Source organism: Bipolaris oryzae, assembly GCF_000523455.1.
Source record: "Bipolaris oryzae ATCC 44560 unplaced genomic scaffold scaffold_94, whole genome shotgun sequence".
Classification (NCBI taxonomy): domain Eukaryota; kingdom Fungi; phylum Ascomycota; class Dothideomycetes; order Pleosporales; family Pleosporaceae; genus Bipolaris; species Bipolaris oryzae.
The window spans coordinates 37748-105016 of NW_006911370.1; the positions used below are offsets into that span (position 1 = coordinate 37748).

The 67269-nt window shown below is 52.5% G+C and overlaps 21 protein-coding genes across 21 annotated transcripts in view; 10 read left to right on the forward strand and 11 right to left on the reverse strand.

Moving 5' to 3' along the window:
* Positions 1-4746: 4746 nt before the first annotated feature.
* On the forward strand, positions 4747-5271 carry COCMIDRAFT_77598 (uncharacterized protein; the record flags this gene model as incomplete). Its single annotated transcript, XM_007691223.1, has 2 exons — positions 4747-4972; positions 5024-5271. Coding segments are annotated over 2 exons (474 nt in total), but the record flags the coding sequence as incomplete, so codon positions are not given.
* Positions 5272-8026: 2755 nt separating this feature from the next.
* COCMIDRAFT_99156 (uncharacterized protein) lies at positions 8027-9953 on the forward strand (the record flags this gene model as incomplete). Its single annotated transcript, XM_007691224.1, has 5 exons — positions 8027-8461; positions 8525-8785; positions 8846-9226; positions 9291-9639; positions 9694-9953. Coding segments are annotated over 5 exons (1686 nt in total), but the record flags the coding sequence as incomplete, so codon positions are not given.
* Positions 9954-12475: 2522 nt separating this feature from the next.
* On the reverse strand, positions 12476-14095 carry COCMIDRAFT_27539 (uncharacterized protein; the record flags this gene model as incomplete). Its single annotated transcript, XM_007691206.1, has 4 exons — positions 12476-12528; positions 12576-13558; positions 13608-13696; positions 13946-14095. 4 exons carry the CDS (start codon positions 14093-14095, stop codon positions 12476-12478), a joined length of 1275 nt encoding a protein of 424 aa, XP_007689396.1.
* A 651-nt stretch (positions 14096-14746) lies between these two features.
* On the forward strand, positions 14747-16258 carry COCMIDRAFT_6562 (uncharacterized protein; the record flags this gene model as incomplete). The annotated part of the gene is made up of 2 exons (XM_007691203.1): positions 14747-14775; positions 14854-16258. 2 exons carry the CDS (start codon positions 14747-14749, stop codon positions 16256-16258), a joined length of 1434 nt encoding a protein of 477 aa, XP_007689393.1.
* An 897-nt stretch (positions 16259-17155) lies between these two features.
* On the forward strand, positions 17156-19855 carry COCMIDRAFT_38048 (uncharacterized protein; the record flags this gene model as incomplete). The annotated part of the gene is made up of 6 exons (XM_007691213.1): positions 17156-17728; positions 17786-18576; position 18794; positions 18886-18966; positions 19029-19303; positions 19375-19855. The coding sequence occupies 6 exons, from the start codon at positions 17156-17158 to the stop codon at positions 19853-19855; spliced, it is 2202 nt and encodes a 733-aa protein (XP_007689403.1).
* Positions 19856-20499: 644 nt separating this feature from the next.
* COCMIDRAFT_99199 (uncharacterized protein) lies at positions 20500-21628 on the reverse strand (the record flags this gene model as incomplete). Its single annotated transcript, XM_007691225.1, has 2 exons — positions 20500-20548; positions 20631-21628. 2 exons carry the CDS (start codon positions 21626-21628, stop codon positions 20500-20502), a joined length of 1047 nt encoding a protein of 348 aa, XP_007689415.1.
* A 1944-nt stretch (positions 21629-23572) lies between these two features.
* COCMIDRAFT_99172 (uncharacterized protein) lies at positions 23573-24942 on the reverse strand (the record flags this gene model as incomplete). Its single annotated transcript, XM_007691226.1, has 2 exons — positions 23573-23782; positions 23860-24942. 2 exons carry the CDS (start codon positions 24940-24942, stop codon positions 23573-23575), a joined length of 1293 nt encoding a protein of 430 aa, XP_007689416.1.
* Positions 24943-25223: 281 nt separating this feature from the next.
* Positions 25224-27776, reverse strand: COCMIDRAFT_99119 (uncharacterized protein; the record flags this gene model as incomplete). The annotated part of the gene is made up of 3 exons (XM_007691227.1): positions 25224-26458; positions 26512-27259; positions 27312-27776. 3 exons carry the CDS (start codon positions 27774-27776, stop codon positions 25224-25226), a joined length of 2448 nt encoding a protein of 815 aa, XP_007689417.1.
* A 280-nt stretch (positions 27777-28056) lies between these two features.
* Positions 28057-29345, forward strand: COCMIDRAFT_38053 (uncharacterized protein; the record flags this gene model as incomplete). The annotated part of the gene is made up of 2 exons (XM_007691214.1): positions 28057-28145; positions 28193-29345. 2 exons carry the CDS (start codon positions 28057-28059, stop codon positions 29343-29345), a joined length of 1242 nt encoding a protein of 413 aa, XP_007689404.1.
* Positions 29346-29916: 571 nt separating this feature from the next.
* COCMIDRAFT_99169 (uncharacterized protein) lies at positions 29917-30276 on the forward strand (the record flags this gene model as incomplete). The annotated part of the gene is made up of 2 exons (XM_007691228.1): positions 29917-30037; positions 30167-30276. Coding segments are annotated over 2 exons (231 nt in total), but the record flags the coding sequence as incomplete, so codon positions are not given.
* A 265-nt stretch (positions 30277-30541) lies between these two features.
* Positions 30542-35604, reverse strand: COCMIDRAFT_27546 (uncharacterized protein; the record flags this gene model as incomplete). The annotated part of the gene is made up of 2 exons (XM_007691207.1): positions 30542-35235; positions 35298-35604. 2 exons carry the CDS (start codon positions 35602-35604, stop codon positions 30542-30544), a joined length of 5001 nt encoding a protein of 1666 aa, XP_007689397.1.
* An 828-nt stretch (positions 35605-36432) lies between these two features.
* COCMIDRAFT_27547 (uncharacterized protein) lies at positions 36433-38697 on the forward strand (the record flags this gene model as incomplete). The annotated part of the gene is made up of 2 exons (XM_007691208.1): positions 36433-36720; positions 36775-38697. The coding sequence occupies 2 exons, from the start codon at positions 36433-36435 to the stop codon at positions 38695-38697; spliced, it is 2211 nt and encodes a 736-aa protein (XP_007689398.1).
* Positions 38698-39401: 704 nt separating this feature from the next.
* Positions 39402-40260, reverse strand: COCMIDRAFT_99138 (uncharacterized protein; the record flags this gene model as incomplete). Its single annotated transcript, XM_007691229.1, has 3 exons — positions 39402-39560; positions 39851-39977; positions 40145-40260. 3 exons carry the CDS (start codon positions 40258-40260, stop codon positions 39402-39404), a joined length of 402 nt encoding a protein of 133 aa, XP_007689419.1.
* Positions 40261-40764: 504 nt separating this feature from the next.
* COCMIDRAFT_99125 (uncharacterized protein) lies at positions 40765-42510 on the reverse strand (the record flags this gene model as incomplete). Its single annotated transcript, XM_007691230.1, has 1 exon — positions 40765-42510. The coding sequence occupies one exon, from the start codon at positions 42508-42510 to the stop codon at positions 40765-40767; it is 1746 nt and encodes a 581-aa protein (XP_007689420.1).
* Positions 42511-44013: 1503 nt separating this feature from the next.
* COCMIDRAFT_6573 (uncharacterized protein) lies at positions 44014-48574 on the forward strand (the record flags this gene model as incomplete). The annotated part of the gene is made up of 2 exons (XM_007691204.1): positions 44014-47949; positions 48002-48574. 2 exons carry the CDS (start codon positions 44014-44016, stop codon positions 48572-48574), a joined length of 4509 nt encoding a protein of 1502 aa, XP_007689394.1.
* Positions 48575-50131: 1557 nt separating this feature from the next.
* Positions 50132-54141, reverse strand: COCMIDRAFT_99195 (uncharacterized protein; the record flags this gene model as incomplete). The annotated part of the gene is made up of 3 exons (XM_007691231.1): positions 50132-50330; positions 50387-53454; positions 53512-54141. 3 exons carry the CDS (start codon positions 54139-54141, stop codon positions 50132-50134), a joined length of 3897 nt encoding a protein of 1298 aa, XP_007689421.1.
* A 3079-nt stretch (positions 54142-57220) lies between these two features.
* Positions 57221-59325, reverse strand: COCMIDRAFT_99134 (uncharacterized protein; the record flags this gene model as incomplete). Its single annotated transcript, XM_007691232.1, has 4 exons — positions 57221-58062; positions 58111-58731; positions 58781-59111; positions 59236-59325. The coding sequence occupies 4 exons, from the start codon at positions 59323-59325 to the stop codon at positions 57221-57223; spliced, it is 1884 nt and encodes a 627-aa protein (XP_007689422.1).
* Positions 59326-60414: 1089 nt separating this feature from the next.
* Positions 60415-63237, reverse strand: COCMIDRAFT_99165 (uncharacterized protein; the record flags this gene model as incomplete). The annotated part of the gene is made up of 5 exons (XM_007691233.1): positions 60415-60519; positions 60577-60911; positions 60963-61062; positions 61109-62428; positions 62536-63237. 5 exons carry the CDS (start codon positions 63235-63237, stop codon positions 60415-60417), a joined length of 2562 nt encoding a protein of 853 aa, XP_007689423.1.
* A 965-nt stretch (positions 63238-64202) lies between these two features.
* On the forward strand, positions 64203-64857 carry COCMIDRAFT_38062 (uncharacterized protein; the record flags this gene model as incomplete). Its single annotated transcript, XM_007691215.1, has 2 exons — positions 64203-64388; positions 64516-64857. 2 exons carry the CDS (start codon positions 64203-64205, stop codon positions 64855-64857), a joined length of 528 nt encoding a protein of 175 aa, XP_007689405.1.
* Positions 64858-65390: 533 nt separating this feature from the next.
* On the reverse strand, positions 65391-66572 carry COCMIDRAFT_99170 (uncharacterized protein; the record flags this gene model as incomplete). Its single annotated transcript, XM_007691234.1, has 1 exon — positions 65391-66572. The coding sequence occupies one exon, from the start codon at positions 66570-66572 to the stop codon at positions 65391-65393; it is 1182 nt and encodes a 393-aa protein (XP_007689424.1).
* A 418-nt stretch (positions 66573-66990) lies between these two features.
* The window catches only part of COCMIDRAFT_27554 (uncharacterized protein), a gene marked incomplete at both ends in the record, with an annotated part of 2478 nt that continues 2199 nt past the window's right edge, over positions 66991-67269 (forward strand). The window contains one exon of the mRNA XM_007691209.1: positions 66991-67269. This exon is cut by the window's right edge and continues 2199 nt beyond it. Coding sequence (XP_007689399.1) covers positions 66991-67269 — 279 coding nt within the window.

The window sequence follows — 67269 nt, forward strand, 5'->3', positions numbered from 1 at the left end:
TCTTCAGATCCACAAGCTCCTCGTTTGTAGCCCTAAACCTTTCATTCAGGTTGCGGTTGAACATCTCCTTGTCGCGAAGGATGAGCTGGAGTCGGTTGATTTCAAACATATTTTCGTGCTCCTTTTCAACCAGCTTGAGTTCGTATTCCTTCAAGATTGTGTCATGGGTAGTCGCAGCGTTCTTCTTCTGTGAAGCAAATTAATGACAATGTTCTCATAAGTTCGCCATTTCTTACCTCGTTCATGTGCTCCTGAACCGCCTTTGTTTTCTCTTTTTGGGCAGCCTCGTAACGCTTCTGTGATATGTCAAGCTCATGCCTTGATTTGAGAATCACAGGTATTACCTTATACTCAGTCGCTTCCTTCTGGATATTCTGTCGCAATTGTTCTCCATTGCCAATCTTTTTGTTGGCTGACCTCAGTTCACTTTCAACTTCTTTGAGTCGTTGGCGCATATCATGGCTGAGCTTTTCAGATGCTGACATCTCCGAGCGAGATGAATCGTTTTCTATCTTTAAATCATTCAGGTCGCGCTCCAGTTCGCTAGAACGTTGCTTCAGATCTATCTCAACCTGTTGTAGATGTTCAACTCGTTTGCTGAGGCGAGAGGTTTCATGCTGCTGGGCGATCAACTGCTTCGTGAGTGCAGTATTTGATTCATTGATCTTGCAATTCTCAGCAGCGATATCTTCGTATCTCATCATGTTTTTTCGCAAATCATCTAGCTGTCCTTTTATCGATGTGTGAAAATCTTTGTTCGATGGGGCACTGTGAACAAGCGCCTGGGAAAAGTCTTGAAGACCAGACTCGATGCTGTTTCGCATGTCAGAATAGAGCTTGTCTTTGAATCAGGGTACCCCTTACCGCTCTTGGACAAAACGCAATATCATCTCTGCTTTATGAACATCTTCCAACGTCAAGACAGACTCCTTTTGTAGATTGTTTAGTATCTTGAGACATTCTTCGATTTTGATGTTTTGGGGGTTGCACGTAGCGGTCTTCTCGATCAAAGTTTGAAGCAGCTCTAACTTCTTTGCTACGAGATTCGAGCCATCGTTGAACTGGAGCTGCAGGCTTCGAACTCGGCCAAAGACTTCGTTCTCGATCCTTTCTCGTCGATTCCTTTCGCTTGTACACTCCATTTCCAATCTCTTCAATCTTTCAGTCAAAGCTTTGTTCACCGAATGGGCCACAGCAAGTTCTACATAAAGCTCGTCAGCAACCGCCCTCATCTTCCTCTGACTGTTTGAGAGTTTGTAAGTGGTCGTTTCGAACTCTTTCACGATATCCCTCCTCTCCTCTTCGATTTCAGTAATTTTATCCTGCAGGACTTTCTTGTTGTGCTCCTCAGTCGTTGCAGCCTGTTTTTTCAGCTTTTCGTAGTCATTTCGGAGGCCCTCCAGGAACTTTTGGTTGGTTTTCGCTTTGCTTGCCAGACTACTCGATTTCTTCTTCTGCTCATCCCGCTGCTTCATGTAGTCTGCAATTATCTCTTTCTGGCAATCAACTTGTTGAAGAAGTGTGGTAACCTGCTCTTGACTATTTTCCAATTGGGTGGTGTACTCGTGATGCTTTCGGAAGCTTTCTGCCAAGAACGCCAGCCTCAAGTCCTCAACCGAGCGTTCGATAGCAGGCGACGTAGATGCTCCGAAGAATTTGGATGTAGATTCGCTGTCCCCGCGTGGATTTCCTCGTGGCTTGGTTACGCGATCTGATCTTCCCCGGCTCAAAGTCCCATGCAATACATTCTTAGATACCACAGTTCGTGCAATAGGTGGTTTAGTGTCGTAACTTGCAAGCCCTTGAGACTGGCGCTCACGTTGATCGTCTCTGCGGTCGATGAAATCTGGTGCAGTATCATCACGGGCCTTTTCAGATGAAATGGGACCTTGGTGGTCCACACTACCCATCTTGCACTGGGATCCTTTGACCTCATCATGGCTTCCTAGTACGGATTGCTCGCCTATTTTCGCGGCATGGAGCTGACCACTAACAACAGACGAGGGTTGCAAGACAGAAGTTGGAACGGCGTGTTGCGTCGATGCATCCGAGAGACTCAAAGGCATGCTTTGAGGCCCATCTCTCGTTTCATCGTATGCTGCTATCCCAAGCTCACCATTGATTTCTTTCCGGGCATATATTTCATGAGTTTGGCAGTCTTGTGCGAGTTTCTTGTCATCATGATTGGAAAGTGGAAACTCCACATTGACTTCGGAAAGAACTTGGGACCGGCTGTCGTGGGTTTGGAATGAAGAAAGGTGGGCCAGTTGAGTAAACCCATTAGGTACAGCTCCACTGGCGTTGTTGGAGTTCTGGATGTGACCAATAGGAAAGTTTTGTAGAACAGGCCATGGTCCACCCACTCGTTGGGTTGGCGATTTCTTCGAGTGCTCCTTGTATTTCTTGAGATTGCCATTGTTCTTTGTTGTATTTCTCGTTTCTATGACTGTAAGTGACGGAAGTTGAAGGGGAAGTGTTATTTCCCTCTGCGTGGTTCTGAAGTTGTTAGCGAAACAATTTGCCAACATGTAAAAGGATCTTACTCAGGTTCTTTGGCAAGGGAGCGGGACATTGAAGGCCTGGGTAATGGACTAGGCAATTCCAGGTCTTGGACTCGTGCACTATGTCGCACATCTCTTCCTAAGGCTGTGACTCCTTGCAAAGGGACGGCTGCTGCTGTCGCAAGTGGAAAGTTATCTATTCACATGTGAGTTTTATGCATGAGAACATGGTGTCTGCTCTACCATGCGATTCCTGTTTGCTGCTCTTCTGATTCGCTGACGATAACAAGCTTTTATGAACGGTGGGCCGCTTGTGGGAGAATACATGTGATGTAAAGACTGATGCACTCTCAAATTCAAGAGGGTTCTTCGTGAAAGTCTTGAAAATAGCCGGATCGGATTCCAGAACGCGTGTCTTCTTCGATGCTTCGAAGCGATCGAGGGTGGCCAGCGAGTTTGGACTCAAGGGGACATCGGGCACATCGGATGTGGGGTCGTGGCTTTCCCAGGGCTCCTTGGCATGTCTGCTGGAATCGATTTGGGTATCGGGGATGACCACGTCGCTGTGCGGCTCTTGAACAGCAGGAGGACGGCTTTCTCTTTTGTCGTCGGCTGAGTCTGGTCGGACTTCATGACGAAGGCGAGAGGGCTTCTGCCCCTTCACAGGCATGCGTCTTCGAGCAGCCTGGTCGGCCATTGGGGTTGTGAACACCAGGCGTGATGCAATGAACAGTGAGAGGGTAACATGCAACAAGGATTCTGAAGGGCAGTCTTTGGGAGGATTTCTGGTGGAAGGGGAGGTTTTGTGGCAGATGTGAGGGGTAGCAAAGCTTGAAGAGTCGCCATTCTCTCCGCGCCTTCCCTGGTTGTCATGAGGAAGTGACGCTTCCCTCTGGTAACGTGCCTCGGTCAGTAGTAGATGCAGTACACAGAAGCTGAAGATAGCACACAGGCAAGCATGAAGATTTGCATTGGTGTGTTCAGAGGATTGATTTCACCCGACTATACCCACTGATGAAAGCCCAAGTCCTAAGGTCTACAAATGGGTGATGGCCTACCTTTACCTGTGATGCATCCTCATCCAAGAACACTGCGGCATATGTCCTGCTAGACTCACCTGACTTCCCCGGCTGCATTTTTTTCTTGGATGTTTCTTTGGTTTCAGGCAACCCTGACATGTCATACATGTTTGGGATTGTGCTGATGTGCTACAACGCGTTAGGTAGTAGGCACGTGACTGTGACCGACAGCTGAAGATCAGGGTACTACTGATCAGCATACCAATCATCAAGTCCCCACTCCATACCGGCTCTTGTTCAGCCCATCTAGTCTGTTTTTTTTCTTGTTATTCCTGCACCTGCAAAGATCATCTCGACAGGCCACCAATGGCTCCCACCGCCCTATGCTAGAAATGAAAGGACGGAAATACCTGCACACATCATGGCCTCATTTCCTATGCTCTGCGCGACCAAGAGTGGGCGGTACCGATGAGTGGTCCTCAGCACGACAGCTGGTAACGTTGTTCACGACGAACCAGAAGACGTTTGGATATTAGCATGAATCGTCTCCACAGCATTGTCCGAATAGTGGCGCGTTCTATTGTAGCAAGAGGCTGGATACGACTCAAAAGCAAGACAAGAGGCAAAAATACCTACATGCTACGGCTTCACCGACTGCAGTATGGGGCCGCCATGACACTCGAGCCGTGTAGCCATAGAGGATCAAGAATTGTTGCTGGCTGCCATCCCTGAAACATAAGAAGCGGCGACATTGCTAGCAGGGCGGTTGTGGCCAGGGTCGAGCCAATCAGAAGCGCCATCTCCTTAGCCTCGCTGCACCGTCACGTCCATCCACCACATTACGCGCCCACGACCCATTACGCCCTGCCAATCCGCGCAGCTTACGCTCCCAAGCCGACAAAACTCGACGCCAATGCCGCTATATTAAGAAGATGGCCTGATGGGCCCTCCCGACAGCCAACCTGGTCTGCCGTCCAAGCGCACGATGCTAACCGCCGACACAGCCTGAGACTGGCGGGGTATTGGACGACAATTGGAGAAGGTAGCCGTTTGGGTAAAAGAGATGTGCGCGCGGCCATGCAAATATAGGGACCTGCCCTCCGCGCTGGTAGCGAGTTGTTGGTATCTATCCAGTTGATCGAACGCCCTTCACGCCATCCTGGTGTCACCAAAAACTCAATCAATTCTCCGTCGTGCCGCATTCCAACATTGCCGTCCGCATCATCATGAACGGGCCTCTTCTCCTCTCGCTCTTCTTCCCTCTGCTAGCCCTGGCGCAGGATTCGTCTTCGGGCAGCAGTCTCCCGCCTCCGGGATACAATGGAGGCAGCGACAACCCGCAAGACCCTAGCGATGCTGGCGCTGCAGGCTCGCAAAAGGGCGCTTTCTCTTTGTCAGGCGGTGCCGTTGCTGCTATCATTGTAGTAGCTGTCCTTGTCGTTCTGGGCTCAAGTACGTTCATCACTCCACTTCTCAAACATACTTGAACTAACAAACATCTAGTCGCATCTGGAGTGCTTTGGTGGCTCGCAAAGAAGCGTCAGTGGGACGTACGAGCATCTATTCGCCGCGCCTCTCGTCGCTTCACCGGCCGCTCAACTGTCGACAACAAGCAAAACCGTTCGGATCGACGCACTGGTATTCGCCTCAACTCCCCGCCCCCAGGCAGGAACACCAACAAGATGCGCGACATCGAAAAGGGCCTCCCTATCCCACACAAGACTCCTCAAACCACTACCATCATCACAAGTGGCACCAAGTGAAGACTTCCAGGATACATTTTTGGCTCACTGAGACGGATCAAGGGCACTGCAGGACACGTCGACTCCGGAGACGACGACAATGCATGCGCCAGGGAGACACGGAAGGCCACAATAAACACCATGGCCATGTCTGACGGCCAGAACATTGTCTATGCTGCTTCTTGACAAGGCTCAAAAAGCATTCTTATTCATGATTGCACGTCTGCGGACACGACAGTAATGATACCATTTAGGGACCAAGGCGCCAAGCTAGTCACGGGAGCGGCTTACTCTGCATTCACAGGCTGTTATCTCTATCTTTTCTTCTTCGACTTCTGCGTTTTGTCGCATTTTATGATACCACATACTTATAGTATTTCAGTTCGATATCCACCAATTCTGGCGGAGAAATAGATTATACAAACCACTTTGGTCTGCATGCAACAATCCGGTATAGCTGCACCCGGCTGGTTTTATTCAAATGCATGATACCAAAATAACACTTGTGCGCATAGCTTTCCCATTCTCGGTGCTCTTTATCTCCATAGGTTGGCAAAAGCGCGTATACAACTGTCTGACCCCGCCTAGCCCTCGGTGGATAAATGGGTCCCTGGAGAGACCCCAGTCAACTTTTCTTACCCCACCTAAGACTCTTGGAATCTGCACTCATGGTCTGATGACATGTCGTTTATCAGATTTCCAGTGTTTCGCCACGCGCCTATGCTAAGGCTGGGAGTAAAAAAGAAAACGACTTAGCCTATGCATTTACGATTTAGTCTCGCACTGCAAGCATGGAACCGCTGCTCAGGCAGCTTTATTTTTGGTGCGGTTCGGAAATTAACTAACGTGAAGGTAAAAAGATAAGCTAGGCGGAGCAGGGAACCATGACTACCTCCTCGGCTTCTCTGCAACCTGATGCCCTTTGTCTGCTGGCCACGTGTGCCATTAATGCACACATTAATTATTTTTCTTTTTCCCTATCGTGAAAGTACACAGGTCCATTCAAAGTGGGGGTTTGCTTTTTTCAAGTTCATTCTCCTTGATTCATGTCGAGGCAGTGTTGTCCCGAGGCAACACACACCGTTTCCGGTCCCAAAATACACGTAGAGGAGCTGCTCAAGGACACCGGGTGGCGTTATATCTGAGAAGTGGCACGCAAAAGTTGGAGAAGGGAGATTGGTAGCCTATTTCATGCGGAGTTCTTGACGACGCTAGAATGCCAGCAAGACATGATGTTGTGCGTATGCAAGCTAGGGGTTTTTCTTTTTCTAGAACTTCAATGATGTCATCTTGGCAGCTATACTAGTGTTGTTGGTTTCGCTTCACCATGTGCTGCCAAACCTTATGCTGGCAGTACTCGAGAACTCGGCCGTTCTTACCCTTTTACCCCATCCCACACTTGTGTAGTCAGAACTCAATTGGAAAATCGAGCCATTTCTCTCGTGACACATACAGTTAGTTGTCTGATCCCTATATCATTTGATGTGGCAATATCGTGGCCCACAATTAGCATTTTAACCAGTCTTCGACATACCAACGGTGGATGAGCACATGGACTTCTGGACGTCAAAGTCTGCAATAACCCACCCACTAGATGAGATCTTTGCGACGCGTGCCATACTGTGCATACGTTCGAGCAGGCGTTAGGGGGCAGTAAGTAATAGATACAGCATGGTGGAAGAGCGATACGAAAACACAAAAACAACATGTGCTAGTTGAACAGGGACCAAATACAAATAATAACAAGACTAGCATACCCACGCTACTCTGTTGCTTACACCGCCGATCAAATTTCGTAAATGGCGGAGCCGCATCGGATTCGTTCCGACCATTCCCGCCAATAACTGACCGTGCTCCCAGACCGCAAGCTCATCGTCGATACACATAATAAGTACATTTAGGTTCTGGGAATCCACCAATACTCATACTGCTGCAAAAGCTACATGAATGCTGTCATTCCCTCATCTTATCATGGCCTGTTCGCAAATCGCTCCTTCCAGCTCTAGCAATCACGGATATTAAATCGAGAATCCTCCGATAAAGATCGAGCGACGCCATTGGACCGACAAACCATAACAGCCCCCAAACCTACTTTGACAACACAACATACTACAATGGTCGACTCCGACGGCCGCAACGAAAAGCGGAAAATGGCTATTCCTCGGCTGCAGCCGCGCCCTGGATTGAATACAAGAGACCAAGAAGACCGTGTGTATGTCGCGCCGAGTTGCATTGCCCTGCTCAGTAGTAACCAAAATTGTGTAGGAAAAAAGCGTGCAAGATTTGTCGTCAGCGTAGTGCGTGCCGCAGAAAAGGCTTGACAAAGTGTGAACTCACTTTGTCATAGGGATGAAATGCTCAGGTACTACTCCGAGTTGTCAAAACTGCGACGCTGCTGGAAGGGCTTGTGTATACGAGCAGAGTCGGCGTGACCGCCTCGATGAGTATACTTTCCTGACCCTGCAAGCGCTTCTTTATCTGCTAACATTGCGCAGAGCCATACAACTAAACCATGCGCTTGCCACCCTGCTCTGGGACATGAATGAGCACCTCGATGACGAATCTAGGCAAAAGATACAAGACGTTCTGGATATTGTATGTTTCCCTGTGACGAAGACTACGTCTCCGGTATAGTAAGAAAGCTAACCATGTACTTCGTTGATAGGTAGAAGAGTATGCGAAGCTACAATCCACAGATTCACCTTTAATTACTTTAGGGAAGCGAAACCAACTACCTCATAGAGAACTCCGGAGGGCACCAAAATATGGTGAGGCGCTTGTAAGCGGCTCTGTCGGATCCAACCAAAGCCTTGACAACCTGTTTGAAGACTTGACTCGGAGTCACAGATCAAGAGAAACTGGCTACGTGGGTCAAGCCTCCGAAGTTCAGTGGTTACTCAATGTGCAGCGTCAACTGCAAAACATCAACGCCGAGGCCTGTATTCCAGCATACATCATACAAAGACCAGGCCGAGATGCGAAAAGAACGCGGCCTGGCACCATCCCTGAGCGCACAAGCAATGCTCAGCAGGTCTTACCACAGGGCACTTGGAAACATATGACTGACACCTCGTTCTATCTCGATAGCTCCGACATAGCCATGGATGTATTCATAGATCCCTACGAACTCCCAAATGCCGAGACTGCAGAGAGACTTTTCGGCTGCTACATCAACACAGTCCACTCATCTTTTCCGCTTGTAAGAATCAATATGAATATGTTTTATATGAAAGACATACCGACAGGATCTCCTTTCTTCTAGGTAAATGCAAACTTCGAGCACCAATTCCGTGCATATATTGAATCTGCCAGAAAAAAAAGCAATTTCGACATGTCCGACGCATGGCGAGCTCAGTTGAACTTGATCTTCGCGATAGGTGCAAAGTGTTCTCACCTTACCAGCGCAGAGTGGAGAGCAGACGAGAGCGATCATGGATATTATATGATGAGAGCTGTGCACCTCATTAGATCTGAAAGCTCTCTCAGAGTGTTTCCAACCCCCAGCTTAGAGCTTGTGCAAGCGGTAAGTGAACTATCCATCTTCGTCACTTTTGTTGGTTTACAGTGACACTGAACTTTACAGACTTGCTCAATGTCTTTTTACCTTCTCACAATTGGCCACGTGAGTAGAGCTTGGGCGCTTATCGGTGTCTCGCTACGTCACGCCATTGCTCTAGGCCTACACCTCCGTAACACAGCCATTGAATCAGTTAATCTTGGGCAAGATACGCTGACACATACATGGTGGGCTTCGTACTGCATCGAGACTCTGATGAACACCATCATGGGCAGGCCCCCAGTAATCACCGACGAATACTGCACAGTGCCATTACCTACTTATGAGTCTGAAAAGGAAGCGTCAGGCAAGAGGCCATATTTCATCAGCCGTATTGAGATTTCACGCCTCACAAGAAAGGTCCAGCGGTATTTGTACTCGCCACGCACTGCTACTCAGTCTTGGGAGGTGAGCTCTCCTCATTTACTTTCTGTCGCTCTAACTTTCATTCGCCGTACTTACCAATGCACAGTCTGTACAAAACACGATTTTGAACCTTCTCAATGATCTTGACAAATGGAGCTCAGCAGTACTTTCCACGAGCCCTGAAACACAGTACAGTAGCCGTGCAACGGACTCTAGCCGCGAGCAATTCCATCTAAGAATAGATTACTGGAGCACCAAGGTACTCATTACGCAACCATGTCTTCGCAGCTTGGGATGGCGTGTCGAAAATCAAAGCAGCGCCTCTGCAGATTTCGATATAAGGATGGCTGATTCATGCATCACTGCTGCTTTGGAACTGGCAAATATGTTTCCTCTCCAGCTCAACACGAAGTTCGTGTACAGGGAGGGCCCGTGGTGGGCGATTGTCCATATCAGTCAGTGTACACCGAACAAGCATATACGATACACACTAACTTATATCTCTATAGTAATGCAAGCAATCACAGTCCTGTTGCTAGAAATGACCTACAACATGCAAGGCAAACGAAAACAAGAGTTTCCTGTGATACCTTCACTCCAGAGGTTGCTTGGCTGGTTAAAGGCTATGCAAGACAGCGACCCGTTAGCTGCCCGCGCGTACGATGTCGTTCGGCAAACGCTAAAATCAAGTTCTCCACCTTTCCAAATTCAAGTGGATAAACTTCTCGCACTCTCAGATGCCGGGTTACCCATGACAACTACCCTCTAAGTAGCTGATCAAAGAACAGAACCGAGTGCATTACCAGTTCGGATTAAATTGAGCTTACTATACCTTCGAATCTACAGTCCCTGAACCAGTTGTCTTCCTGCCGTTTCCCTTCGTATCAGTCTCGTCTGTCCCAGTACTTGTTGGCTCTTACCTTAGTGCTAACAATCAGCCAATACAATCAAGCAAACCTCATCTCGATTTACCATCTCTTAAATAGTAATTACGACAAGCACAACAAATTCGGAGATGGAAATCCACATAAAAACCTCTTCATCACACCGGAATAGAAATTGCAAGCACAGCCAGGATGTAATATGGTAGACATCGTGTATTCCAAAGCTACCCATGAACCGCTATCGCGCTCCTTGCATCCTCTCGCCACCTCTCCTCACAATTCCTCCAACCCTCACCGACAATACCAATCATAATACCCCTACAGCGTCGCCCATCCTGCAGATTGCATCGACTCACATCACCTGATCCATCAGTCTCCGCTTCGCCCTCCTCCTCCCCCCCCCCCTCAAAAAATGAAAATAAAGTTTAAACTCGCATTACTATCACACCAAAAAGAAATCCATTATATTGATTGCCATACCCGCAATTTCCACGTCCCTGTGGTCACTGAATTCGTGTAGCGCAAGAGAAGTAATTTGAACGGAAGGTGTATTATTTTCTACGTGGGAGTTTCATTCGTACTCGGAGATGCGAAGCCTTGCGTCTTGCTCTTGCTCTTGCTCTTGCTCTTGCTCTTGCTCAATCGGACTTCCGGTCAAATACATCAAGGCTATGTAAGATGCTAAACTCGCCGGGCGTAAACTGAGGAACGCAAAAGAAGAGGATGGTCACTTTTATAGAAGACTAGTTTTGCTGGCGCGGCGGTATAGAGGTACTACAAACACCTTCTGTCGTTGTTAGGAGTTTGAGACTGGTAAGGAAAGAAAGAGGGGTTGGTTGGTTTGATGGATGAAAACTACGGGTTAAAATGGTCGCTGGTGATACCAAATCGTTGTTCTAGCAACAAGTCTTACCGATTCATCAAGAGACAAAGGTTCGACGCATCTGGGATCCGATTAAGGAGGAAGTTAATTTCTGGCACTTACTGGAGATGTGTCTCCGTATCGGGATGTATTAATGCATCAGCACAAGCTGGGTGTCGTTAAGTCGAACGAGCAATGCTCGAGAGATGGGTCTTTATGGTGTTGATCGCCATTCATACTTACAATTACCATCTCTCATGCCCAGGGAACTTATCTGACACACGTTGGAATGATTGCTTGCTCTCATATCAGTATCTTAGCGCCTAATGTGTAAATACCGCATCTCCCTTATATACACACACCCCCAACTCCTACACTTTCCCTTGTCATACACGCACGTACAACTTCAACCACCAACTTTCCATCCAAACCCTCACAAGCCCCAATAATCAACTCCTCGGACCTCCCGAACCACTGACAGAATCATGACCTCATCGCGATCACACAACATACACGCAAAGCAACGCAACACATCTAGAAGACGAAAAATCTGCAACTGTAAATTGCTACGAGCCATCCCCCCATCCCCCCTTCCCAGTCCGGGGGCAACCAGTCGTACCATCTTTCCAAACTCCAAAACAAAAAACCCATGGTATGTATAAGTATGCGCGCTCAAAATGTTGTACTCCCTTCCCCCCCCCCCCCCCCCAAAAAAAAAACGAAACACCCTTTCATCTCCGTCTCTATTTCATCGCACAAACTTTCCGCTCGCCACTTTTCCACAGAGACTGTTTTTTTTCTCACATGACAGTGCAAGGAATACAGCAGCAACTGCAATCATCGGTACTAATGCAGCTGCACTTGCCACCCTGGGGCTTAACGATGGAGCCGGCGGTGGAGGCGATTGAGGAAGTTGCTGAGGCGGGCATTTTTATTTTTTATTTTATTTTTTGCGATTTGATGATTCAAGGTATGCGATCGAAGATGTAGCGAGGTTGCGAGAAGGCAAAAAGTAAGTGAGGTTAGGGGGCGCGAGTGTTGAGGAATGCTGCGCTATGACGTTTGTTAGAGAGTCTCCTTGGGTCTTCAAGTGCGCGCGCGACAGGCGCGTTCGGGGGGAACTTACAGTAGTGGGTTGTGTGGTGGGATAGAAGAAAGAGGTGGATAACGTGGAGAAAAGGAACAAAGTTGGGGGTAAGAGGGAGAGGAGGGGAGAAGAGGGAGATTAAGGTTGTCGTATAATGGTTTCCTGGCCCTGCTTCAATGCTGCTGCGCGTGGCGCGCTAGGCCAATGACATGCGGGCGCTAGCGCCGACATGACGTCGCCTGCGTGGCTGTGAACGTGGCTGACGCCTCGTAATTCTGAGATGGATACATGTGGAAGAAGAATGGAAGAGAAACGTGGCGATATTTCAAGTTAAATGAATTGTTTTTCATATCTATCAGTTGATGCACCCATAAGAAATGGTATCGCGAAAAACAATTAAGAGAACCCAACACCGTGCCTTGACGCAAAACATAACCTTTCGCAGTACATCCGAGACCCTACACGTCCCTCCAAGTTGGTTGGCCTCTCTCCACGAAAGGCGTTTTGATTGCTGTAGAAATTTAGTCACGCTTAGGACTTTGGTTGTGGGAAGCTTACCGTTGCTGTCACCAAACGGATCGTTTTCGTCCTCCTCAGGCTCACTGTCCAATTCAACACGCTGCTTGCTAGCCATGGGAGAAGCAGGCATAGGAATGCTCGTGGGTCGGGGTGGCTTTGGTGGAGGAGCCTCATTCATGTTCATGTTAGCCATGGCCGCTTCAGCAGCTGAAACATTGCCTGCCTCGTTGTCGCTGTCGCTGTCATCATCAATGCTCTTGTCCATGATTTCAAATGCCATTAGTCCCTTGACCAGCTCATCATTGGCATTGAGCAGACCGCCGATGTACTGTTCCGACTCAACGAGGTGGATATAGCGCAGAATCTGACGACGGAGTTGTTTGCACGTCTCGAAGCGACGCATAACTTCTGCGTTTTCGCTGACTCGCTGTTGCTCACGATTGATAAGTTGCAACCCATTCAATAGATTCGTGCTGGCAACGTTTGCTGATGCGATGGTCTCGAGCATCTGTCCCTTCTCTCTTTCGAGATTGAACGGCTGTCGCTTGGTCTTCTTGTCTTTCTTGTCCCTCCTGCTGAACAATGAAGAACCGGTAGAGGTACTAGGGCCGGGTGCAACAGGAGCACTCGTCCTGGAAGGCGAACTATGAGACTGTTCGGACCACCTATTTCGAGGAGGAGATTGCGAGTGCTCCTCACGTTCACGAGCGGCCTCAGCGTCTTGCTGACGCACTATACGAGACTGTTGCGGCTGCGGGCGCTTAGTTCGAGGTAGCTCCCTGTGCAGCGCCGCTATTCTTTCAAGGCCGGGTTTTCCTTTGTACTCCGCTGCCCATCCGCGAAACAGGACATTAGCTTTCTGCCGTACATCGGGATCTACTGTATCGTCTCTAGCCAAGATACGAAGTCGTTCCAAGAGGGGCTCATCTGCAAACGTTTTTTGGAATCTTGTACCCGCATTCTGGATCAATGCATCCAGTATGACAAGAGCACGTATTTGGCGATGTGCATTGCCATATTTACTGTAGTGGTGTTAGAACCCAGTACTAGCCAGGCCAAGTCTTGACTCACAGCTTCTTGCGCAAAGCTCGAGCTGCTTCTGTTGGTCCAGATGCTTGGATGCGAATAACCTCAATGAGGTCGACAACTCCACCAATATCCTAAGCCACTTAGCACCGCAGATGTAGGTCGGTTGTGGGGCTTACATTTTCCTCGTATTGCTCGCTCGTCAATCGGTCAATCTGGACCGTTACGGCCGAAAACACGTGCTTCTATTGCCGCAACCAGGACTTTAGTGACTTGTGACAGTGTTCAAAGAAACATAAAGGACAGGGGTTTTCGGATATGGGTAGTTCTGCATATGTCTCTGGCTCCTTGTGATAGTGTAGGCCCTTGATAGTAGAGAGAACTTTGAATTTGCCTGATTTAGGTAAACTCTGCTTTGGGGAAGAAAGAGCTTGGGGGTCACATGAATAGTAGCGGTAGGTGACTGAAGGACGTCCCGGCGACTGGCCAGCAACAAGTGGCTCAGCATCGATGCGCTGGACTTTGGGGACCATTGTTGAGTTGGGGAAAATTTGGGACGAGCGGGGCAGGAAATGGAAGGAGGTACACTGATGAAAGGGGGCAATTCTGGGGTTCAGGTGGCTTTGTATGCGACTGAAGGTGAACGTAGCTTACCGGCATTTGCGATGGCCTTGGGATGGACAGCTGCTATATTTGGGCACAGAAAAAGCAAAATAGTCGTGAATAGAATATTCGTTCTGCTGTTACGAAGTGCTGCAGATCTGCACAGATGGGTGAATCGGTTTCCTCACCACGGTTTGGAAGAAGTTTGGAAGCTGATTTGGGGGTAGGGATCTGGTGTTACAGATAAGAATAGAACAGCACGTGGACTGAGGAGAACACGTGCAGGCGAAATGCGTTGGAAAGAGAGCCGTCTGAGGACTGCAGAGCTCGTGTTCTATGAAAGGAAGATGTTGTAAGTACACGCGGTATGTGAGTGACGCTATCGCTGCCTTGATCAGGAGGCAGGTCACCCCGCAGTGGGGGGCTGAGTAAGGAAGTCACAGCCCACGCGCCCACTACCTACTCCTCTCCACCCAACGAACTCTTGGGCCCCAATCTTCACTATCTGCTTCATATCATCTGACTCACAATCAACTCTGCAGGAGACGAAGCATAACCTGTGTGGTGAAAGAACGACTGAGATGGTGATAGAGGGGAGCATTGATGACGCGTGAGAAGCCCAAAACGCGTGCATCATCACTTCAAACTCCTCGTCTTTCACCATTGCAAACTAACACGAAGCCGGCAGGCAATCTCACCTGTCTCAGGTTTCTTCTGGCTTTACAGCAATCAACCATGGGCCGGTACATCGTGAACAGCTCTTGACGCCCGAATCATCGGCGGCTCCATCAGTCCGGCCGAACCCAGCCTCGTCAAGGGCGATCAGCAGCCCGCGACGGCGGCACAATCCAAATGTTGCTCGATACCTCGGCTTGGGCAGCACCATTGTGCCAGATCATCTCAAGAACTATGCACCACGGCCAGAAAAACCAGACAGTCCATCAGTCGAGTCTGGGCGAAAGCGTATACGAAGGGCTGATGACGAGATTATCCAGCGTAGCTCCTACACAAGGGAGCCTCCAGGCAGACCTGCAGCATCGCCACTGGTACCTAGCCCATACAGCGCTCAATATTCTCAAGCTACCTATGATTCAAATGATAGTACATCCATCATGGACGATCAGCCTTCGCCCCAGCCCTGCTTTGCTCAACCTGAAGTCTCGCACGTGACCCCGATAAGCACTCTTGACTCAGAAACCGTACGAATGAATATTCAAGACGCCGTGAAAGTACCACATACTGAGAGTCCCTGCTTGTCACTACCTGATCGAGGGGAAGGCCGTGTAATCGGTATATGTCCGGATACTGACGACAGTAACGTGCTTTGTCGAAACAATGACGGCATAAATACCACCGGCGATGATTATGAGTTCGACATCACCGACGATGAATTACTCACTTTAACTATGGACTTTGATGAAACGTGTTCCGACGTTCCTCACAGCGTCTCAAGCTCACTGGCAAAGTCCTGTCCTAACGATAACGAACAGATGCACGCTAGTGATGACTGTAGTGAAAATGCACCTGAGGAAGCGCCTGCTATCAACACCTCTCAGCACACTCGCAAGAAGTTTGTATCTCCAGTTACTCTAACTACCCATCTGTTGGCAGCCACTGGCGACGGGGGATCTACAAATGCTCGGACCCCGATTGTCAGACCTGCGTTTCCGAAACCAGCTCGCGACCGCTCGCCTATCATAGGCCTTTCGTCGAATGTAGTACTCAGGACATGTTTCCGGATCGGCGAAGCACTCAACCAAAGCCATCAAGCATCAAAGTCAGGGCAACAGATGCTCATCGAGCTGTATGCCAGGGTACTTGCTTCGGAGCGAACTGAGAAACAGCAGAACTTTACCTTTTGCGACCTTTTCCACGCCAAGCCCCCTTACGTGAAGGGCCTCTACGATGCAGTCATATGGAAGGCGGTGCCGTTGTTCGAATATGATAGCAGACGGCTGCTACAGCAAGGACGAATGTGTAGGTGCATTGGAACGATGAAGCGAAACGGAAAGGAGCGATTTATGGTCATTCACAACATATGGGAGGCGACCTGGGAAGACATCGAGTGGGTGGAGGGCATCGTGAGCTTTTAGGGATGTGGTTGGGATAACGTGCACATGTGAGACGATCTGTCAGCAATCTACGCGCGGCAATGATTCTTTGGGCATGCGGATATGGGGAGATGCTCGATTAGACTTTGTTCCGGGGTTCGGTGGACGTAATATGCAGCCGAGTGCTGGGCGAGGCAACAATAAAGGTAACAGAGGGTGAGGTTGTTTCTGGCTCGCACGTGACAATAGTAGGCCCTGATTAGCAGCCGCCCCGCTTTGGTGACATTGACGTCGAGCGAGGCGAGCCGGGCGTATCAATCACTACCAAGGTTCATTCCTGTTCACAGCGCGTCGCTAATATAATGAGTTTCGCCAGTCGCCCTGCAGAACCCTCCTTCTTCTTCCCCGGTTGCAATGTTGACGGCAAAGACGACGCCAGATATCACTAGCAGACGCGAACCCGGTGACCGCGAAGGCGCCGTAATGGCGTCGCAGGTAGTGACAACACCACCAAAGACGCAGTCGCCCAAAGCACGGTCTCTCTCCGACAGCACACCCCGTCTCGAGCCATCGCCCAAGATCCATGAATCCGCACGCATGTCAAAGGACGACCACACCATCGATGCCAGCCCCAGCACCCCTCGCCGCCCAGACTTCCTCTCCAGAGGCCTCTCTCTGCAGATGCCTCCGAGAGAGTCGCACATGCCTAGCCCCGCCCACTTTGCTGCGCGTGTACCTCTCTCACCGCAACTAGATGCGCGCAACACGTATGCCTCCCCTGGGTCCGTCCTGCCCCGCCGCTCCCGTGGTGCCGAGTTCTCGAGAGCCTGCACCAATCTCCATCACTCGACGCTCCCTGACCAGTCGTCCCCCGACTCCTCGCCAACCATCACGCAAAAGGGCATCAAGATACCACCGCGGAAGCCTCGCTCCAACTCGATGCTCATGGAATCACCCAATGTGAGCATGCACGGGAGTGGATGGAGCCATGGGGATAGGACGGCGCCTTCGAGCTCGGTTGGCAGCATCAACATGATGGGGTCTGAAGACTCGAGCAGTTCTTCAGACGAGGTGGACCCGTTAGACCCTGATGATCACGACGACCCCATGATCACGACACCACAGGCTAAGACCAATGTCTTGTTTCCAGGTCTCGGCTCAGGCAACAATGGGATATGGGCAAACCTCTTCTCCCCCGGGGCACAACCCAACTTTGCAAGCATGCACCGCGCTAGGCTGCGCAAGGGCCGAAGTAGGAAAAGTTCGAGCTCAGCCAGTGGTCATAGTTCAATGGCCAGCCCCGGACCAGGGTCACCGCCGAACGGTAAGGAAGGTGGGTATTTTGCCCGAGAAGCAGCAATACGCAAGGCAGGCTCCCGCAGAGAGAGCCTATCGCTTTTTGCCAACGACCTCCACATATCCTCTGGCAACGACAGTGGGGATGAAGCTGTCAATTTACCTCAGACTCCTGGCGTGGTGAGGCGGGCAGTTACACGGAGAGGCAACCTGCTTGTACGTTTCTTTCTATTTGTATATTGCAAACCAAGCTACATATGCTAACTTGGCCAGCCGAAATCGAGACAATTTGGCCGCATCCGGGCTGAGTTATTCGAAGAGGCAGCACCTGTAGATAGCGAGTTCCGCCGCGAAGCCGAGATCATACGGCAAGTAAGAGAAAGTGATGTAGACCAGGAAAGGACTTCAGCCACTGCCCAATCCTCGCCTAGCCTTCTACCTGCTGTTCCTGGACTGGATGGACCACTGGAAGGAGTACCGGAAGAAGGCGACGAAAGCAGCATGAGTCTAGACAACTCCCATGCCAAGGGATTGTTCGGTGTGTTTGGTAATCTGCATAGCGCTGGCCGAAATTCAACGAGCAATGGCTTCTGGAATCAACGCGCAGCTCACACTCCTCCGCCGTCCTTCCCTCGAGCGGAATCGTCGGCAATGAGCGAAGATATGAACATGGATTCGCCAATCATCGGCCCCAACGGTGGGGCATCTCGAGCATCCACACCCGGGCCTATGCAACCACCCACGGCAGCTGAAGCGCTGAAGAAGTCAAATAAACGCCGGCGAGATGATGACTTTGATGAAGCATCAATCAAACGCCGTGCCGTCTCGCCAGGCGTCAGCGTTCATAATAGTCCTGTCATTTCCCAATCGCCTGCTCAGCGGGACGGAAACCTGTGGGGAACAAGCGCCAAAGCAAGCAGAGAAACATCTATCAGTGGGCACTCGTATGGAGAGCGCTCAAATAGCGGAGGAAGTATGAGTATGACGCCTACATTGGGACCCAAGAGGATAGGTCTACAAGGCATGACTGACACGAGTGATGGACTGATGAAGATGAGCATCGAGTAGGTGCACAAAATGCGATGTTTTACAAACTGCGGGAAGTACGCGGTATGTGGTTTATTTCTGGCACGGTGTTTAGGGCATGAGGGATTGAACGTACATGGCTAGTTCATTCATGCACAGGCTTTTTGTTTTTGAATAGATACCCATTGATCATTTTTCATACTATCACCAGGCGTCTGTCGCATTCTGAGTTCTGCCTGCTCTGCGTGTACGCAGAGTGAGGGGTGGCCCCTGCACTCCCGTTGGACCCCGCCCCGCTGGGCTCCTCCGCCCTCGACGTGCGCCCGCAACTGTGCCAACACAACAAGCAATTGCTGCAACAAACAACCGCCAAAATGTCACGAACAGCAGCCCTCTCTTCCTTTATCGATAGCGCGCCGCCGGGTGAGGTATGTTCCCCTTTGGCACTGCATATTGTTCGTGTTACAGCGCCAACTGACCAGCAATATAGCTCGCCGATGTCACCAAAGCAATCAAGTCAATCCTCGGTGACGACTCTGTCCAGAACGAGCTCTCTCCCGCATTCCAAAAGTACAACGAAGAGCAATTCGCTACGACTAAGCTCCCTGGAGGCAGCACCGAGGTCCTAGTCAGCGAGTACAACTCGCTGGGCGACGGCAGGTACTACGACATTGATACGCAGAGCTCGTTTGATTTCGACCATGTCACCGGCAAGGCAAGCGCCGTGCAAAGCTACGTTGTAGAAACTTCCAACGACGACCTTCTGTACGTCTTATCTCCGCAGCTCCAGGCACCGGTACCCAAGTAGATGGTAGCATGCTAACTCCCCACCTCAGCAAGAGCCTCAACAAAGCCCTGAGCACACACGCCACAGAACACTACCCCAAGTCCTCGCACGGCGTGTACCCGATCCCCTCAACTTCCAACTTCGCCATCATCACCGTCGCAAACAAGTACTCACCCACAAACTACTGGAATGGCCGCTGGCGCAGCTCATACATCTACGACTCGTCGTCGGGCAGCATCACAGGCAGCATAAAGGTCGACGTGCACTACTACGAAGATGGCAACGTGCGCCTGCTCACCACCAAAGAGGTCAACGTTAATGGTAGCGGTGCCAGCGGACCGGAGGTCGTGAGGAAGATTGCTGCGGAAGAGAAGAAGTATCAGGAGGATTTGAATAAGGCGTTTGCTAGTTTGAGCGAGGGCGCATTCAAGTCGCTGAGGAGACAGCTGCCGATTACCAGGCAGAAGATTGAGTGGGAGAAGATTAGCGGGTATAGGTTGGGTCAGGATATTGGCGGCGGAAGGAGGTGAGAGGGTAGCTTTGCACAGACTATGATGATGGTCTGCCGGGAGGGTTTGTCAATGGGCGGAGGCGATTCGTAGCGATATACCTAGCAGGGATGAAGTATTGATTGCGTGTGAATGATAAGATTTCCTTGGTCTATCCATGTGTATACCTCACTCATGTTGTAGGAATGTGTCGTGGTTAGTAATGTTCCCCGCAAACGGAACCCAAATCGCTTCACACAACACAGCAACAATTCCAGATTAGGTTTTTCGATTGAGCGAAATGGGTGTCATACGCATATACATAATCCAGAAACCACATGACTCGGATCCGTCAGAACCACGGACATCAACTCGAGATGGAAAAACAAAAAACGCCCGCTGATTGGAGACAGAGAGACGAAACAAGCCTGCCTCTGTCTCTGTCCCTCTGTCTCTCTCTCTCTCCCTCGCCTGACCATCACCCTGAGAACAAAGGAAAAGAAGGGAAACGCCAAACGAACCGATTCTAGGTTCCTGTATACACGTGGACTGGAAGAACCCTTACCGTGGGAATATTCGAAGTCGTCAAGAGAAAGAAAAAAAGTTGATATATATCTCCTCTGTGGGGTGAGGACAATGGAGAGGATGAAAACAAGGAAAGGGGGAAAAAAGGAGGTTTAGGAAACTTATTTGGTGATGAAACCGAGGTAATCAGCGACGATGAGGGTAACCATACTATTGTGTATTCGTTAGTTGATTTATTCAAAAGTAAAAGGTAGTAGGAAAGGGTGGGGGGAGGGGGGGGAAAGAAACTTACGCATGCGGCGCAATGCGCACATAATACGTTCCAAAGCCGCGATAGAACCTCAGCAGACCCTCTTCCTTAGCAACCTTCTTGAAGCAATCAAACATGCCCTTGTATGGCAATGTTCCATCCGGCGCACGCGTCTGCTTCTGCAGACGAGTCTTCATAAAGTCAAAGGGGAGGGATAGGAAACTGGCAAAGAAACCGGCGATAGCACTCGCTGTGAGTGTCTGCGAGCGGCTCGACAGACTGGTGTTTTGCAACTGCTGCTTGGCTTCTGAGAAGAAAGCAAGCTGCCCAAAGTTCAGCGCCATGGCGCGCACGACGGTCGGGTAGCTGCCGGCCCAAAGGCGAGTGACGCCTTCGGCCTTGCTTATTCGCACCAGAGCATCGATGACCGATGTGTAGTTTGCGCGCTGGGCGGCGGGTTTGAGGCCGTCGGATTGCATGCGGATGAGGGCGAGGTCAGCGGGGTTACCGACGATGGCGGCGAGACCGCCGGCTGCAAGGCCAGCGCCTGCACGCTCCTTGAAGCCAATGGATGTGCCGTTTTCTTTTGCACGTGCGCTTAGGGTCTTCATGAAGGTGTCGAAGAAGCCGAGCCGGGCAGTTGTGTACACGGCTTGGCGTAGGATGCCGGCGCTGAGTCCCGTGTAGAGATCTAGTACTTTGCCTTGTGCAACAATGTCCCGGAGCACGCTGATGGGGGTGGGCTTGGGGCCGGTTTTGACACCCTCGCCGGCGAGTTGGAGGCGGACTTTGACCATGTCGACGGGCTGGATGACTGTCGTAGCTGTCATGCCTGCGATGCCGCCGTTTACAAACGGTAGTGCTGCACGCATAAACGGTGTGTGGAGAAAGTCTGAAGTTGCCTTTCTGGGGTTCTCGGCTGCTTTGGACATGGCGGAGGATGCGTCGCTGAGGACTGATTCTGAGGATTGCTTTGCGTTTTCGAGGGCGCGGGCAGCAGGCATCTTAAAGGTATGGGTGGTGGCTGTTGTAGTTGACATGGCAGGCGTCAGCAACTGCACGTAGTCCTCAATTCCAAGGATTTTTCGTGTGTGTGAATGGGGGAATGATATAAAAGGGTAGTGCTGTTGGGTATAACGCTGCGCTATGCTGGAATGATCAAACGGGGAAAGCAATATAGGAGAGGACTGAAGTTGGAAGAGTCGACGAAGGAGACGGCCATCTTAACTCTATATGCCCAGGCACGATGAAACTACGACATGACGCGCGCCTGTGGCTCCAAGCCACTTGCAAGAGCCTCATGTTGCGATACAGGTTCCAGACGGTATACGCCGCGGCCGTGGACATTGTCAGGGCTAGCCTGCTATGACATGGATGTACAGTTTGCGCCCGACGCACAATAAACATTGCAAAGTGGGCTTGTGACGGAAAACGACTCCGTGTGCAATGGCCCTCCTCTTTCCGATCATACCCGCGCCGTCACGTAGGGGCACAACATGTCGGTGAATAAGAAGAAAGGGTGTTGGGGCGTACCTCGTGCTATGAAGTCTGTGCGGAGGTGGATGTCCCGGTCCGAGTAGGAGACGAGTGGGGTGTGGGTCGGGCGGGCTTGGAAAGTGGATGCGTGCAATGGCGTACGTGCGTTGGACGGCCGGCTTCAATGCTTCGACAATGTTGCAACAGAAAGTAGTGAGAATGCGAGGAGGACAAACGAGGCTGAAGGTTCAGTGAAGAAGTGAAGGGGTCAGAAATAGCATGATTGCCTACGTATTGTCAACAAGTCAGTCCACTGGACTGGTGCCATGAATTGAGGGGTTGAACGGCCTTTCCCCGCATCGCCGTCCTACCCAGCGAGCCACTGATATGGAGAGCTGGTGTTATGCGCATTTCCATGGCTGCCCGTCCAATCAAGCCTGACGGGTTGCCTGTGCTCTGATGCCATGGTCGCCTCACACGCTTCAACGCCATGGCGGAGCAGCAAAAGCTGGAGGCGCTTGTGTCGCGTGTCGGGCCCAGCCTCTTGTCCATCCCTCTCTCCGACGGTTGCTTTCGGGGACCTATGCCTGTCTCCGGGTCAAAGGGTTCAGTCAGATCTTCAGGCACGCCGTCCTCCAATGTCTCTCCGTTGCCCCGTGTGCGGAACCGCTACTATGCTGTACATAATCACGAGCAATGACGTCTGTCGCAGCAGCCACCTTCGGCCAATCCATCCCTCGCAAACACGCCCTGTCACATGCCAACGACCACCTGTAGCAGTACATCACCGTACATAAGCTTCATGTCAGGTCCTCACCTAGTTGTAGGCAATGTGACCTCAGCGCGCTTTTCTGTGCCCTAATCGCCTCTTCGACAATCACGAACGACAACCGTGCATCGTTCTTACCAGCCGCGCATGGCATGCACAGTGCTTTTTGGGCCGCCTCGAGTACTTATTGATATACCGCCTTTTGCGCATCTGCTTGGAGCAAAAGGGTCACGCCGGTTTTGGTCAAACGCAGGGTCTCTTCCGTGCTTGTGCTTGTGAGCCGTTCAAACAAAAAGTGCTTCCTGCGCGGCTGTGGATGCGCGCTTGAACGTACCCGAGAGGTATCCGCGGCCGTAGGCATTTGCTTCTGGCGATAAGCACCGAGACTTCGCTGGCCCCCGATCGAAACCACGGTGGGTCTTTCATTGATGTCTAGATGCACGGTTTTCCGAGCCCAGGTCCGTCAACAAAAGGAAAGGCCATTTTGCTTATCCGGGGAAGCCTGTCGGATAAGCCGAGGATACAGCAACATCGGCTTGTCTGCACAAGTAACCCCTCTGCGACGGTTTGCCACGACTTTATTGGGGAAATATCGTTGAACGAGAAAAAGACGTGACATTTACCGGCAAGTGAGTGTGGCGCTGGACTTGGGCAGCAACTTGACAATCTCAACGCCTCATGCATTTATGGACTATCCATCACAGATCTGCGGGTATCAGTGCGTCCTCCCATCTGAGCCTCAAGCTGACAGTTCTCCGTCGCTAGCATCGCTAACATCACCTCGGTCCCCGGCACTACCTGACGGCATTGGTTGAGATTGCCTGTCCGAACTAGGCGCTTGCATCTCATCCTCGGAACTTTCTTCGGCTTCTGCAAGCTCAGCTTCCTGCATGCGCCTGATCTTGCGGATGAGGACTTTGTTTGAGTGCACATCGGTCTCCGTGAGCATCTGGCCGAAATTGTGAGCATAAACATTCACCCGGGTGGCACTCAACAATCAAATAAAACGGAGGAAGCCATTCTTACCTGGTTACATCCGGCGACCGGACAATCAACTGCTTTTTGTTGCCCGATTCTGTGAGGACCTCGCCGAATCATCTCCAGAATTGCATTCTTTTCAAACGTATGCGGACACTTGTTGCTCGAGTAAGGCTCTTTGAACTGCTGATACGTGATTGGACATCGCGTGCTAATAGTAGCTCGGTCTACGACAATGTCATCGTCGTCGTCGAAATCACCGCGCTGTGTGCTGTCGGTGATGCCTGGCGCTGGTGATCCAGTCTCGGTGAACCAAGTGTCTTCGTGGCCCAAGACAGGGCCATTGTCCCCGTACTTTGCATCATGCACTATTCGCTTGAAGTCGCGGTATTCGTTATTGCGGGCATAGCGCGCCGTGAGAGAAAGCGACGTATAGGTATCTTTTTCGCGTTGCACACGCGAGGCAAATAATTCGCTTGCACCGGTGAGAGCCATTCGAGATCCATCGATAGGGGTCGGGCCAGGCGTAGGGCCTTCATCCATCTCAGTGTCTCCATCTCCATCAATGTTTCGGGTACGCCTTTGAATGCCTGTTTGGCTTTGTGATTGTCTCTGCGTTTCTCGCTGCGTCATCTGGGTGCGGTATTCTTCTTCCAACGTTATAGGTGCATGAGTTCTAAGCCAATCAAGCGTATCATCAATTCTCTGCGCCGCAACACCGGAGTCAATGACTGCACGCATGCTTTCTTCCAGCTTCGCAGTGGCTTCTTCTACCTTCAATCTCAACTCCTCCATGTCTCGCTCTTCCACATCTCTGTCCTCCAGGTTTTTGCCTGCATCCCACTTCTTCCGTCGTCGTGCTATGTATTCGGCATGATCGCGCAGAGTATCGTTGACGTTCTCGGCACTGGCAGTGATGGCGGCAGCGGCCTGCTTGCTGTGTCTTTTGACATCGTTCAAACTGCGGCCCTGCAGTTCGCGCAAGGCGCGGGTCGCCTCGGTATCAAGAGGGTGGGACGGCTTCTTGTACGGTGGGAGGGTGTCTGCAGCAGCATTGCGGCTTGGAGTAGATACTCCGGACTGGCGGCTGGCAGTCGGTCGAGCCGTCGATTGTCTGTTACGAGACGACATGTGGAATTGCTCAAAATAATAAACAGAAGACGCTTTGATCCGCACGAAAAGGTGACGCGAATGCGGGGGACGCGTCTAGAATTTAGTGCAGCACTAGCGCCTTCGCCAAGTCACATGATCATCTAGTCATGTAAGTAGACATTTGTGTCCGCAGCTGAAAAGGTTCAATGAACCTGTGCTCCAGAAAGCATGTATAGACAGGTACTCAGACACCGCAGTTCCCAAGATAGAGGGAAGAACTGCGTTACTCAAAATTACAATCCTGCTGTGAAATACGCTCTTCATCGACTTCGATATCCTTCCAAAAACACTAAACGCTCTGTAACCCCACCCCAGCCGTCGAGTGTATGCTTCTTTGCCAGCTTAGCTAATTCATACCCGTCTCCGCTTTCTACAGCTACATCGTTCTCTTTACTCCATATACCCCTTTCGCTGGGTAGAGGCTTGCCCTGCTTCCACGCATCGAGTACTTTGACAGCAAGCTCGGGACGTAAGCCCGTACGTTTGAGCGCTGCACTGATGAAATCGTTGGGAAACCCTTGAGCGTTCTGCTCATCATAGAATTCGTTGATTTCTTCGGCGTTGAGGGGTGGATCAGGGTCACCTGAACTAGTGGAGGTTGTGGAAGGCGCTGGAGAAGAGGACAAGCGGAGAGGTTGGGGTGGATATTGAGAGTAAGTGACTTCGTCTGCGTTCTCTTCCTGGAGGGAGCGGCGAAACTCTTCCATGGACAGTGTGGTGGACGCATCAGATTCTGGCATCTGAGGCGAGGAAAACAGTAGCTCCTGTTGAAAATTCGCTTCTTGGGCAAGGCCGAGTGAACGCGGAAACCCGTCTTGGATGGGTGAGGACAGAATCGCCTGAGTATCGAAATTTGACACTTTCTGGCGCGTGGCTCGTGGTGTTGGCGTGCTTGAACGTAGATCATCTTCTGAGCCGCTTTCGTATCCTGGTGATTGGTGCAGATGATCTATATCTAGAAACTCGTCAGACTCGATGCTCTCCACTTCCTTTTCTGCACTTTGCCTATCCAGCTCGACCATGGTAGCCTCGTCGTCTTCTGCAGAGTCGGGTATATCTGGCCTAGCCTGCTCCTTGATGAGCTCTGACTCAATTGTGTCCTGCGAGTTTGCAGAAGATGAAATCTCCAGTGGCTGCTGTTGGGTACCAGTCTCCTCGATTGGCACTTCTAATGTGTTGTCCTTGGTAGGCGTTATACTTCCGCTTTTCCGTCGTTTGATAGGTCGAGGTGACACAATCTCTTCATCCCGCTCTTCTGTCTCATCATCTTCTCGTGATCGTTTTATGAACTGGTCATGTTTTTCAACATCGAGTTTGAGGGGCTCGTGTTGAGCTTCTGGAGATGGCGATCTCTTAGGTGCTTGTGCTATTTTGGTAAAGTTTTCAGTCTCTTCCGAGACGTGTGCAGTAGCTTTTTTATCCATAGCCAGATATGGTGCCTTCTCTTCTGTCGAGAGCGAGGACCACTGTTGTATCAAGACGATGTGTAGTGCGGCTAATATGTAGGTCAGTGATAATTGCATTAGCAATTGATCCATAGACACTTACTATAACCCCTACCAGGATGTGCATTCAAAGTCTCCTGCTTCTTCTCGCGGGCAAAGAACTTGTAGGCTGATGGGACTTTGTTGTTGTGTTCGCTATTAATCAATTCTTCGAAGCGTTCGTCGTTTAAACCCGGCGTCTGCACTGGTGTATCGCCCTCTACTGGAACTGTGGACTGTGCAGCTTCTTCCTCTGGTTTGACCGATTGAGAAAATGGTTGGCTGATGGACTGACTCTGAATTTGGTTTTCTTCATCATGCTTCTTCTCGACTTTTCTCTTTATCTTTTCCCTTTTTGACACTGGATCGATGAGCCATTGCGGACGAACCACCTTTTCAAAGTACTGCCTCCATTGTACGGCCGTTTGCTTGCCCTGCTCCTCTGCCCATTTTTCCCATGCCGCATCATACTCGTCACTCATTTCTAGGCTGTTGATTAAATCCGCAAAGGCGTAGAGCTCTAGCCACTCATCTGTACTAAACAGTTCTTCCAGCTCATTGACGCTATACTCATTTTTTGAGTTAGCCTTTTTTTTGGCACTAGCTTCCTTCGCACTCGGTCCTTGCTCCCGTTTAGAGGTGTGTTGTTTTGTGGGTTTGGAAGACGATGAATCTGGAGGCGTACGTTTATTGGCTTGGTCGGACGAGGGAGATGGAGGAGCATCATTGGGTAAATCGAAAGCAGATGGCGGGCGGTTTCTGAGTTGCTTGAGGTAGCGGTCGCGCCACGATTGCCATGTGTGTTGTGGGTACTGTATTAGTTTAGCAGACGTACTTGTGCCAGACTTGTTGGCTCGCGCGTACCTTCTGCTCCAACTGCTTGTATATCTCGTTCCCGCTCACAGGGCTACCACTTAACTCAGCGTCGCGTGCCCATTTGTAGAGTATTTTGTCTTCTTCTGCTGTGTATGGCGTTCGTCCGCTCTTGGTGGGCTGGTGGATAGCTCCCGGCTCTCGCGCCTCGCCCACCGGTGGACCGGCTGGATGGTCTTTGGGGTCGCACAGTTCTCCATTCTTAATTGACTTGGTGACAAACTCGTATGAAATTGAGCCCGGTGGACAATCTCTTCGGAAGTGATCGGCAATCATGTAATCGGCCTTCTTCTCCAGCAGCACAATCTCTCCGCCATTGGCCTTGATCTCATCTAGCAGGTGGTTGCGCGTCGGCACGCGCTGCGCGACCCAGAATTTTTTACCTGCAAACAAGTTTCCGCCGGATTCGAAGTCAAATCCCTCATTGACATCTTCGTACACAACAGATGCTACCATGGTCGGGTTGTCACTGTCGCGCTAAGTGGTGGTGAGTCGACGCGTTACTAGTTGGGCTGTGACGAGACGCGCTCACATGTGACGGAGGATTCACGCGGGGTCAGGTGTCGGCAGCAGCCGCGTAAGTAGTCCCTTCAGCCTGTTCCCCACGATGCCTTCCATGCACACACGATTTGGTAGACCACAACACATTACGATGATGATGCGATAATAATTTTTGGGATTCCTTCTCTCTTTGCTCCGCCATGCGACGCCCGTTACAATCTGACCTTCCCCCATCATGACTGTCGCTCGCACCATCATCATCTTCACTGTCACAGTGTCCCTCGTTACCTTCATAGCCTTTTTCGGACGGCTGCCAGCTTTCAGGTGCCTACTCTGTGCGCGAGTGACAAGACTGTCTCTAACAAGACTAGAAACACACCCATTGGCTTCCTCAACCGTCTCTTCCTCATCCATATCCCCTCGACATTTCGAAGAGTCGACCTCGCTCTCACAAATGGCCGCATCACCAACGGTGGCTCCCGCCTGGGCCACTATCTTATGTACGACAAGCATCCACTCGTCGTCATCTTCTTTCTCGGCCTGGTGACTGCATGCGCCTTCATGTTTCTGCCCGCTGTGTGGCATCTCATTGGACTGCACCACAAGCTCTTTGCCTTTGTCATGCTGCCACAGCCATACATCTTTCTGTACCTAAGTGCAAAAAGAAACGACCAAACGTACATCAACGCAGCCAACCATGCTGAGCAAATGCGGCACTATCCGTATGACAGGGTGCTATACTACCCTGGAACTGAGTGTCGGACATGCAAGTTCCTGAAGCCTGCACGGAGCAAGCATTGCAGTATATGCAAAACGTGCGTCTCAAGAATGGATCATCATTGTATATGGGTGAACAACTGCCTAGGCCGGGGCAATTATAAGTGGTTCTTAGCCCTCTTGCTGTCGACGACTATTCTTATCGCCTACGGAGCATACCTCGCCTACTATGCCCTCTCTCCAATGGTCCTAAAGCAATACCTGAAGTACGAGAGCTGGTATAGATATAAACCCAAGATTGGCGTGGACTCCAAGAGTTGGAGTGCGTACTTTGACCGAAAGATGCATTACTTCCTCATGTACACGAGCATATACCTGGACGCCGGTGGTATTCGTGGGTCCGGTGTCGGCCTGCTCGCGCTGCTTACATGGCCTCTTCCATTGGGTCTCCTCACCTATCACATCTACCTCATCTGGGCGGGCATGACAACAAATGAGAGCTCAAAATGGGCAGATTGGCGTGATGAAATGGCAGAGGGTGTCGTCTTTCTCGGTCACCGGCGCGAGGACACAATGCAGGAATACCGCAGCCCAACAGATGACGAGGAACCGCCTACCACCTGGCCTCTAGAGAGCAGGCATATTCTCATTCGAACACAAACCGGGCAACCGCCTAAATCGCTACCTAGTCGCATCAGATCTGTTGCCAAAGAAGACAGCTTTGAGCGTGTATGGAATCTAGCTGCAGTGGAGAATGTGTACGACTTGGGCTTCTGGGACAATATCGTAGAGGTACTAGTAAACTAGTTATATCAATATAATTCAGGGACCATATACCTTGCAAGTATCCATCGGCCCATCTTCCCATGTAGTGAGACTCCCCACCTACCCACCCCTGCCGCTTATCCCAGACCCTTTACGCGTTCACGCATCTGCATCAAAACCTGTTGGTACACCCTTGCGATACGTGACGTCATGCTCGTCGCCATCTTACCACCACCAACACCAAGGCAACATACAAAGCAAACCTGTCTACCTAGCGTACTTGCTTGTAACACAAAACACACTAGTTCCTTAACTCTCATCAACATCAAGATCCATCATCATCTTCTCAAAAAAATTAAAACTAGAAAATCAGACACAATGACCCAAGCCCTCTCCAAACAAAACAACAAAAACCAAGTCCAGCAGCGAAACCAAGACAGCGCAACCCAAGTCCACGAGAGGACCGCGAGTGCAAATGCCTCTGTGAGTTTTCCTCCTTCTCTCTCTGCTTTATCCACCGAAAATAGAAGAGAAACCCCCCCCCCCCTCCCTTCTTCACCAAGAAAATAAGTCAAGAAGAAAGCTAACAAGGTGCAAAAAAACAACAAAAAAGGCCGGTCTAAATCTCAATCTCTTCGCCGCTCTCTCCGGCGCGTTTAGTTCAAAGTCGAAGAAGAGTACGCGGCAGGAGGCGAATGGGGATAGTGTTACCGAGGAGGAGAGATGGGATAGAGGTATTTCCATCCCTTTTGTTTTGTTTTTTCCAATCATTCTACAACAGTCACTGTTGGATTGGGGGAGGGGGGGTTTTTTTGTAAAGAGATAAAGACTAATGTGTGTGTGTGTGTGTGAATGTGGAACAGGTGAAGCAAGTGGGATTGCCAGAGCACAGGGTAGAGCGTATGCGGCTGCGAATGCGGAGGAGAGGGAGGTCAAGGCGAAGAGGGTGGATCATTTGGGGATTGAAGGGTGAGAAAGAAAGAAACAAACTGCCATGGTTAGATAAAGACAAAGATAAAGGGCGGGTTTTTTTGTGTATATGGAGGTGTAAGTCATTTAATCAATCAGATTGAACGTTTCTACACATGAGCGAATAAGTCCCGAGAAAAGAACACAGAAATGATAAATGAATAATGATAAAGATACACTGGTATATCCCGCTGTTACATGTTTATCCAACGCCAAAAAAAACACCAAAATAATGATACCAGCGTTGTTTCCTTCTAGAAACACTTTGATCACACTGCAGTTCCAACACCACTGCTAATCTTACTCAAACCCTCAACTCCCCTCTTAGCAGCAGCAACATGCCAGGGGATAGTTCCATTCCTCGTACCCCTCATTCCTCTCAACTTAGCCAACAAGCCCAATGCCCTAAATTGTCCGAGGACTTCTTTCAGCAGTCCTTCGGCTGTCGTTCTCGTCTGCGGTGTAGGCGTCCACATGAGACTTGTTGTGCTTCTCTGACCCTCCTGGCCCGGTCCAGGACTCTGTGGCGTACCAGGGTTGCTGGCATATGGATTCGGGAGATTGGAACCGCCAGGACTGGGCAGGTCCGAGGACGATATTGAGGAGGATGCCGATGCATTTGCAGAAGACGATGTACCTGAGGGAAAGGGCAAGTTGGTCGCGGCATTACGAGATGAGCCTACTGCACCGATCCAGAGAAAATTTACGGCGATGACAATGGGTCCTTGCTCTGGGTCTGGAATAGGGTGCGCGATGCTGTTGGACGTTTGTAATGTTTCGCCGCGTTTGATGAGCAGGCCGGATATGAGGGCTGGGCTGAATTGGGTCGTTGTGTGCGAATTGTGCAAACGATGGGCAAGAATTATGCCCCAAGTGTCGTCAGTTACATCTATGAGACGTGCTTCGGGATCGGCAGCTGGGTCTGTAGCCGTGGGGTCGGCGGCAGGTGTGGCGGCGGGTGTAAGACCTGGTCCTGGATCTGAAGGCGACACACCAGCTTGGGGTGTAGAACCTGGAGTAGTAGCTCCAGCACCAGTTGCTGGGGTTGGATTAGGCACCGTAGGGGTGAATTGGTATGGCGGATCCGTATCAACTGCTGTGAGCAACGTGACAAAGACATTGATCTGTGTAGGACATGAGATGAGAAAGACCCATGTCTCGAGCTCTTCCCTTTCAAGTACACCAGCTTTAGCGATGCAGACACGCCAGTTGACTCTTCGAGATTGCAGTATCTCGATCGTGGTTTGCCATATCTCCTTTGCAATCTCTCTGAACATTCTTGTCCCTAGGTAGTACGAGACGACTGCTTGGGACTTGCCACAGCTGTCAGTCCATGCAGCAGTGACCCACGCACCATCGAGACTAATGGCGTAGCCGAGATGCATGTACGTGTTTTCCCGCAGCAAGTCCTGGGCCGGCTCTGATATAAGTTTGAAAGGGATATTGCGCGGCAGTGTCTCTTCCAGATGGAACGCGGGTGCTTTGTATATGCTGAGAGATGTCTTGTCACCACTTGGCGCACTGGGAGGGCATCGATCGTAGACCTCTCGCGCAAGACCCATGTACGTAGATGGGTCAAGGATAACGGGTGCATCAAATGAAGCAACGTACTTCATCGGGATGATCTGTAGCACGACATCTGGCTTCTGTGGCTGGTCTGGACGTCCTGGATGACCTTGCGTGTATGCCTGGAAGAGCGCCCAAAAGGCCGAACACAGCTCCCAAACTGCTGATGATCCTCCAAAAGGATCAATCATATAAATGACAAAAGCGTCGACCTTGGAATCCTGCTGCTCTCGTATCTGGCCGTACTGGAGAGCGAGATGCTTACCAAGCTGGATGCAAGTATCTCTGAGAAGTTTGAATGTTTCTCGTGGTGTAATGGTCGAGGTTGCTCTGACAGGTACAAGACCGCCTTCGTACTCTGCCGCTGTCTCTACCCGACTATGATTACCAAGTTTACAACCATCGTAGGTAAGTTGGAGATTAAGTAGAAAACTTTCCAAGCACGGCCTGATTGCCTCGCTGTGGGGATATACACAGAATGTGACAATGTTCTTTGGGTGGCTGATAGGGGAGAGCCCTAGAGTCTCCCAAAACGCCACCGCAGGCGGCAGTAGATCCCAGTGCGTTTCTGCACGGCGCACTCTCAGGAATGGCGCCTGGATTTGATACATGTGACTCCCTGTGACTGCTGGGCTGTCTGATTTTCGTGCAGGAGGCCTTTGCTGTGCTTTGGCCAGAGCGGCATAGTCTTGGAATACTTCGTTGACACTGGCTAATGTAGGCAGATCGCAATCCGTAACCGTTGGAAAGAGGTTTTTAATAATGTTGTACCAAGGCGTCTCGGCCACAGCATCGTTGTTGAATTCGCTCTTGACGGGTGGGTCCTCGTTGAGCATATCGAGTGTTGTAGAGACAAGCTGGTCAGTCACGATTTGTGTGATGGATATGCTGTCCTTTGCACTCAGCGGCTTCTCATCCGGTACCTCATACGCGGGATCGGGCTGAGAAGTAGGGGTGTCGGGCATCTGCGCAGGGCCTGGTAGCAAAGCAGGCAGACTGTATCGTGCTCCAGCTACAGGCCGCTCAGCTGGAGAAGGGACGTTGACTAGAGACCAGTCCCAAAGACTTGGCTCGAAACTACTGAGATTGGCTTCATCTAGGTGCAAGCCATACAATTCTAGCCAGTCCCCTCCTAGGGATTCTGCAAACGAGGTCACGGACAGTGGGGTCGCGTTGCCCTCACTTTGCAGCTTTCTCTTGGCGGGCATAGTAAGGCTATGCATAATTGCAGCAGGCGTCACCTCTACCTCTTCATCTCCAGAATCGTTGCCAGATGCATCCGACACCTCACTTGAAGAATCTGAATCGTCACTAACCGCACGAGCCAGAGACGCTATCTCGGGGATTCGGTTCGTGGATGCAATTCCAGCGGCGAGCCGAAGCTTCGAAAGCAAAGGAAATTCTCTCAAGCTTTTCGGTTGTGTAGTGGGAGCATTTCTAGCCGGGCTGGGACTGAGCTGAACTTGACCAGTCGGAGTCGTGGGGCGATGTGCACTAAACCGTCCGCCCTGATACTTTGCATCAGATAAGCTCATCTTACGATTAAACACAACCGGAGTGAAGTGTGCATCAGGGTGACTCTCGGAACTTCGTTCTGATCGAATGCGTGATGCTGATTTACGAGGTGGAGACGGCTCTAGCGCTTTGAGGATCTTACTAGGACTGAGAGGCGGCGTGGGTGCCCTGGAGAATGAAACGTTTCTGCGCACTGGTGATGATTTGTTGTCTCCTGAATTGTCAGAGATTTCAATCTTGGGCGCTGGCATATGCGCGGGTTCTTTGCCTTTTGCATGGTCTTGACTCATTACAGGCTCAGAAGCTGTAGCCAGGGCGTTCTCGAGGGCTGCGAAAGGATCCGACATGTCATCTTGGGCCTGGGACTCAGTAGTGGCCTTGGGATGCGGGTCCTGTGTAGCATGAGTAGGTGGTGCATTATCATTAGGGAGAGCAGGTGCGTCTAGCATGTCAACGTCGTCATTATCCGGGCCGTCAAAGAAATCGAAATCTGTATCGTTGATACGGTCACCTGTGTAACCGTCTTCCTCCATGTCCTCAAAAAGATCATCGTTACCGCTAGATGCGTTGAAGTTATCGGTCGCAGAAGGAACAGCTGGAGATGTCGTAATCATTTGTTGGTCTTCCGTCTTGACACTGTCTGGTGGAGCAGAGAGATTGATGGCAGGATTGTTTCCTCCAGGGACCAGAACAACATTGGAACCTGTGCCAGATACAGTCGGTGTGTCGCCGTAGGATACCCCAGTGCCAGGGGCAATTCCATCTGGTGGCGTTGGGTACACACCGCTTACTGCTTGTAAGTCGCCATAGGTTCCCCCACGAGCGTTGAGCGGCGATGATGGATGCAGACCAGGATGTTCCTCTTTACGACGGGCAGCGTCTTCTTCGGCCTTTTTGGCCTTTTTACGTGCTTCAAGAATCTTATCACGGTCTGGCTTTCCCAAAAACCACTCTTGTGCAACATCAAGTGGGTCCTTGAAGCCCATGGACTCTGGTGTCTCGAACCATCTCAGTATATTGGAGTTCCCAGCCGTACTGATGGCGTTTGTTCCCGTAACTGTAGGGTCCGGTTCATTTGTAACGTGGAAGAAACACAGTGCTCGTGGCCATAGAATATCCCGTTCTGGCCCGACTGAAGCCGGGCTCCAGAGAACGGGGCTTGACGTTAGCGTAGTGCGAATCCTGACCCATGAGGTTCTTTGGTCTAAGTCAGGCAAATCGTAGCCTTTCCAGCCTAGCCAACGCTTGACGCTCGACTTCCATTTCTCAATGTTTTGCTCTAGAGATGTTGATTTTGTACGTTTCCGGTGACGGATGCTAATTTCCTCGTTGATGGAATCTAAAGGATCTTCAAAACTGATGATGGTGGCAAGCACACCATTGGGTGCTACACGGATGCATGTGCCAACAAGCTGTCTCTCCTCACTTTGGGTGGAGACGCTGCTCAAGCAACGTATGGTATTCTTTCGGTCAGTAAAAGTTGATAGCAAAAGCGTGCCTGAGCTAGCCCAGTGGACATTGATACTGGTAAGACGATGCACCTCTGGTTGGGGTTCAACATCAGTTTGAGCATCATCAATGCACTTGGAGGCTTTGGATACGAATGTGCGATAGTTCAAAGCCACGACCGGGCTGTCTTTGACAACGTGGAACGAGATCAATGCGACAACCGACGATGTGAAGAGCTCATAGAGGGTAAAGCAATCAGGTGGTGGGGGTAGGTCAGCAGACGGTTGCGGCTGTGTGCTTCCCTGTGCGGGTTTTGGATTGTTACCGCTTTGTAAGCCTCGTTGAGGCGCGTTTGTTGAGGGTGGGTGCGGAGCGCCTGGGCGCATGGGCGGACGGACTAGATCGATGGCTTTAATAGCGCCCGTGTGTTCGCCTAGAAAGTGTCAGTGTTGCAGTGGGGTGTGTATGAGGGTCATCGGGGGGGAGGGAACGGACGTTGCAAGCGGTAGCCATCGATTTCTGGTAGCTGGGGACTGGCTTGGCCTAGCTTGTCAACCGTGGTCGGCTTAAACAGCCAGAGCCAGGGGCGCGCAGTGTCGTGCGCAACCAGGTGGAGAGCATGGCGCAATTCAGCCTCGACAGCACGTGTGTCTTCGGAAGGGCTCCAGGATGGGGGTGGTTGTTTGGAGGATTGAGGTGAGGTGGTGGTGGTGGTGCGGGTGACGGAGATGGCTTGGTAGGCAATGGCTTCAAAGTCTCCTATCGCTTGCGCATTGGTTGTGCACGTCTTGAGAAATTCCATTAGAGAGACGGCTGCCCTCTACGGAACATTCAGGTGGTATTCGCGACGTATCTTCACTCCGAGGACGGCGCTGTACACCTTTTCCATCAACTGCGCTGCGGGCCGCTCGACGCGTCGCGCGCGACTGCAACGATTACAGCAACGGGGAAGGCGTGGAAGGGGAGATGGCGTCTCTCAAGCCGGCATGGTCTGGTTGGGGCGTCTGGTGTAGCGGATGGAGCATGGCGACCGCTGCTGCTGGCCGGCCCCGACGGTGATGGGAGGTGCGGGCGCAGCTGGGGGTCCCGGGCGACGGTGGGGGATGGGCGACAGGTGACGAGCACCGGGCGATGATTAGGTGATGGGCGATGGGCGATGGACCCGTCTTGGGAGGCGAGGTGAAGGGTTTCAGACACGGGCGTGGACTCGACGCCTTATGCCGCGATGCGACGCCGGATGGGGTGGGCAAGACCTGGGTCTATGTCTGGATGTATGTAGTTCTGCTGGGGTGGTGGTGGAGTCGGGGGAGCAGCTGGGAGCGAAGGCGGCTCGGCAAGCGGCGCGTTGCCCTAGGAGCCTAGGAGCCTAAGAGCCTAGGAGCCTAGGAGCCATGTCCATCCATATCTATAGCCCGCTGTCCGCTGCTGTGGGAGCGCGAAGTCCCCGGTCGGCCCTAGCCCTGGCCCGTGGGCTGGACCCGCTCTTTTTTTGCCCGCGCCAACTTCTTCATCGTCTGTCTGTCTGTCTGTCTGTCTGCTTCTTCTCTGTCCGTCTGTCCGTCTGTCTGTTTGTCTGTCGGCTGCTCTTGCCGTGCGACCCTATCCTTTCCCACCGCTCCGTCGCGCCACCATGAAAATCTCCGCCGGAAACGTGCCCGTCTACACCATCAGCGGCAGCGAGGCCCGTCCTCTGCCCGAATGGCTGATTCGCAAGCGCAAACGCAGTTTGAAAAACGACCCTGAGTTCGCCAATCGTGTGGATTTGCTGCAGGATTTTGAGTTTGAAGAGGCCAGCCAGTGTGTGCGTGTCAGCGAGGATGGCGACTGGGTCATGAGCACTGGAACATACAAGCCCCAGATACACGTTCACTACCTCCCCCACCTGTCGCTGTCCTTTGCACGCCACACCAATACTCTGGTATGCATTTTATATATTCAAACTGCGCTTCACCCAATGCTGACCTCGTGCTAGAACCAAACCTTCCACCTGCTCTCATCCGATGCGACCAAGAGCGTCCATCTGCAGCAGGATCGGTGCATCGAGTTCCATACCGGCGGAGGCCTCCACTACGCCAGCCGCATACCTCGCTATGGCCGCGACCTTATATACGACCGCCGATCCGCCGAGTGTCTAGTGCCATCCGTTGGCGTTAACGCTGAAGGGATGGGAGAGTGCTTCCGGCTGAACCTCGAAGTTGGGCGCTTTATGCGTAGTTATGAGGTTGATGTGGGCGGCAGCGACGACCTAGCTGCGGGTGGACTGCAGGGCGGCATCGACGCTGGCGCCGTCAACACGGGCGCTATTGCAGAGCAGACGCACGGCCTGCTGGCACTGGGCACCTCACTGGGTACTGTCGAGTACTTTGATTCGCGCACCCGCACTCGAGTCGGTATCTTGTCATCTCCCAAGGATTCGTTCGAGGGCCGCTCGGAGACGACCGCCCTTGCGTTTTCCCCGAATGGCCTGGAAATGGCCGTCGGAGATTCCAACGGCATAACACACCTCTACGACCTGCGATCTCCCAAGCCACTGCTTAGAAAGGACCAAGGATATGGTTTCGCCATAAAAAATATCATATACCTCGATGGCGCACAGACGCCCGAGCCAAAGATACTCACTGCCGACCAGCGCGTCATCAAGATTTGGAATGCAAAGGACGGCACTCCATGGACCTCTGTACAGCCATCCGTTGACTTGAACCACGTCGAGTGGGTACCCAAGACTGGCATGCTGCTGACTGCAAACGAGGGAAGGCAACAACACTCCTTCTTCATCCCACAACTAGGCCCAGCGCCAAGATGGTGTCATTTCCTGGACAATATCGTGGAAGAAATGGCCGAAGACCCCAACGACCCCAACGCTTTTGGCAAGGGCGCCGTAGGAGACGTGTACGACAACTTCAAGTTCTTGACCATGGATCAACTAAAACAACTGTCCCTCGATCACCTCGTCGGAACCACCAGTCTCCTCCGTCCGTACATGCACGGTTTCTTCGTTGCCCAGAAGCTGTACGAAGAAGCACGGCTCATCTCGAACCCAGATCTCTGGCAAGAACAGCGCGCCAAGAGCATCGCCGAGAAGATCAACAAGGAGCGCGAAAGCAGGATTCGCGGCAGCAAAAAGGTGGCCGTCAAGGTCAACCGCAAGCTTGCCGAGAAGATGCTCGAGAAGCAGGAAGAGCAAGAACGCAGGCGCGCCAAGCGCGTCCTCAAGAATGGCGGCGACGACGACATGCTCCAGTCCGCGCCCGCCGTCCAAGAAGACGGCACCCAACCCGCTGCCAGCGGTGGTGTCCTCAACGACCCGCGTTTCGCAAAGATGTTCGAAGACCCCGAATTCGAAATCGACGAGCAAACCCGCGAGTTCCAGCAACTCAACCCCAGCACAAAGATCCCCAAGGGCCTCACTGCCGCCGAGCAAGAGGAGCTCGAATCCAAAAAGGGTTCTTCCGACGAAGACTCCTCCTCCGACGGTGATGACGATTCCGAGGCTGACCAAGTCCGAAAACCAAAGAAGCAACAAGACACACGCATCTCATCTAGCTCCTACAAAAAATCAGGTCACCGCTCCCAACGCGGCCCGGAAATGCACGTCTCATCTTCCCACAACAATAACAACTCCAATAACCACCGCTCCTCTGCCTCGGCAAAAGATAAAACATTCGGCTCCCGCGTCTCGAAACTCAAACCCTCGAAACATGCCACTTCTGCCTCGTCGTCCCGATCAAATACCACAGTGGTGGGCGAGCGCGAAATCACTTTTGCGCCTGAGCGGAAACAAAGAAAGAGGTCGGGTCATGATGGTGAAGAAGGGGGAGGTGGTGGTCAGCGCCATGATCGAAGGAGAGACGGACAGAGGAGAAATGCTAGTGGGAATGTGTTTAGGAATATGTAAAGATGTTGTTGTTGTTTTTTTCTTTCTTTCCTCATCAGATATGTGAGAGTAATGATACCCTTTGTTTCTTCTTCTTTCGTTGATGAATTAAAAGACATTGGAGATTTTTAAAATGGAAAGAAGAAGAAGAAGAAGAAGACAAAGACCTTGGGCCTAGAGTGCTCTGGATTTGGATTTGGGGGCGCATAGGGGTTACTGGAGAAATACATAAAAATAAAAGTTGTTGTTGGTTATTGTTGTACATGATTATGGGTTGGGAAATGGGGGGAGGGGGTGGAATGAGTTAGTATATATGTATATTCAAGTCAAGATGCATGGGAAAGGGATTTAGTAGTGTGTGTGTTCTCAAGTCGGAACACGAGAAATGAAATCAACAGCTCCAAGTCCAAAAAAAAACATGGTTCAAGTATGATCAATATATTCCAAGTCGGAATGTCTGCGCCCCATGCACAAGAGATATCCTAAACCAGTCCAGTCCAGTCCAGTCCAGTCCTCTCGGACCATGTACATGTATTGAAGAAACGCCTTCACCTACTCTAAACAACTTCTACTACTAATCCCACCGAGACGTTGAATGTCCCTCTCCCCTACCACCCCTCACTCGCTTTAAGGACACGTAATCCCCTTGGCGGTCCCTTTTGCTTTCCTTTGCGTGGTTCATTTATCTTGCCTAGTATATGGCTGATATCCAAGCATCACTCTCTCTACTCAGAAGCTGGCTTGTTCAGGAAAGTGTAGGCGGCAAAGGCAAGGGCTCCACCGAGGAGGATAATGGCGTAAAGGCCAACGCCAGTCGAGGCACCGTCGGTAGTGGTAGCAGTAGCACCAACCGCTGGGTAGCTCTTGGGCTTTGGATCGCCCGCCTATTTGACGTGTCAGCTAAGCCTTGTCGTCAATCGATGGCTAGTTCATCCCGGATCTCTCTTTGGGAAGTGATCCGAGATATATCCGCATGAGCGTATCCGCCGGCAATTGCGGATGTTGCCATTCCGCAACCGGGGACCGAGAGCCCTGTGTGCTTGGCAGAACTTCTGTTTTGCCTGGCGAATCGAAACATTCGAGTATACGTTGCCGTTCTCGGGAATTAAAGAGAACAAAAAATGTTGATGAAGAGGAAGGGGGGGAGAGGAGGTGGGAAATTCTCAAGTCGTACCTTGCGCTCCAGCTTTCCAACGTACAGACCCTCGAGAATCTCGCGAGCCTCGTCGGAGTGGCCGACGTCCTCGAATGCCTCTGTAGAGTCCTGGCCTCCGACATCGAGCAAAACTTCTTCACCACCTCTGCATATCAACGCGTTAGCGATTGTTGTATTGTCTGAAATTTGGGGATGGAGAGCAGCAAGCAACGGCCGAGGTCCAAGGTGGGGTTCTTTTGCGATAGCCACCACCACCACCACCACCAAGGACACCCGCAACGTAATGTGCAGCGTCCAACAGAGGCAACATACGGGTGCTCATCTACAAAGCTCGAGGCGTTGTAGACCTTGTCGTGGACGACAATGTACAGATCCTTCTTGGTGTTGTGTGCCGCAACATCAGAGTAGGTGAATACCTTGTCCGCCATTGTAGAAATGAAGACTTTGCGAGCGTGTACGAGGAGACGGTGGAGATTGCTGAATCTACTTTGGTAGGAGCGGTACGAGGGTGGGACGTGGTATGCGGGTGCAGAAGCGGATGGTGGAGGTGAGGTGTTGAAAAGTAGATACGGTGTACAGAAAGTTGCCGATTCTTGTAGCGGTTTTAGGGCTCGGCCCTAGGTAGGGAATCTACAACAGAAGGCAAGACGACAAATCCCGAAACCCCGATTGGCTATCGGGTACCTGGCTCGCCGACTTCCGCTCCTGATAGGCCGGCCAGAAGGGGTAAGAAGACCCTATTGCGCCTTTGCCGTGAGGACGCCTATCGGACGGTCGCGGGGCGGGGCAGGGCAGTCGATTCACTTTGAGTATCCGCTTCCGCCCGTTTGAACAAATGGCATGCATACTGCATATAATACTGCATACATGCAAAAAAAAAACTCTAGGAAACATGTCATGCGATCAATTTCATTTATTGTGCTATGCCATCGTTACGAGCCCAATACCTTGACTCTCATCCACTCGCTCGTCCCGACACCGAGATTTAGTCCGTTCAGCGCCCACCATCTCCTCACAGCCTCGCCCTTGGCTCCCTCGACCCCGTCTTCCAGGGCCTCTTCTATGTCACATGTTTTGTACTCGACTTTCAACCCACTACGCTTCCACCATTCGAGTACGTGAGCGTGGCCCATCTTAGTAGGCCCCACAAGAACCTGGTTATCGAAGAGAATTTTCTCGCCGCGGAGTTTGCGCCAGTAGTCTAGAATGTGAGTATGGCCGTGGGTCGAGGCAACCTTGGCAATGGTATCCTCGTGGGAGAAGGGGATGCCCGAGTCAACCCAAAAGATGATTGCTGGTAGACAGCCAGACTGTGTTGCGTAGGTGATGGACTTTCCGACCTTGAGCGGTAGGTCCTCGCGATGCGACTTGGTAGGAGCGTCTTCGTCGATTGGGCTAGATGGGACGGAAGGGGCGGTCCGGTGACGACTGTGCTCCTTCCACCACTTGAGCACATGAATATGTCCCTGAGAGCTTGCCTGCTCAAGTGCCGCTTCAGTGTACTTGAGCGCAAGACCAGAGTGGTACCACCAATCGAGGACTTGGACCGAGTTGGCACGGCTCGCATCGTCAATAGCCTCATCAGAGTACTCCTTTGTCAAGAAGGCAGGCGACGTTCTCCAATAGTCCAAAATCTCCGTCTTGCCAAACACTGAGGCCTTGTGAGGTAGGAAAGTGTGGCCAAAGGTTCCCCAGAAAAGATCCTTGTGGCATGTTTCGAGATGGGCAAGTACAGGCACCATGGCAAAGCGCATGATGAGTTCAATGCAGAGGCGTGATATGCGTGTCGGTTTTTCCATGTCAAAGACCTTCTTGATGTCCGGGTATGGATATGTGAGCAGGGCCCACTCGAGTTTCTGCATCTGTGTCTTTGGCCCTTCGTCGCTCGCGGCTTGGCGCCACTCTTTGGGTATCGGCAGGGTTGTGTGGACGTTGAGCGTGGTTGCTAGCTCCCAGTCTTTTGTGAATTCAAGGACGATTGACCAGAGTTCGGGTGGGAGACGGGGCCCTTTGCTCCTCGTAGGCGTCAGTGTTGGTAGATGGGCAATGGGCAGGGCGACGGTGCGGTTGCCTACAGCCATAAGGTCGATCTGAGTCTGGATGGATTCGTTGAAGGCTTTGTGGCCTTCTACCCACGGCTGGTATTTGCGGCCGGAGTGATCAAACGACCACAAGAAGGGAGGCAAGACGCGGATCCAATTCCACTTGCGCCGGATCTTGCTGATGTGCTTCCGTGACATGGGATTCTCCCACATCAGTGTTGACATTGCGGGTATGAGCAGTATCTTCTTAGACACGTTCCAGCTGCGCAGAAGCTGCAGATGCAGGCTGGTGGTGAAGCCATGGAGCATGCGTGCCAGGTTCTCTGCATTGAGCGGCGCAAGGACTAGCAGGTCTGCCCAGGCGCAGTAGTCGGCAACGCATGTGTCGAGGTAGTCGGCGTGCTGCCAGTCGGGCGGCGCAGTGTCGTCAGGCGTGTATGTGTGCCATAGCGGCTCGAGTTGAGGAGGAATGGTAGTCTGGGCGGCGGCTGGGAATTCTTTGCAGGCAATGACCTTTAGAGAGACGTTGTCGAGGCGGTGCAGACGGGCGACAATGGAGCAGCCAAAGCGGAAGGCCGAGGGGTCTGTCAGGGCGACGAGGACATTGAGGGTCCGGGCTGGTGATTGCGCTGCCATTGGGGAAGAGAGAAGGGGTGTTTTTGGGGTTGCAGTGAGCAGGACAAAGGGCAGTGGCAGAGGGAGTGTGTTAACCCGCCATTGGCCGCAGCCCCACCGGGCCCTCGTGGCTATCTAATCTGATGCATGTGGCAGAGAGGACGGAGGGGTGTCAGGGACACGGGAGCGGGAAGGGGGTATGGCGGGGAGGTTATGGGATGTGGGTGTAACAGCAGGTGTAGCAAGTGCATGTGCGTGTGCATGTGCATGTGCATGTAGCGAGTAGTGTAGAGTAGGCGGAGGGGCAGGGCGGATAGGACAGGGCAGCATAGGCGGGCAAGGCGGGCAAGGCGGGCAAGGCGGGCAGAACATGGGCAGGGCTTGGGCATGGCTGGGCACTGGCAGTCACGTGCATGTCCCGACGGCGAGACACTTATTCCGGTCCGGGCGGGCAAGGCGTGCAGAACATGGGCAGGGCACTGGCATGGGCACTGGCACTGGCAATGGTGGCGCCAGTCACGTGCATGTCCCCTCCGACGGCGAGACACTTATTCCGGTCTGGGCGGGCGTCGGGGCAGGCAGGCCGGGCTCCGACGCAAGAGGCGGGCGGGTGACGTCATGTGGCCCCTGGTGGCGAGGCCTGCACCGCCGCATGGGCGGTGGGTGGGCCGTGGCGACGCCAGCATGCAATTGTCGCCAAAAAGCCATGCTTGCGGACCACTTGGCCACACCAGAGCTTTTCACGCCTCGCCCGTCCTCTACTTGCGCTATCCTGCTCTAGGCTTAAATCGACGATCCCAGAGATGCACCAGCTATCCCCAAAGCCGGCGGCGATCGACGCAACAGGGCGTGCACCAGGCCGTCCAAGTCTCTGTCCAGCCGGTCATGACTGCTGTCCAGCTTCGCCTGTAGTACGACACTGACGTCCTCTGCTTCACTGTGCATGCGCCGCCCCAGCTACTCACAGGAGCCCTGCCTCCCTCTCCGCGCGCCCCCGTCTGCTGCTGCTGGCGCTGCCGGTGCTGCTGCTGCTGTCGCCTCTCGCCCGCCGTCGACATCTAATCCTCGTCCTTGCCCACTACCCTGTTTCCTCCAAAGGTCCAGATTTCCTCGCCGCCCCCGCACCCTCCACCTTCAGCAGCAACACTGCCCAATTTGATGCGCCTGCCGGCCCTACCCTACCCCGGCCACGACGACGACAAAATCAAAAAGGGGTCTTTTGTTAGCTACTATCAGTCCCATCGTCACCACTTTTGCCCTCGTCACCTGTTCACCGGTCCCTGCATAACGCCAAGTCAAGGCGCGACCCTCCCACGCCCTCCCTGAATATTCTCCCCACGCCTCGTTACTCGCTAGAAAGCCCATGGACGGTTGAAGCGCCCCAGACTCGACCGTGTGCCGGTGTTCTTGTATTCCTAGCGGCCAACTGGGGCTCCAGGAACCACTTCGCCTTGCCAGCCCCCCCCCCCCCGTCTACCCTTCATCGGCAATAGGAAGACGGCCCACGACTGCTGCAGCGCCTCCATGTCTCAATCATCCGACCAGATTCCTCAGGATGGATCCTCTGCCCTCGACAATGGCCACCACCACTTCTCCACCATCTCTCCAGTGCCAGAAGAGCCGCCATCGCCATCTGCCGCCACCGACGCTATCGACTTTGCTGCCACACAACCCAGTCAAAGGTCGCGCGCCTCCACGACCGAGACAACAGGTCCCCTCAGTCCCTCTGCCAACGACCGTGTCTTCCCTATCCGCAGTGCCATTAGCGTCGACCCTAGTCCCACGCCCAAGGGTCAGAATGCACAAGGTGACTACTTCCATCCCTACTCCCGGGCAAATGACCCTCGCCTTGCCACCGATACCCGTCGAGCCTCTCAAGGCTCCCTCACATCGCAATCCTCGCATGCGTCACAACGTGTGTGGACCATGCGCCATGGACCAGGCAAGACGGCGCAGAGAGGCGGACAACCTATACCCTCACAACTCTTCAACGACATGTCGTCAAATAAATCCAATGGTAGCGTAAACGACGACAGCCGATCGCCATCCTTCAAGCCCGAACACGCGCCTTCAACAAAGAGCGGCATCAGCAGTATGGACATGGGTGACTTGGTCACACACCGGTTCAAGCACGTCTCCACCGAGGGTGGTCACATGGTCATAACAGGGCGTGAAGGTGAGACGTTACAACGGTGCGAAGACGAACCCATCCATCTCCCAGGCGCTGTACAGGGCTTTGGTCTCTTGGTAGCATTACGAGACGACCCCGATGGCAATCTGCAGGTGCGTATTGTCAGTGAGAACTCCAAGCGGATACTGGGGCGTACTCCAAAGGAGCTCTTCGCTCTAGAAAGCTTTACAGACATCCTCTCCGAAGAGCAGGCCGACAACCTTCTCGACCACATCGACTTTGTCAAGGATGAAGAGTCCAACGTCACGTCTAATGGACCCGAGGTCTTCACCATGTCCATCAAGATTGCAGGCCACACTCGAACCCGCAAGCTATGGTGCGCGATTCACATGAACGAGGCCAATCCTGGTCTAGTTATTTGTGAATTCGAGCTGGAGGAAGACCCACTCTACCCACTCGTGCCACCCAACAACAACACGCCTGACCTACCGGAAGATACCTTGTCCAGTCAGCCTACTGCTGATGAATTCTTGGAAAGCACAGAGATCAAAAGTAAGCCTTTGCGGATCTTGCGCAGTGCACGGAAAAGGAAGGGTGAGGCGGCGGCTATGGAGGTCTTCAATATCATGTCACAGGTGCAAGAACAATTAGCTGCCGCGCCCTCATTAGAAAAGTTTCTAAAGGTGCTGGTTGGAGTTGTTAAAGAGTTGACCGGCTTCCATCGCGTTATGATCTATCAATTCGATCAGAGCTTCAACGGCCGTGTCGTCACCGAGCTTGTAGATCCTCGAGCGACAAAGGATCTCTACAAGGGCTTAAACTTTCCTGCCTCGGACATACCCAAACAAGCTCGAGAGCTGTACAAGATTAACAAAGTCCGTATGCTGTACGACCGCGACCTACAAACGGCGCGACTTGTCTGCCGAACAGCGGAAGATTTGGAGGTACCCCTCGATCTTACCCATTCATACCTTCGCGCCATGTCTCCGATTCACCTAAAGTACCTCGCAAACATGGCGGTGCGATCGTCAATGTCGATTTCGATCAATGCTTTTGGCGAATTGTGGGGTCTTATTGCGTGCCATACGTATGGGCCCCGTGGCATGCGCGTCTCTTTTCCTATTCGTAAAATGTGTCGGATGATTGGTGATTCAGCATCGAGAAATATCGAAAGGCTGTCATACGCATCGAGATTACAAGCACGCAAGTTGATCAACACAGTACCAACACAGCACAATCCCTCGGGGTACATCATCGCCTCCTCTGACGACCTCCTCAAACTCTTCAACGCAGACTTTGGCCTACTGTCGATCCGCGACGAGACTAAGATTTTGGGCAATCTCGAAAATTCACAGGAATCTCTCGCCATGTTGGAGTATCTCAGGATGAGGAGGATCCAGGCCGTAATGACCTCTACCGACATTGCCTCGGACTTTCCAGACTTGCGGTATCCGCCAGGTTTCCACGCCATTGCCGGAATGCTGATAGTCCCATTGTCCGTCGATGGCGAGGACTTTATTGTCTTTTTCCGAAAGGGACAACTCAGACAAGTCAAATGGGCTGGTAACCCTTATGAAAAGTATATCAAGGAAGGCACTGAGGGTTATCTGGAACCACGAAAGAGCTTCAAGACCTGGTCTGAGACAGTTGTCGGCAAGTGCCGGGAGTGGACAGAGGAAGAGATAGAAACCGCCTCTGTTCTCTGCTTGGTCTATGGAAAATTCATTGAAGTATGGAGGCAAAAGGAAGCTGCTTTACAAAGCAGTCAGCTGACCCGGTTGTTGCTTGCAAACTCGGCACATGAAGTCCGTACACCACTAAACGCCATCATCAATTACCTGGAGATAGCGCTAGAAGGTGCCTTGGATACAGAAACACGAGAGAACCTCTCGCGGTCTCATTCGGCATCCAAATCCCTCATCTATGTGATCAACGATCTCCTCGATTTGACCAAAACTGAAGAGGGCGGACCCCTTATCAAGGGCGAGCTGTTTGATCTCAAAGACACTATCAGGGAGGCCACAGATATGTTCCGCAATGATGCCAAAAGAAAGAGCATCGACTATCAAATCATTCAGCATCCAGGTTTGCCTAATCACTGTATCGGAGATCAGCGGCGAGTACGGCAGGCCATCTCCAACATCACAGCCAATGCAATTCAACACACCACTCAAGGATGTGTAAAAGTTGAAGCATACGTTGCAGCCAGAACGGGTCGAGACCACGTCGATATCGAAGTGGCAGTGTCCGACACAGGTGCCGGCATGAGCCAGAAGAAGCTTGACCAGCTTTTCAATGACCTCGAACAAGTGCAATCTGAGCCTGCCTCCATGCTAGAGGATGCTTTGATACCAGATCAGAAAAAGCTCGCGGAACAGGGTGAAAAATCGACGTTGGGTCTTGGATTAGCCATTGTAGGACGTATCATTAGAAACATGAACGGACAGCTAAGGTTACGCTCAGAAGAAGGCAAAGGCACAAGATTTGTCATACAGTTACCGTTCGATATTCCAGAGTCTGAGGTAGATAGCGTTACTACTGGCGGAGCCTCACCTGCAGAAAGCGTTACACCTCACGCCGAAGAGCCTCTGCCTAATATTTCCAGTCCCACTGCTGGAGAGCGGACGCTGATAGCACCAAGTCTGTCTCGCCAGGGTTCTGCAGACGAAGACGACAAACAGACGAGTCATGTTATCGTACGGAAGACTAGTGCTGGCAGTTTGACAAGCAAGAATAGCCTGCGAAGTTTCAAGACTACCTCGAGTCAAAGAAGCGATGTGGACAGACTTATCGACGCCATACAAGAGCCACACTTGATAGGAAGGGGTGATGCGAGTCCAGGCTCGCGATCCATGAGGCCGACTTTGACGAAACGCAGCAGTCTAGATCCGGATGCATCAGCCGCGGCTCGTAGGAGGTCCAAGAGTCTCGAAGACTTTAGTAGCCAGACCGTTGTTCCGCCTCATCAAAGAATCATGCAATCAAGGGCACCTGGTGAAGAGGCAGTTCCCGGTTCCGATGCTCCTGTCGTGGCCTTGAAGGTTCCCGATGAAGGCGGCAGCTCTCCAATTGGCGTTCGCCCATCTGGAAACATACTTTGTGAGGTCGGTGAAGACGAGCCTGTACAGCCGGCTGCTAAACCCAAGCCTCTATCAGCTGACAACATGTGTGTGCTTGTTGCTGAAGACGACCCGGTGAATAGCAGGATTGTTAAGAAGCGGCTGGAGAAGCTTGGACACCACGTTCACCTTACCGTAAATGGTGAGGAATGCGCATCTGCATACTGTGACAACTCTAAAGACGTCGATGTCGTCTTGATGGATATGCAGGTACGTGCTGTTGACTATGTATATCCTTTGACATGAACTAATTATCATCAAGATGCCAATTGTGGACGGACTTACTTCGACAAAGATGATAAGATCGTTCGAAAAGTCACATGGTAACATATACTCTCCCCGAGCAGCCCTTTGCGGACGCGTTCCTATCATTGCGGTCTCGGCATCCCTGATTGAGCGCGATCGCCAGCATTACATTGATGCTGGGTTTGATGCCTGGATCCTCAAGCCGATTTCCTTTGACCGGCTCAACCGACTCATGCGCGCTATTGTCGACACAGATGTACGGAATGACTGTCTGTATCAGCCTGGCGCGTGGGAAAAGGGCGGCTGGTTCCAACGCGGAAAGCATACCGCCGACGAAGCCGTGACGAAACCGTCTGGCGAACCACCAGTCTCGAATCCCTCGGAAGAAATGGAGGAAGCAGCAGTACTTCGCTCCGAAGACCCAATGGCTGGTGAAGAAAAGGAAACAGGTGATATCCCTGAAGAGCAAGCACGGCTTCTGCAAAATCAAGAGGAAGGCAAGACGGAACCTCCCCCTCCGCCAACATCTTCCCCACCACCACCTCCTCCTCCTGCTGATGAAGCCGACGCCGAGAACCCCCCTACGTGAAAAGATATACATGACCTATACACTTTTTTTTCTACCATCTCAAGGCTCTCCACATCCCCACTATTTTCTGTCCCAGGCGAAACAAAAAAAGGGCAAAGGCGGAGGGAGCTGGTGCACACTGAGTTGCAACAAAACCAGCCTGGATGAGAAAGCATTTCATACTTTCTCTAGGTCCCATTGCTTACCGTCATAGCAAAGCTACTAACAGCGGGTTCTACATGATTTCTTCCCTTTTTCTCTTCCTCTTCTTCTCCCTCTTCCTCCTATCTCCCTTTTTCCATTTCCCTTTGCTCACTTTTTACTCCAAAAATGGGCAAACGCCAAAACGTACACGCAGCAACATTTTTCTTTTTTTACTTTATCAATGTATCGAAATCTGGGGAATCGTATTTGTCCTTTCCCCCCTCCTCCTCATCCTCATCTCTATACATCTCTCTCTCTTTTGCTATTTGTCCGAGCAAAAGAACGTCTATGGGCGCTTTTTTGAGTGTGTATGTTGTGTTGTGTTGTGAATGATTTGATGCTTCCCACCCCTGCTCCCGCTGCTTGCTTGCTTGCTTGCTGCGGGGATGAAATATGGGATTGTATTATATGAAATAAACATCCTTTCTTGGAGGGGGGACGTTTGTGGCGTCTGTGGAGAGAGAGAGAGAGAGAAAACTCGGAAATATCTTTGTTCTTTCTTTCTTTCTTTTACTTCTTCTACATCATGTATTTCTTGTCTCTCCCCCCCTTCTTTTCTTCCCTTTTTTTCCCTTTTTTCTGTACATCTATACTTTTTTTTTCTTACCTTGACTTGGCGGATATTATGTATTTTTCTTTTTTGCTTTAACCTTTTCTAGGAGGGCTACTGGAGCTCCTTATTGGTTACGGTGTTTGCTGCCGACATCAGTCTGGAAGGTTTATCTTTTTTTTTCTCGTTGCCCCCCCCCCCCACCTTTTCGGTCCTTCTTCTTGGTTGGTCCTGTTATCCTCGTTATTTGAGCGTGCTAGGGGGGGTGTTGTTGGTGCGCGCGCCGTTGTCGTGATGATGATGATGGAAATGATTGGTAGGTAGAAGGTATATCAAGTAGACCGTCTTGTGAATTAGTTAGAAAAAAAAGGGCTGGGTCCTTTGATGGAAACAAGCAAAGAAAAAAAAAACAGGAATCATCTATCATATCAGTCTTCTCCCCTCCTCCACTTGGATATTTTAATCTATCTCACATTAAGGGTAAATACTCCAAACTGTACACAAGCAAGTACCAAAAAGTTAGAACATTCAAGCTTGTATTAAAAGATTGATTATCTCATTCCTACAGCTACATAAATAAAAATCATCATAATGTTTTATCCCCGCTTTTAGATAACCTGAGAGGCAAAGAGGAAAATGGGATTTTTTTGTTTCGTCATCATGTACATCGTAGTCCAATTCTGACATCAAAAAGAAGGAGAGATAGAGATAGCTCCAATAGGAATGACCCCTCTTCTCTCTACTTCGTAGCATGATCCAATACTCATCAGGGATAAAAATGCACCAACCCCCTGGATCACGACTCATATCATGAGTTCATGCGCTTAAGAGCGCTCCCTACGACCACCATTACCACCTTTGGACACAATGTCGAGGATCAGCTGACGAGCCTCTTCGCATCCGTCTCTGGTGCCGACAATCTCAATGGCCTCATCCTTGGCCTGGTCACGGGGGACCTGAATCTTGGTACCCGTCTTCTTGCGGAGTTCGTTGATGGTAGAGCCACCAGGTCCGACAACGAGCCTATAACTTGTTAGCATGACAATTCGAATATGTAATACAGATAGAACAGAGCTTACCTGTAGCTTCGTGGGTCGGGCAGGATGAGGTAACCGGTGGAAGAGGGCTTGGAGGCGGCCTCAATGGCCTGCTCGAGCCTCTGGCGAGCCTTGGGTAGGTTCTCGGCAGGACCGCGCAGAATCCAAGGGATCGTGGCCGAGGTGTCAGCACCCTCCTCTACAACGTTGTTGTCGACAATCTCCCAGGAGTGCTCATTAGAGCCGTTGGTTGCATCATCGGTGATCAAAGGCAGAGCACCGTTTGCGCCCTTCCTGGACTTTCCTGCTTCGGTTTGAGCAGGCTTAGGAGGAAGCTGCTCGCCGCCGTGGTCAACAGTGACCTTGTGTTGGTTGCGAAGCTGACGGAAGAACTGGCCGTTGTCCGAAATGGCGTGGTGGAGGTAACGAGGAACCTGGATGGTCTCGCCTTCTTGGCCCTTGACAAGCTCAAGAATGTGCTCCTTGGCCTTCTCAACAGCAGCAGGCTCACCGGTAATCTTGACTTGATTGCGGGCAGCGCCAGTGGTGGTCTGCTTGGGAATATCAAGCTGGATGTTAAGCTTAGATTCAAGAGAGCGACGAGTTTCACCACCGCGGCCGATCAGTAGACGATGCTTGTCAGGAGAAATATCAAGAGTCTCAGTAGTCTGGTTCTCAAGCGAGGCTACCTGTGCCTTGAGAGCGGCAACAATCTTCTCAACGATGCTCTTGGGACCCTCTACACGGATGCTAGACTCGTCAGACTCGGCGCGAGGGAAGCGTACCATCCGTGCCAAATCGCGAGAGTTGTCGGGACCACCAGCAGAGGTGACAATGGAGCGGATGTTGGCACCACTACCGCCAATAAGATTCCTGTGATGTTTCCTGTCAACTTCAAGGGTCTCGACAACAGTATCATCGAACTCCTGAGCACGTTGCTGCAGAATCTTCTTGGCTGCCTCGACCTGCTTCTTGGTTCCCTTGAGCTTGATCTCGGCGCGGCCAGAAGGATCGGCACCTTCACGAGCACCGGGGACATCGATCTGGCATCCAGTCTCGAGACGAAGGTTCTCCATTTCGCGACCGCCTGATCCGATCAAACGTGGGATGTTGCTCTGTGCCACTGAAACGGTGTCACTGTAAGAGTTGTCCATGATGTACTGGAGAAGGCTCAGCACTTCATCACGGGCTTCGTCGGCACCCTTCCTGGGGCCTCGGACGATGACCTCATCTGGGTTCTGGCTGGGGCGGACATTCTTCTGAGATGATCCTTCACCCGCCTCCTCGTCGTTCTGTGCTCGTCGAGGGAAGTTGATGCGCACACCGTAGCGGTCCTGCAGACGCTCAACTTGCTTGCCACCAGCGCCAATCAGGTCACGGTGGTACTGTGGCTTGACCTTGAGAATGTGGGTAGCCTCGTCTTCGAGCTTCTTGGCCATATCAAGAATGTCTTTCTTGCACTGTTGGGCCTTGGCTGAAGGTCCCTTGAGTTCAACCTTGCCATCGTTGATCTGGACATCAACATCGTACTTTTGACGCAGACGTTGAATGTTCTCTCCGCCCTTTCCTACAAGGTGGCTTGCATACTTCTGAGGATAGTCAAAGGTGGTGATGTGGTTGCGCTCGAGCTCATCCTTTTCAGCTTGCTCAATGAAAGCAAGAATCTTGGCGTTGAGCTCATCAACAGCGTTTGTGGGTCCACGGATGGCGAAGCTGTTGTTTGACTGGCTGTAAGGCTCAGGTCGTCGCTGGCCAAACAGAGCCTGGACGGGAACCTGCTCTGGCGCAAGACCACGCTGCTCGTCGTTGACGAACTGCTCAATCTTGCGGTGGAACTTGGGGTTGGACTCGAGGCCGCGAGACTCAATCTTTGGCTGATCCTTGGTCAAGCCGAGAATGAATCGCTGGGCGTCTTGCAGACCCTTCTGGTATGCCTTGATCTCGGCCTGGGATGGCGCGCCTCGTGGGAGGTCATACTCGTCATACGGAGTGTTGCCTTCGTAAACAAGAACCAACTCGGGTGACTGCTCAGATTCGTCTGGGAAGACAATGTGCACACCGTGGTCTTGCCTAACCTTGGGTGCGTTGCGCTGTCGCAGGAAGTCGTGGTAGAAGGGATCGACGTTCAAAGTAGAAAACCTGCTTGGTGGGTGCGATTGGAAAAGGCTCATGATATCAGTACGGGCCTTCATGCTGTTCTTTCCATCCTTGGCGTAGATTTCCCATCCAGTTGGCGCGTGACGGTCGGTAGGCGCGACAATGCTAGCTTCGTGCTTACGTTCGAGCTCTTCAAGGGCCTTTCGTTGACGCAGGTAGCGGGTCAGGTTGTGGGCGTGTGTCTGAGCGTTGGGGCCCTTGTGCTCACGGGCAGCGTCGGCAGTCGCCATGGTCATGCTGGCAGCAAGATCTTCGAGCTTGTTGATACCTTGCTCGATCTTGTCTGGTGGACCGACAATGTAGACAGTCTCGCTATCGTCCGAGTTAGGAGGCAGAACGATGCTACAGCCAGTCTCCTCCAGGAAATCGTGGAGCGAGTGACCACGGTCACCAACAATAAATTGATGCCTACCACGCTCAATGGATCGCTGCTCGGTAGCCAGCTGTTGGCGAAGCTGCTGAACGCGGCGCTCCAACTCGGCCTGGATCTGCTGGGCAGCTACGCGGTCACCAGAAACCTGGATGGGGAAGTTTGCCTGGGGAACAAACTGAGCAGGCTGGCCACGTGGGGCCACGGGAGGAGCCTGCGACTGCCAAGTGTGATATTGAGGAATCTGGATGTTGACATCGCGACCTTGGACAAGTCTGTTGGCATGGACATTGTTGGGACCGGCGAGGAAAGGATAAAACTCGGCAGGGATGTCCTTGAGGCGCAGGTTGACGGTCGAGGTGCGTTCGTTGACAATAGCATCAATCTCGCGACGAGCCATCTCAGCAGTCAAGGCATTGCCCTCAATGTGAACATTGACCACAGTGTCCTCATCCTCGCCCGGCTCGGCCTTGGGGACTTGAATGCGGGCGCCGGTGCGCTTGCTGATTTCCTGGATCTTGGATCCTTGACGACCGATGATGTGGGCACGGACGGAGGCGGGGACGGGGACGTCGACGGATTGCTATAGATGGTCAGCTTTTGTGTCGGATATGCTGTTGCTCATGATCAATGGACTTACCTTGGAACCAACCTCATTGGCAACTTCCTTGAGTGCTTGCCTGACGGCCTCGACAGAACCGGTGGCTTCGAAGATCAGGGCACCAGGAGCCTGCTTGTATTCGAGGTTGGCCTTGGAGCGCCGGTTGATGTCGCGGACGATTTCGTTGATGGGCTTCTTGAGCTCGCCGCGAGGAGCAACCTGGTGAGATGCGAGGGAGATGCGTTCGGTGTGCTTGCCGGGGATGCTCATGGACGGAAGGGCGGGGCCACGGCCAGCGGGGGCAGAGGGGGCAGAGGCACCATTGCCATTGACGCCATTGGACGTGACCGAGGCAGGCTTCTTGCCCCAGGTGGGCGCAACAGCCTGGGCTCGGGGCTTAACGGGACCAAGAGCCGGGAAGGCCTCCTCAGACGACGTGTTAAGGGCGGGCTTCTTCGGGGCAGCCGGAGCATCATCAGCCTTTTGCTTGCCGGCAGCCTTTTCACTCAGAGGAGCAGATGCATCGGCAGCCGAAGAGGACGGGTTGGCAGCGTCTTCCTCGTCAGGGACATCCTCAATGGTGACGTGATGGTCGGCATGCTCCTGCTGGAGCTTCTGCGCCGGGGTGAGACCCTCGGTGGCAGAGCTGGCGACTGCTTCGGATGCCATTGTTCAGTGTAGACCGTTTCGAGTGGACCAAAGGGTATTCGCGTGGACGGTGGGTGGTGGGAATTAGGAGCGTGGAGCCAGGTTGGGTGGTTGCAGGCAGGGACAGAGTGGCCGGTTGACGGTGGTGTGGTATGCGAAGGGGGGAGGGGAAGGGAGGAAGAAGAGGAATGGACAAAGACGGTGAGGTGAGTAAAAGGGCAAGGTGGTAGGTGGGCAAGGTGCTACTGGGGTTTTTAGTGCGTTGGCTGTGCGTAGCAGCAATTGTAATAGGCTGCTGTCACTCAGCCAGACAGAGGCATAGGTGCGCGGCCAGGGTCTCGGTAATTCACTTGAGGATAGCGTGACAGGCCACGACGTGTATTTGCAAACAGACGGGGATGGGCTGAATTAAATATGTGTAATAGCTAGATACTACTCGGCTGCACATTTGTCTATACGGGCGGGGGTCAATGGGTGCAATTGCTGTCGTGTCTTCGCAGCACAAGTGGCCGGCTGTCCAGAATGTCCTCGAACTTACCTGGACCCCTGCTTCCCGATTCCCCACCACCGCCAACCCCGGCAAGCCTCACAGTAGCCTGCGCTAGTCCACAACCGCTAACCTCCGCATTCTCGTCTCTGCGCCATCAACGTCTCTCGCCACTGGACTGCATGTAACTTTACATGTACTTGAAGTACCTATGTTCCAATCATAACACACCGTTGATATATTTATTGGGCATTAAAATTATAGTTTGGTAGATACCAGCCATGCTCGAGAAGAGCATACTACACAGCAAAAAGGCACAACAGCCGACAGATATATCAATCAGCCAACAAACCAAAAAGAACAACAAGAAGAAGAATTTACTCAAAAACACCCTCACTCATCATCCCCTTAAGCCGCCTCGACTCCCAAACCGCCTGCCCAAAATTCTCCTTGACCACCCAATCCCTAAAACTCCCCCCACGAAACAACCTCTCCTTCCCAACTTCACAAACCACTTTCGGCATCCCCCCACCCTTCCCCTCCGTAATCATATCCATAAACTTCTTCTTACATAGCTCCTCATCGAGGTCAAATGCGTATTTAGTCGGCCTACCCACTCCACCCCTCACCTCACGCAACCCGTCATCGATCCACACTTTGAAGACTCATTTGATGGGTTTCTTGTCGAAGGCGGTTAGCTGGTAGGTGAAGATTAGAGGGGAGTCGCTAGTTATTTTGGCGGGGGTGTGGCGCGAGCAGTAGGTGTTTAGGGCCCATTTCCATTCGGTGACGGTGGGATTGTGAACTTTGTTGGCGGGACAGGCGAAGGGGTTTGCGCGAAGGGAGAGTTCTGGTGATTCTTTTGGCGTTTTTATTATAGAAATGTCTTGGATGGGCGATGCTAATGTGATGAGTGCCCATCCAAGGACTGTGGCATACTTGAGTATGTACATTGCTGACTGCCCTTCCAAACGTGCGTTTTGCAGAGGAAATTACAATCGGTTGATATACGAAATCCAGTCTCTCATATATTAAACTCGAGAATCCAGCTCTCCATTGTGAAATACTGCCAATCTCTCCTCTCCATATTCGGAACTCGACAAAGGCGCAGCAAAGCCACGCAGACACAAAGAAATATAATGCCATTACGTAGCATCCCCCACAAACAATGGGAGCTAGCGTCTAGGGAATTAACACTGGATAGTTGCTAATAGTGCCTCTCTCTTATCAAGTTAGCAAAAAAGCGACACCCAATACATCGAGTCTGATGAAAATACAAGGTGCTCAGAAAAACCATCAATCCTCCTATCCCCAATAGCACTCATCACAAAGAAAAGAAACATCCCCTCATTAAAATATTTACCCCACAACCCCCCCCCCTCCCCTCTCTCTCTGTCTTTCTTTCTCAAAAACCCCTTCATCACCACCCCTCACAATCCACCCTTAACCCCCCCTCCTCCTCGCCTCAATCCTCACACCCCCCCTCTTCCCCCTCCACCCCCTCACCCCTTCCCGCCCATCCTTCTCCCCACACACCCCCTCCCCTTCCCCATTTTGAAACCACTCCAGACACGTCTCCACCCCAACCTCCATTGTTCCTCCCCCGAGAAACGCCCCTTGCTCCCACATCGCACTCAGCACCCAATACACATCCTTCCCTCTCACGTCAGCGAGACGGTAAGTGAAGACGAGTTTTTTGTTAGGAGTGAAGGTATACAAGGGGGTAAAGTGCCGGGTGCAGAAAGTGGTGTAGGCGAGGCGGTGTTGGGCGAGTGTTGGGTGCGGGGAAGGGGGGCAGGGTTTCAAGGACGGTGGTGTTGGGGAGGCGAGAGCGAGAGATAGGAGCGAGACTAGTAAGTAGACGTAGAGCTGCAGCTGCATCTTTGTAGACGTATGGTTAATGTAGTTTGGTGTGCATGCAGAAGGTATAGTCGCAAGTCGTAGATTTGTCGAAAAGTCTGGGTTAGACAGGGCGAGAAGCAAGGTATATATACCCCGTATAAAATCTCGATCGCTATTCGCGATACCAAAATGAGTCCTCAATAGGGGGGATTGGGTTTGAATAGAGGTGGTGAATACAACGGATACTGCTGCTCTCTCTCTCTCTCTCTCTTACTCACCTCTGCTAGAGCAACCTTCCCTTGCGCACTAAAGGGGGGAGGGGAGTCGCACAGGAAACACCTTATGATATCACTTCACCGTTACATTCCTGAATTTGCAATACGTAAGAAGGCATAGGGCAAAAACCAACAATGGTTGCTTAACAGGAGAAAAGATAAGATACTGATACGAGGCTTTGTTTGAGTTTACAGAACAAACAATGGTACAACAAAGAACCCACGAATTTCCTCTTTTAGACGAGACAATGGGGGGAGGAAACGGGAATCACTAGCAAAACTCTCTCTTTTTATCTTCTCTACCTCACGGTCAAAGTAAATGGAGAACAACATGCAACTTTGTCCCAAAATATCTTACAAAAAAGATTACCATGGCATCTTTCATTCTCGAGGTCACACGCACACAAACTCCACTCATCCACTAAATAATACCTAATGCAACACTTTACAACTACACAATGTCCTCCATCCATCCGTCTTCCCTCAAAAGCCGCTTCTATCGGTAAAAGCCAGAAGCATCATCTCCTCCTACAGGTGGCGCACTTGGCACTTGCCCTCCTGGTCGATATGGAAGGTACCCTTGTGGCGTGGGACTAGAAGCATTTCCGGGTGGGGCTGGCGGGGCGTATCCGGGCTGTGCGGGTGGATAACCATGTCCTTGCTGAGGTGGCTGCTGTCCATGCGATTCTGGCCCATGTTGATCATGGGGCGGCCCCTGTGGCGGCCCCTGTGGAGGTGGCGACGTCAGTTGCTCATAAGGATTCTGCTGGCCTTGTGGCGGGCCTTGTGGAGGTCCTTGTTGTGGAGGATAACCGTTTCCTTGTTGTGCAGGCGGATAGTCGTATCCTTGTGGTGCTGAAGGACCTTGAGGCTGGCTAGGGCCGTGGAAAGAGTGCCGGTTGTCCACAGGTGAATCGTAATGCGCCGTCGACAATTCCTGAGGTCCATAGCTTAGTGGCCGGCCGCCCACGGGCACTCTGCCTGGTGGTAGTGAGTAAGGGTCAGATGGTAGCCCCGGTTGCGGGGTTTGCTGCGTCCGTTGTTCTCCTGGAGGCACCATGAAGAAGGCGGGGCTTGCACCTGCTGGTGGAGCCTGGGACGGGGGTGCATGTTGTGCAGGAGGTGGCCCGCCATAGTTGAAACGACCTGGATCTTGGTGCGGTGTAGAGGATGTTGGTGGATACGCCTGATAATTCGAGGGAGGAGGGGCATTATATGCGCCATAAGCAGGACGGCCACCGTAAGGGGGTTGCTGCGGCTGCGACATGGATGCCTCGAGCATTGATTCATAGTCTCGACGAGCCTTGATGAACTTTTCGTTCAATTGTGTAAAGTCATCTGACATGGTTAGTTTCTGAATCGCCTATGGGTCTCTGGTGAACATACCTTTCTTCTGGGAATACTTGCCAATGAGCTCAATCAACTTTGGCCGGATAGCCAGGGTCGAGTGATAGAGTTCTGTAATCTCCTCGTTATCCCGCGCATCACCACCACCGGGTTGAGAGCTGGTGCTCAACAAAGCAAGCAACTTTTCTACATTCCTTATTTGCGCAAACACCTCGGCCTCGTTCTGCGCCTCCCGTTCAAGTTCCTCGCGCGTCGGGTCTTGCAACTTCTCCACGTAGTTGAGCGGGAAAATACCAGTCTGTCCACGTAGCGATCCTTTCCACCAGTCCTTGTATACCGATTCGAGCACAGCGATGATGTCGCCCTTACGGAATTGTAGTTCACCAGGCTCTGACGGCTGGAAATCGAAGAGCGCCCGTACTCGCGACACAGTTGCGGCGGTTGTGCCTTGAGGCACAGGCTGCACTGGTTGTTCTCGTTGGGCGCTAGATCCGGATCCGCTTTGCTGAGGATTGTTGGAACTGGCGGCCGTTGGAGCCGCGCCTTTGGACTCTCTTATCGACATAGCAAGAGCCATTTGTAGTTCCTCCTCCTCCTTCTGGCGCTCGGCATCCGAAATCTGTGTCTTTTGTGGCTTCGAGGGTGCGCGGAGGTTGGGGTCTATTTTATGTAAGCACCGAACCATTCAACTGCTATGGAGCCAACATACTCTGTGACTTTAGCCTCATATATGCGCTTGACATGATGCCGAGATCTGGGTCACGAGAAAACATTTCGGTCCATTCTGCCATGCGCTCCAGGATCTTGGCCTTGACTTGCTGATGTGTGTTGCGGTCGTTTGCGAGCCTTAGCAGCGCCTCGGTGAAGCTTCGTGAAGCAAGCTCTTTGTGCATTTGGGCTCCGCAGTTCTGGCTCAGGGCATTCGCAAGCTCAAGGGTATAGAGTTGCACGTTAGCGTTCCGGTGCGCCAACCGCCTGATCATGGCAGCAACTGCATCTTTTGCGCCTGTGTCGGAGGATCCGACCTTGTCGCATACATCCTACAAGGGCGAGTCAGTATTGTGAAAGTCTCCAAAGCATCGAGACATGTGGTTGCAGCGTAGCCCTACAGCGCGCTGGCCGTCGACTTCCCCATTAACCCCGTGACGTGGGTGATGCCCATACCAGAATGTATTCCCAGTTCTCACTCGTGAGGTTCTCGTCTGTGGCCTTGACCACGACATCATCGAAGATGTTCGATTGTCCGCGAAACATGGCGGTTTACCCCGTCGCTTTGGGGGTTGTTGGGCCTCGAGTATGGACGATGTTCAAGTGCGGATGTTGCCTTGAAGCGGGTCAGACGACGGGCGGCAGTAAGCGCAATGCAGCACAGGGTCCACTGGGCGAGTCTAGAAGGTTAGTGTGTGATGGCGTCCTGGAGGATCGCAAAAGAAATAGGTCTGTATGCTCGGTTTTGTAGGTGGAGGTCTGAAAGGTAAAGCTCAAGTCAACGCGCTGTTGCTGTCGTATGCTGAGAGGCTTGAGGCTTGGAGCTATCCGCCCGACGGGCGTGCGCCGCCGCCCAAGCAGTTTAGCGGGGGGTTGATGACGAACACTGTGGCGGGTGCCTACTCAGCCACTCAGTCACGGGCCACAATCTCCATGCGGCAAACTACTACTGTATTCAATTCCACAGCAGCCACCATAATGACTTTTCAGACAACTGCATTTACAAAAAAAACTATAGAATGTATTCGGCTTTTTCTTGTATGCCGAGGATGCCGCAAGGTGACAAGACTGTAGCCCCTTCCCAAAGCGTATAGACACTAAAAATTGCAAATGGTGTATAAATAATCGTATAATGGCATCCGTCCCATGAAGCACAAACAAATGTGGCATAATGACTCCCTCGATGCGCACCTGCATCGATACTCGACTCTTTTTTTCTTTTGAAAAACACGACAAGAGGTAGTGCTTGCTGAAGACACAACGGCTGAAACAAGACGGAAAGGATTGCTGACTCGGTCCAAGACGATCCACGGGGCTCCAAGTGAAAGAAAAGCAGTATGAGGCTTCGACCTTTGCATACCGACTCTAAAGCCAACGTGCTGCCCTGGCTCGGCTATGGCGTCAAACCTGATGGTTTGGAATGCAGCCACTCGGCTTGGTGGCATGTACTGTGAAGTGTAACCGCAAGCGTCCATTGTTTGCCTGGCGCCATCGAGTCGCTCTACAATTCTGTCGTCTTGCCATACCAGTTGGTGAACGAGTTCGCATTCGTACTGGACGAACCGTGACCGTTGCCCTGTAAAACAAGAGTACCTAAGTGCCGGTGTTAAAAACACTCTTTACCAAAACGAAACTTCACATGCCACCCTTCTTCCGCCTCTCTTCTGCTCTTGCCTTCCTTGCCGACTGCACTAATGGCGCTAGTGTGCTCAAAGGCTCAGCAGTTTGAATGAAGGGGTGCTGTTAACATGTCAGCTATTGTTTGACCATTTCTTTTCTATGGTTCGCCCGACTCACCACTAAGAGATCGTGAGCACTAGCTCGCTTGTCCGGGTCAACCTTAAGCGAAAAGGCTAGGAAATCGCGGAACACCGGTGACAACGCGTGTTCTTCCTTGATTGTGGGTGTTCCATTGGTTGCAATAAGCCATAGCGCACGCAGGGGGCTTTCATTCAGGTATGGCGGCTCTCCCTCAATCATTTCGATAGCCATGATACCAAGTGACCAGATATCGACCTTTCGGCCATACTCCTTGCGCGTGACAACCTCAGGGGCCATCCAGTACGGGGTGCCCACCATGGTGGTACGCTTGTTGTGGCTCTCATTGATCTGGGCGCAAAAGCCAAAATCGGCTGCGTGGCATGTTAGAGCACGCCACATATCAATTTGAACATGTCACTTACTTAGCTTGATGTTTCCTTCTTGAGAAAGCAAGATGTTGTCAGATTTGATGTCTCGGTGAATGACGCCCTTGGAGTGCAGATGCTGCAGGCCGTGCAATGTCTGCCAGGATTAGCTCAGAAATTGAGAACCAGGCACGCATACTCACCTCTCTGCACACAGCGGCTATTTGACCCTCTGACATGATGTTGAAAGTAACGACATCTGTCAAGCTTCCGCCCTCCATATACTCCATGACTACCCAAAGATCGCCTCTCAGCAAAAAGCTGTCCATGAAGTTGACAATGTTCTTGTGCTTGCTGTCTTTCATGACGAGAATTTCGTTGATAATCAGGTCTTTCTTGGGCTGCTGCTCCAGATTCATCTGCTTGATAGCCACGCATTTGTTGGTGTGGACCTCGAATGCCATGAAAACACCACCAGAAGCACCTTGACCAATCTTGCTGAGGTTGCGGTATCTCTCTCTCGGGTCGGCGTTGGTACAGATGGCATTGAGCTTCGCAACGATGTCGGGTCCCTGGCTTTGTCGAGGCCTTTGGCGCGCGCGTGGGGCCGGGCCTACACGAGCGGGCTGCGGCTGCTGCGCTTGCTGCGACGGTAGCGGGATGTTCTGGGGATCCGATTGTTGGGCAAACACCTGCTGAGGCGTGGGCTGTACGTGTACGGGGGCTGGCGGGGGCGCATGTACCGGCTGAGGGGCTCTCTGGCTGACGCTCCTGCTAAGGGGCGCCTTGGGCTGTTGGAAAGAAGCCATTGCCATTGCCTGTTGTTGCTGTTGCTGGTATTGCTGCGCGGGGGAGATGGCGGGGGGACCAGCTGGAGAGTCGAAACGCGGCGGTGTTCCTCCTGTTGTGTTTGCTCGACTGCGTGACGACGACGAGCCACTGGGGCTCGCAGAGGGTGCGGGTGCAGCATAAGCGGTCTGGGGAAGGTCGTATTCCTGGCGAGGGGTCGTTTGTTGCGTGACATTCGGGCCTGGGGCCGGGGGAGGGGGTCTGGACGGGGGAGCAACAGTAGAGCCTGACGAAGCACCTGGGGGCTTGGGAGCTGGGCGGTTCGGTACGAGAGCTGCTACATTAGTCTGGGGCAGGTTAGATGTGGGTGAGGTGAGACTGCGAGGAATTGGCGGGGGAGCGCGGGGGTTCTCGAAGCTAGACTGGTCGTTCCGTGGAAAGCGAGGGCTCTGCGGGGGGCTGAGTGGTTGGGCAGCGCCATAGTTTGCGGTATTGTTGTTGGCGGAGGCGGAGATGGGGGTGGTGCTATTATTGTTTTGGGCAATGTTAGCCTGGTAAGCGTATGCTTGAGTGTGCGCGGGGCCCATCTTGTCCCAGATGGTGTCGTCCTCGTTCTTCTCGGCATTGTCCTTGTAGAAGTTGACCACATCGACGACAGCCTGGGGATGCTGTTTCTGCTCTTCCTGGGAGATGCCATTCTGCTGCAGCATGCGTTGCCATTCCTTGGGGAGGCCCTATATGCAGCGTTAGCGAGTGAGGGGTTCGAGGGTTGGGGTTGGGCAGGGTAGCTCTGGAGAGGAGAAGAAGAAGAAGAAGGAGGAGGAGGAAGGGGGGTACGCACCGTATACTCGCCCGTCTGGTTGTCGATGCTAACGTGGGTGACATGCATGGGGTTGGTGGGTGTGGAGATGGTTGGGCGGCGCGGGGAGCCCAGCATGCTGCTCATGAAGGTGGAGAAGGTGCCCTTTTTCTTTGCGCCGCCAGACAGTCGCTTCTTTGCCGTGTCGGTGGTGGGCTGGGAGCCGGAGCCGCCATCGCTGTAGCGGTTGGTCTTGGGCTGGCCAGTCGAGGGCGGGGTGGTCGAGTCCATGTTGGAGGTGAAGGAGCGCGACTGTCGCAGGTAGCGGGCAGGCTGGTCGGTGTGCGAGTGCTGTGGGCCAGCGGGCCTACGTGGTGCGTTGGCGTTGGCGTTGGATGCGTTGAGGGCCTCCTCGACGATGCTGTTGAAGGGCTGACCGACGGCGGCCGGGGGCAGGTGGGCGACCGAAGGCGGGAGCTGGTAGTGGGCCAGATGGTCGACATGCGCGTGGTTCTGGTACTCGTGGACGGGCGTCAGCGAGGGGCTGCGGCGGAGCGACGAGGCTCCCGGTGTGGTAGCAGGCGAGAGCGAGGCCGCTGAGCCCGTGCCAAGGCCTTGATGGGGTGCAAAGTAGGATGCAGCACTCGGGGCACGCTTCAACGTGGTCGACTTGTTGTTCAGATAAGCGATTGGGGGATGGCGCTCCTTCTTGACCAGCCGCCTCGACGACGGCTTTTCTTCCATGTTGCCGGCTGCGCCCACTGGCTGCGGCGCGGACGGCGACTGGCGCAATGCGGACCTGGGGTTTGAGGGGGTTTCACTGTGACCGCGGCCGGGCGATGTGGGTGCGCGTGGTGGTCGTGATGAGGATGGATAGGACGACGACGACTACGAGGGAGACGAGCAAGTCGACGGTGGGCTGGGGAGGGCCAGGCGGATTGGGCGAAATGGGCGACGATGCACGGTGGACGGCTACGGGACATGCAGCAGCTGCAGCAGCAGGAGGAGGAGGAGGAGGAAGAGTACCGTAGCAGCAGTGGCAGTGGCAGCGGCAGCGACAACAACCACAGCTCCAGCTAGCTGCGACTCGAGCTACGACTCCAGCTACAGGCGGGCAGCAGAAGAAAGATGGAGTCTCGGAGAGGGCATGGGCATGGGCATAGGCTGGATGGACAGCGACTGAGCGTGTGCTTTTGCCGCAAGAGGGTCGGCCATGTCCATGTCCTTGCTAGCCTCCAGACTGCCGCAATCTCCACCCAGGCGAAGACCACCATGCAGGCCCAAAATGAGTTTCAGTCGGCCTTTCCCTCTCATTTCCAGCGAGCAAGTAGAGCCGCCTCCACCGCCGACTCATGCAGCGCCCGCGTTTGACAGATAGCAGGCCCGGGCAGCGAGCCAGCACGCCGCCCACGCCGCCCACACAGCCCACGCAGCCCACGCCGGCTGCAGTACACAGGACACTAGCCCACGACGACGACGCAATACGAGCACTCGGCCGCCAGAGGGCTCGCTGGATGTGTGTACTTAGATGGCGCCGCTGCAAGACGAGCAATGCGCCGTGCCTGTGCAGGAGCCGCCTAGGCCAGCCCGCCGCTCCCACACAAACTCCCTCCTTTCACCCTCCCCCACTTCGCGCTACCTCCGCCGACGTATAACATGCCATCACCACTGCACCAGAGATCCAAACACCGGGCCTGGTGAAACGCGCCATGCACGCATCCGCCCTTACGGATGCAGGGCGCGCTTGCACCCAGCACAGCGCCCCGATGCTGATGCCAATGCCCCCAGCGGCTGCCCACCCCCCCAAAAACAACACATCCAGCAGCAGGCCAGCAGGCCAGCAGGCCCGGCCCGCATGCGTGCTATCCATGACCATGTGGACGCACATGCAGCCCGTGGCGACTATCCAGACGTTGCGGGCACAGCGTCATTCAACAACAACAAGAACAAGAACAACAAGGCCCTCGCTGCCGTTGGGTGGCGGCACTACCCTCGCGTCGACGCTCAATAAGCGCCTTCCAGAAGGCCGTGTACGGTGTGAGACGAGGTGGAATGCCCCGTGCAAAATCAAGCCTCGCCCAACAAGCATACCCCTCGCCTCGCGGCTGCGGTCCATCTCCCGTCGCCATCGCACGCTACCGCTGCACCAGAAAAAAAACGTTCTGCCGACCACACTCCTGGGACCACACCACATTGACTTTGCCATGCCAATTGCCTGTCCCGTACAAGCCCGCCTACGCACGCAAATTGCCTAATTACACCACGTCCACAATGCCCACCTTCTCCTCCGCGGCTGGGCCAATCCCGCTGCCCATATCTGAGACACCCGTCTTCCACCCCATGCCGACGATCGCCAAACAGTGACATTTTGCTTTCTTTGCTTCTTGCGCGTCATAGCGCACAATGAGCCAACTGCCAGCCTGCTGCGTGCTACATGTAAGAAATTAGTACTTCTGGCCCGGCAGAGAACACGGTGCCTTGCAGTCCAAACCCCCCCCCCTTTTGAGCCTAGACGGCAATGCCACATGCAGCCGTGTCCATGTGTGAACCGGTTCATCAGAATGCTACTACATAACGTGCAAGGATAGCGCCACGCCCATGCACCTGATACATACTTACACAACGCCTCTACAGCGCCAGGGTGCAAGCTATTTGTATACTTGGCTACATACCCCACCAAGCCTCCAAACGCACACTGACCAACCGCTAAAACATCGAGTATAGCATAGATGGATATTGCTTACTTACATTGTGCCACCATCCAGTCGATACGTAAGTATGCAACAAACATACCATATATGCCGAACGATGCGTATCCACTAGCCTCTCAAGTCATGTCACGGCAGGAGTGAAACAAGCACCCTTGTCACGGTAGTCTTCTGCCTACTCAATCTCAATTACGATGCTGTCTGCTCAGCCCTACCCTTTGTCTTCCCGTATGCACCCCCGGCCAATTTCCGCATCTCCAGCGCTCTCTTGTACGGCGGCGCTGTAGGAGGCTGCACAGGGTCCAGACTGACTCTATCCTTGGGCAGGTAGTATGTAGCGTCAGAGTCGTAAGCCGACAAGTCACCACATGCCAGAAACGGCGCTATCCACCGCTGACCTCCTTCTTCAATATCATCTTGGTCTTCGCTCTCGTCGCCAAGATCAATCTCGATTGCCCCGTCGTCCCTGACTTTTCGCGAGACCCTGCTTTCTGGCCCCGGCGCATCGCACGGAGCGGGTGCTTGTGGTGTGGGCAGCTGCGTGCCCGCGCCAAGCGGTTTGTCCAGACTGGCCGTGAACCCTTTGGGAGGACAGAAGCCCTCGCACACGACAAACGCTTCTATGCTGCTCGCCCGACTACTCCTCGGCTTGGCCACGCGCACCCGCTCAAACACAATCTTCAGTTGCGCAAACAGCAAATCAACGTCTTTGCCTCTGAAGATCTTGGCCACAAACTTGCCTCCGGGCTTGAGCACGCACAGGGCCAGGTTGAGTGCTGCCCACAGGAGCTGGCTCTGCACGTATATGTCGAGGTCATGGAGACCAGTGACGTCGGGCGCCCCATCGGAAATCACCAGGTCCACAGGTGAGGAGCCGCTCGTGGCCTTGGGGTCGTATGTATCAGGATCGAGCGCCTTGAGCATAAGGGGTATCGTTGAAGGATGCGTAATATCGGCGCGCATTGTCGTTACACCTTCGAGCGGACTCATGGGCTGCAAATCAATCGCAACTATCCGTACCCCTTCTCTTGGCTTTGATCTCTCCTCCTTGACTCCAGCATCCTGTTCGTTTTTCTCTGCTTCCAGCCCATTTTCCTTCTTCTTGTCCGCGCCCAAAACGTAGTTCCGTGTCGAAGCCTGCTTCTCCTGCCACCCCGCCCGTCCAAATTTTTCTCCCTTAATGAGCACACGGGATAGCACTTGGCTCCAGCTTCCTGGCGCCGCACAGAGATCCACGACTCGGGTGACGCCTTCAAACAGATTGAATTCCTCGTCTAGTTGCAGTAACTTGTATGCAGATCGTGCCCGCCATCCTTCTTCTTTTGCCAGTCGGTAGTACGCATCTCGCTTGTCTTTTGACGACTTTCCCATGGCTCGTTCTGGAGGGGTAATTCACACCACTTATTCTTCCCCCACCTTGGAGAATTTTCGAGTCTGTCTGTATGACTGGTGGTACAGTTTGTTTTTTTTTGAATTTGCTCGTCTGCTGTCTCGATAACTTGGAGGCCTTGGATGCAACAAAATTATCTTGTGCGATACAATTACCAGATAAACGCCTGGTGGTCTAGTCCTATTCTTCCTTCCTCTTTGTTTCCCTCTGCCTAGATCTTGTCGCAATTTAGTCAATGCGGGAGTAAGTCGCACGTGAAGTGCGGGCTAGACAATCTGCAGGGCGAAGTGGGGCGGCGGACTCCCGAACGCCGACAGTTCTCCAAAAAAAAGTTTCCAGAGACTATCGCACGCTTCGACCCTCGCGTACAAACACTTCCAATCGCAACCCCGCGCCACAATGAAACGCGCCCATGCTGCCCCGAAGAAGGCGGCGCACAAGGCGCACAAACGCCAGAAGGTCGACGACTTTCCTAAACCTCTACCTACCAAGACAAAACGCAGAGTGCAGCTCAACGAGCTAGGATGGAAGGCTGTTTCCATGCCCGATCGCTTAGAGGATACCGAAGGCTTCTACGGACTCGAAGAAATCGACGATGTTGAAATTGTAAAGGATCCTGTTACCGGCGCCTTCCATTTCGAAACTACAAAGACAGAAGACGAAGTTGCGCGTGATGTT